The following is a 72089-nucleotide window of genomic DNA, read 5'->3' on the forward strand; positions in this document are numbered from 1 at the left end:
CCCTAGGCATAGTAGAAAGAGCTATATTTTCAACTTTGTTTTGACCATTCGTTTGAGGATGACTAGAAATTGAAATTTTCAACTTAGTTCTAAATATTTCCAAATGAGTCCTTAAAGGATGGCATATAACTTTTGGACCTCTATCAAAAACTATGCTTTTAGGTAATCCATGAAATCTTACCACTTCTCTAAAGAAGAGCCTATTCACAACCATAAAATTGGAGTCAAAACCTTTGTTTTCCTAGGAAGTTTTAATATAAATCTTATGCTTATGTCTTCCCATGGGGTACTTGCAAAAGGTGAAGGAGCATAGAGTTCATGAGACATTGCCTTAGAGTTAGTTTTAAAATAAGAAATGCATCTATGGTAATGTCTTTGAACATCTTTCCTCATGGGTGACCAAAAGAATTTTCCTTTTAAATCTCTAGAGTTTTATCAACTCTAAATTGGTCCATGAGTTCTCCTTCATGAAGAATTTATTTTTTATATGTGAAGGTAGTCTCGTTGGTACAACCATGGAGCATGAAATTTTCAATACTTTGCAATGGTCGTCTCAATAAGACATGACAAGTTTCTTTAGGCACTACATCACATAAAACTTTATCTTTGTAGGTGCCTATAGATAACTCGACCTTCACTTGTTGGTTATTTTCTATTTTCATATTTTCTTCACTCCCACTAGTTTCTTTGTCTTGGCTACTATTGTTATATTTGTCCCTTAAGATTATAGATCTTTCATTGGAACAATGTGATGCTAAATGATCATTACCAAAACATTCAAAACATGGAATTTCTCTAGTTTGAGTGTGTGAGATATGTGCATATTTGGGTAGGTTTTAGGAAGGTTCTAGAGATGCTTCTTTTATATGCTCTTCCCCTCTTTGGACCTCTTCCTTGTCATGAGATATAGAGTTTGAACTTTGTTTTTGACTAGATTGTTTTCTCAAAATTTGTTTTTCAACTTTAATGTTAAGTTGAATCAAGTCATTTAAATCTTTATAGGGTAAAAGTTCAACTTTGTTTCTTATCTCAAGTTTGAGACCACTTAAAAACCTAGATATGGTGGTATGGTTGTCCTCATTAATCCCTGCCCTTATTATATATAGCATCATCTTTTGCCACTATTCTTCTACACTTAGATTTTTTTGATGAAGTCCTTAGAGTTTGTCCATTGACTTTCTATTGTGGTAGGAGGGAATATGGCGGCGTCTTAAAACTCCCCTAAGATCATTCCAATACTCTATGGGAGGGTCCTTATGAAGGCGCCTTTTACTCTCAAGGGCATTCCACCAATACATAGCATTATCTTGAAAACTTAGGGTGGCTAAGGGTACCTTTCTTTTCTCACTTACTCTATGGCAAGCGAACAATTGTTCTACCTTCATTTCCCAATCTAGATAGGCTTCTACGTTTTCTTTTCCATGAAAATGAGGTAGATCTACCCTGACCTCTCTTGGGCTCTCTTGTTCTTTTCTTTTTCTTCTAGTTCTCCTAGGGGCTGGTTGATAATATTCATTTATCCTAAGACTTTCTTCCCCAAAAGATTCATGATTGTGAGAACTAGATGCATGTGAATATTTTTTAGATCTTTCATCCTTTTCTTTAGCCATTTTCAACTCTTTGATTTGTGCCTCATGTTCCAATTGTCTATATGAGAATGATGAAAAATCCTTGGCTAATTGTTTTAAAAGAGTTTTAATGGACTTTATATCACTTTCACTAGATTTAGAAGAGTGAGTTGACATGACTAAAGCTTTGTGTTAAAAGTATTTTACCTCAAGAAAGAAAAGGAAAGTAATGAAGGTAGCTTTTCAGGAAAGAGAAGTGAATCACTAGGATCTCTTAAGTACCAAGTCTTTCCTTGCCAAAACCTATCCCTTAAGACTTCACACAATTCTTTTTCTAAGTAATTTACTTAGATCACAATTAGGAATGAAAAATCAATTTTTATGCAAAGGAAAACAATGCAAAGCAATTAAACAAACAAAGCAAATAAGCAATGCAAATCAAGTTTAACAATACAAAACAAGTAATTAAAGCAAAGCAATTAACTAAGCACAAATTAAAGATTGCTAACTACAAAGCTTTAAACTAGACGAATCCTAAGGTGAGGCTTCTAGACACTTGGAGCCATTGAAGACACACTCACCGTCTACACGTGATTAATCCACTAATTAATCAAGGTTGAATGTAATTACAACTCAAAGAAATACAAAGAAATTGAATTGTGATTGATCTTCCTTGTTGTATTCTAGAAAGTGTATGTGTTTGTATTTATATTTGCTGCAGCTCCTTGCCTTAACCTCTTATGGTTAGCCAATTAAAATCTTCAAAATAGTACCTACTAAGTAGGGATAGACTCACCACAAGGTTAAGTCCACTTAAAAAGCACCAATTTAAATTTTGTTCTCCAATTAATTTTAGAGGTCAAGAAATGAAAGCAAGAAATAATTCAAATTTTAAAAATAGGACAACAGCAATTGGATTTGATTTATAGGACACAACTAGAAGGAGTATTGAATAATATTGGACAAGCAATAAAAATAGGCACTAAACAAAAGGTAGCACACAAATGGAACCTAGAGAATGGCACTAGAATTGATTAGAAAAACCAAAACAGTACTACTGGAAATTTTAGGTCCAAAAAGCCTGACTTATAAAATTTATGCTGAGCTGGCTATTTGAAATTTGATTCTGAAATTTGAACCACAAACAATTCAAGGTCTTAGCAACTTTTGGCGTTGTAATCACACCAAAATTATGCACCAAATTATTGTGATAAATTTTTCAAAATTCTTGTCCAACTACCGTATATTTTGGCGCCAGGATGCACACTTGTTTTGTTTTATTTATCATTTTTTCTCTATTTGTCTTTTGATCTGATTCTTTTTTTCTTGATTTTCTAATACATCAAACTGTATAGATCCAGATTTTCATAATTTTTCTTCAACGTATTTGAAATTCATAACAAAAAATGGCCAACACAGAATTTGAAAAATAGAGTAATCCTAATTCTGGAATTTAAAAACAGAATGAAGAACTTCAAAAACACAATGGAGTGAATGTATATGAATTTGTATGGATCTAACATACAAATATGAACTCAAACTAAAAGAAAAATGCACCAAAGGATCAACAAACACAGAATTATAGATCTGGACTCAAATTAAATCAAGAAACCAAAATTATCAACAAAATCAACACTACATGGATTTGATGACAAATTAGGAGAAACATGACTTGACAAAACATAATTGGATTCAAAAATCAAAATGACTCAAATGAACACAATATGAACCAATTAAAATTGCAATAAAGACTCAAATAAACCTAAAACAGAACATCAACACAAACTATATGGAATCCTACACAAAATTGCACAAGGATTGCTCAAGAACAATTGAACAAGATGCACCGATTGGAATTTCCAAACAACACACCAATTCAAAACGAAAATTAAAAAACAGCAAGACAATATGGAAGTGATGAACAACAAGGAATCCAGAATCAAACACAAAAATTAAAATGAAAAGAAGAAGGCACACTTAGCTCTTGAAGAACCATAGCTCATGATACCAAATGATGGATTTGTGTCTCCTTTCTTGCGGTTTTTGTTGATGAATGCGGAAGCTCCATGAATTGTTGGCGGAACAAGGCTCTACTAGGAGTGATCATACACTTGGAGGTGCATGAGAAGTGTGGTTTGAGAGAGGTGAGGCCTACTCTTCTTGAAGATGAAATTTCGGAAGATTAATAGCCTAATCCTAAGAGAGTTTAGGCAAAGAGTGAGAATGGCACAAAATTGGCAGCATTTCACTAATGAATTAATCTTGAATTTACATGACACAAGCTCCTTTATATATAGCAAGAGTGGGCTGAATATGAAAAGAGAATTGGAGGGAAATTCAAATGTTGGCACATGGGAAGGTGGCTCCTAAATTTCAGCACATGTGAGGTAGGTTCTAGAATTCTTCCATGTGCTAGGAGTTCTAGAACCTTACGCTCCACTTAGGCTAAATGTGGGCTGGACCTAAGTTTAATTAGGAGTTGGAAACTCTAATTAAACTTAGGTTAGCATTTTAGGTACCACTTTGCATGTTTCAACAATAATACAAAATAATTAAACTATGCTACTTTTGACAAAAAATGTAAAAACTATTCTACACTAGAGTTTATGACATGTAGAATGCGTCCTCTTGACCCCTCTTTGACCATAACTCTAGTGGTTGCCTCAATTTGACATTTTGGTGGCCTTTCAATGGATTGATGTCGGGGCCTCTTCCATCAGACCAATATCTTATTTCCACCTAAAATTTTGATTATGGTTGCTTATCCAACCTTGAGGATAATTATTATTGTTGGAGAAATCGCCTTGCCTTCCCCGGTTTCCCATGTAATTTACTTTTGTTTCAGATGAATTATTTTGGTAAGAACAATGACGATTGGATGATCACCTTCGCAAAAGTCACACCTTATTGGTTGATTCTAACTTTGAGAAGATTGCATAACTTGAAATTGTTGTGGCAGTTTAGCCATTTGTTCAGTTAATGCCTCAAGATGTTGTGTTAGAATTTTATTCTAAACCGAAATTGCATCTAAAGTATTCAACTCTAACAACCTTTTCTTCTGAATACCTTGTCTATCATGTTGGGCTTGATAATCTATTGATGTCAATGCATCAATAATATTTGTCGCCTATTCTACATCAACAACCATCATTGTGTCACCAGCTACAACGTCTAAAAGCATTTTGGTATCAGATCTAAGACCATTATGAGAGATACTCAATTTATCAATGTCTTTAAACCCATGATTTGGGATTTTCTTAGCATCACTTTGAATCTCTCCCATGTCTCATAGAAGGCTTCATCTGACCCTTGTTTGAACATAGAAATATCATACTTTGCTTTGATGTAGCAAGATAATGCAAAAAAAATCTTTGTAAACTTTTTCCCTCTACATCCTTCAAACTAGTAAGGCTCTAATTTGGATATGATTTGAGCCATTCCTTAGCTTTTCCTGCCAATGAGAAAGGAAAAAAATGCAGATAAACAATTCCAATATCACCTGATTGGAAGCCTATTGTTCCCACCAATTCATAAAATGTAGACAAATGTCTATATGGATCCTCATGGTCCATTGTTGTAAATTGATGGGCATTGATCAGACTGGGGAATGCAGGTGTCATCTCCAAGGCCTTAGTGGTAGTAGGTTTTGCAATACTATAAAAATGTCTTAGCCCCCACTGCATAGCATAATCTCCAAGTGTTATCATAGGATGTGGTGGTTGCTCTTCAGCCGCAATGCTTCTTTGAATAAATTCAATGGGATGAGAAGAAGCAGTTGAAGATTTTCCCTAAGTTCTCCTTGTTTTTCTTTTCTCTTTGTCTCCCTATTTTTCTAAGCTTCCTTTTCAATCTCTTCTTCAAATAGTATTTGGTCTTTACAAACCTGACCTCTTAATATCATAGACAACTCACTCAAGGGTTAGCACAAGGAGTAACTTGCAATAAAAATAAACTTTTAAAATAAAAATTTAAAATTGTACTGATAGGTCAAAACCGAGAGGTTAAGCTGAAAGCTAATACCGAAATAACCTCTCAGTTATAATAATAAATATATTGTGCTGATAGGCAAAAACCGAGAGGTTAGGCCGAAAGTTAATATCAAAATAACCTCTCGATTATAACAATAAACATATAAAATAAAATTAAAACATATATATATATAGCAAGGCCCAAATTACATAAGAAACCTATGTTAGAGGGTGCGTAAATAATAAAATGGTGTAGAAAAGCCCATTAAGGAAACTCTATAAATAGGAGATCAACATGAGAGGTAAGTAAGAGTGAATTTTATCTGATGAACATTACATCGTTTCTGACTTTGGCATCGGAGCGACTTGCAGGTACACCCCCCCATCTGTGGGAAGGAGAAGCCGAGAGCACCTAGCTGAGCGAGAAGCCGAGAGCACCTAGCTGAGCGAGAAACTGAGAGCACCTAGTTGAGGAGAAGCCGAGAGCACATAGCTGAGCGAGAAGCCGAGAGCACCCAACGTGAGGAGAAGTCCAGAGTATCCAGCCTACGAAGAAACCGAGAGAGTCCAGCCCAAGATTAGAAGATTTGTATAAGAGTTAAATCTTGTCAACCTGATTCTAGTGTTCTTAGTCCTTGTTGTAAGAACATTTTGGCGCCCACCGTGGGGCCGAGAAGTAGTTGAAAAAGGTTGAAGACAAGATGGATCAAAGAGGAGAACAAGGTGGAGAACAGGAAGACAATGTTAACATGCCAATGGCAATGTTGGTACAACTACAAAAAGAATTTGAGATGTTAAAAAAGAATAATGAAGAAGAATTAAGTATTTTGAGAGCCGAAAATGCACATATGAGGAGAAAATTGCAAGAAGAAATAGTTTTGAATTCGTCCTTTGAAACCATTCAACCTAGAGCACAAATGATTGAAAGACTTCATCACAACGAAAGTTCCCAAACCAAGAGAAGATTGCTTGAAAATTCTGGGGTTTTTGCAGGAGCATCTTCCAGAAAGCATTCGTTCTATGATGTTATAGTTGATACTCCATTACCTGACAATTGGAAAAATTTGACCATTGACAAATATGATGGAAGTACAGACCCTGATGAACACATTGCAATATATACCACTCAGATCAGGTTATATACGTGGAATGATGTTGTTATGTGCAGGGTGTTCCCTACAACGCTGAAAGGAGCAACATTGAGTTGGTTCACGCGTCTCCCACCTTTGAGCGTTGATTGTTTCGATACATTGGTGGAAAAGTTTGGTGCTCAATTTGCGACTAGTCGCCCTCATCATTTAACATCAATTGCCTTAGTAAACATAAGACAAGAGAAGGGGGAGTCATTAAGAATGTTCATGGAACGCTTTGGAAAGGTCGCCTTGGGTATTCGAAATCTCAGCCCAGAGGTTACCATGCATCATATGATAACAACGTTAAAACCGGGACCATGCCTTTGCAAAAAACCTGCAACTAATTTGGATGAACTAAGGCAGCGAGCATCAAAATTTATGCAGATGGAAGAACTAAGAGAGTTCCGAAACCAGGTGAGGCTTGATGGAGGTGAGAAGAAGGTGATAGAAAGAGAAAGCGGACCTATGGTCAGAAGAGCCCGAGAGAGTTTAGAAGTCGAAAATTCCAACAATACACACCTTTGAATACAAACAGAGCAAGAGTTTTACAAGAAGCCATGGCAGCTGAAATAATACCACCACCAAGAAAAGCAAGAACACCAGAAAGAGCTGATCACACCAAGCATTGTGAGTATCATAAAAATCATGGTCATCATACAGAAGAATGCATTGGGTTGAAAGATAGAATAGAAGAATTGATCCAAGCAGGGCAGTTGAAACGTTTCATCCGAGGGGGAAATGCAAGAATAAGGTTAAGTCCTGAAAAAGGATTGAAAGGGGGAGAGGTAGGACAGAGAAGAGTGGAAAGATTTGAAAGAAGAGAAGATAGAAGAGTTGAAGAAAGAGATGATAGAAGGGATGGAAGGCCAGAAAGAAGAGGTGATAGGGTTTATCAAAACACTCAATCAGTAAGGCGAAGTAGGGAACGAAGTCTGGGGAGGCCAGTCAGAGGGTTTATAAATACAATTTCAGGTAGGTTTTCTGGAAAAGAATCCTCGTCAGCAAGAAAACAGCATTGGAGAAGTATCAGAACCGTTAATCATATTTTTAAAAGAAGAACTTTGCCACCAATGCTTTTCACAGATGAAGACTTTCAAGAAATTGATCCCGATCATGATGACCCTATGGTGATAACAGTAGAAATAGCCGAGTATGTCGTCATGAAAACCTTGGTTGATCAGGGGAGCTCAGTTGATATTCTGTTTTGGGATACTTTCAAAAGGTTGCACTTGAGAGAAGAAGATATTGTACCTTTTCGAGAACAAATCATTGGCTTCTCGGGCGAAAGAGTTAGCACAAAAGGATATGTTGATTTAATGACAACATTCGGAAGAGGCAGTAAGACTAAAAAGATCAAAATCAGGTACTTGGTAGTGGACGTTTCCACATCATACAATGTGTTGTTGGGACGATCTTCTTTGAATAAGTTGGGAGCAATAGTATCAACACCGCATTTAGCCATGAAATTCCCAACAGAGAAGGGGGAGATAGCCACAATTTATGTCAATCAAAAAGATGCTCGGGAGTGTTATGCGGCAGGTTTAAAAATGAATTTGAAGATGGATAAAGATACTGAAAAATTGGTGGCCATGGAGGATTTGGATCCTAGGTTGAATGATGAGAGGTTGGAGCCGAAAGAAGAAACAACAGCGGTGGTGTTAGGCCAAGACGAGAGACAATGTACTTACATAGGTGGAAGTATGTCTGAAGAATTATTGAGCAAACTCATCACAGTGTTGCGTAACAACAAGGATTTGTTTGCCTGGAAACCGTCTGATATTCCTGGGATTGATCCAGAGGTAATTTGTCACAAGTTGTCTGTTTGCCGAGAAGCAAGGCCGGTATCTCAAAAACGAAGAAAGTTAGGAGAAGAAAGACGAAAGGCAGCAATTGAGGAAACCAAAAAGTTAATACAAGCTGGTTTTATCCGAGAGGCTAAGTATACTACATGGTTGTCTAATGTGGTATTTGTTAAGAAACCGAATGGAAAATGGAGAATGTGTACAGATTATACAGACCTGAACAAAGCCTGCCCAAAAGACACATATCCCCTACCCAACATAGACCGATTAGTTGATGGGGCGTCTGGCCAAGAGATGATGAGTTTTCTTGACGCTTATTCGGGGTATAATCAAATACAGATGTATGGACCTGACATCCCGAAAACACCTTTTACCACTGATGTTGCAAATTACTGTTATAAAGTCATGCCTTTCGGTTAGAAGAATGCCGCAACAACGTACCAGAGATTGATGGATAAAGTGTTTAAAGAACAAATTGGAAAGAACATGGAGGTTTATGTCGATGACATGGTTGTTAAATCAGGAGAGATACAGAAACATTTGGAAGATCTTGAAGAAGTGTTTGCACGAATAAGAAAATACAATATTCGTCTCAATCCAGAAAAGTGCGTTTTCGACGTAAAAGGAGGAAAAATTTTGGGATTCATGTTAACAAACAGAGGAATTGAGGCAAATCCTGATAAATGCGAAGCAATAATGAAGATGGGAAGTCCGAAAAAACTTGAAAGAAGTACAAAGGCTGGTGGGAAAACTGAATTCATTGTCAAGATTTCTACCAATATTGGCCGAGAAAACTAAACCGATAGTAAACTTGTTAAAAAAATCCGAAACCTTTGAGTGGAATGAGCAATGTGAGCAAGCCTTTTCTCAGATCAAAAGCATAGTGGCCGAACCCCCAATCTTAGTTAAACCCATGCCAACCCAACCCATCATAGTTTACCTAGCAACTTCAAATGAAGCCATAGGAGCTGCCTTGATCCAAGAAAACCCAGAGCAAAAACCGATATATTTCGTAAGTAGATCCCTTCAAAATGCTGAAACCAGATATCCCAAGGTTGAAAAAATTGCCTTAACATTGGTGTATGCCGCGAGGCGTCTTCGACCATATTTTCATAATCATCAGATAATTGTGAGAACAGATTATCCAATATCTAAAATTTTGAGAAAACCAGAACTTGTAGGTAGAATGGTGACGTGGTCAATGGAGCTTTCAGAATATGGAATCAAGTATGAACCAAGAGGACCGATCAAAGCCCAATCCCTTGCGGATTTCATTATTCAGATGCCGACAACAACACAACAGGAGCAGTGGACATTGTATGTAGATGGCGCGTCAAGCAAAAGAGGAAGCGGAGCAGGGATAGTACTTGAAGGACCAGATAACTTCCAAGTAGAGATGGCGTTAAGGTTTGAGTTTAGAACATCCAACAACCAAGCCGAATATGAAGCTCTTGTTGCAGGGTTACTATTGGCCAGAGACATGGGAGTCGAAAATGTCATTTGCAAAAGTGACTCTCAACTTTCAGTGGGACAGGTGCAAGGAGAGTATCAGGTAAAAGATCCATTATTGATGAAATATTACCATAAAGTATTAAATATTATGCAATGTTTTAATAAGGCCGAAATGAAATATATTCCGAGAGAATTAAACATGAAAGCAGACTCGTTATCCAAATTAGCAAGCCAACAACGACAAGGGCAACATAATTCAGTCATACAATAAACCCTCAGTCAGCCAACAGTGAGTTTAGAAGAATGCTTCAATATTGCAACGTCAAAAGATGAATGGATAAAAACTTACATAGAAGTAATCAAGAGCCAAGAACAAGGTGTTGAACCAGATGCAAAAACGACAAAGAAAGTAGCTAGTTTTGTTTTAATTGGTGATGAACTTTACAAAAGAGGATATTCTATGCCTTTGTTAAAATGTCTATCAAGAGAACAAGCCGAATATGTAATTAAAGAACTCCATGAAGGAATTTGTGGACTACATTGTGGAGCTCGAACAATGGCAACAAAGGTCTGCAGAGCTGGTTACTATTGGCCAACAATCCGAGAAGATTGTGAACTTTATGTTAAAGCATGTAAAAAATGTCAAGAATTTGGAAGTTTAAATCATATACCAGCGCAAGAGTTGCAAGGAATTATTTCCCCTTGGCCATTTGCAAAATGGGGAATTGATATACTTGGTCCATTTCCACTTGGACGAGGACAAACCAACTTCATGATAGTAGCTGTGGACTACTTTACAAAATGGATAGAAGCAGAAGCATTGACTAAGATAACAGCTCAGCAGGTTCAAACGTTTGTATGGAAAAATATAATATGTTGATTTGGAATCCCACACACCATTATAACTGACAATGGCCGACAATTCATTGACAAAAAACTTATGGAATTTTATGCAGATTTGGGAATCAAGTCAACAAACACTTCAGTTGAACATCCGCAAACGAATGGACAAGCTGAGGCTGCAAACAAAGTTATTCTCGGACAGTTAAAGAAGAGGCTAGGAAGCGCTAAAGTTTTATGGGCAGAGAAGTTGCCAGAGATATTATGGGCATATAGGTGCACACCACAAACTTCAACTGGAGAAACACCATTCAACCTCACATATGGAACAGATGCAATGTTACCAGTGGAAGTTAGTGAACCAACATTACGGAGGCAAATGGAAGATTGGAATATCAACAACGAATGCTTAAGGACTGACCTTGATCTTATTGAAGAACTTAGAGAACGAGCAAAAATAAAGGAAGCAGCAGTAAAGAGAAGAGCAATGAAGAGGTTTAATGCAAAAGTAAAGTTAAGAGATTTTAAGGAAGGGGATTTGGTCTGGAGAATGCGAACTGATGCTCGAAAAGATCCACGACATGGAAAGTTAGCATCCAATTGGGAAGGTCCTTTCAGGGTACTGGAAAATTTGCAAAATGGAGCCTATAGATTAGAAACTCTGGAAGAGAAAGTAATACCAAGAACATGGAATGCGAGTCATTTAAAGTTCTATTTTAGTTAAAATAGAAGATGTAAAAAGAAGACTTTTGTGTACATACTTATCGTCTAATAAAGAAGCATTACCAAGTGACAATTACCAAGTGACAACAGTCATCTTGTTAACTTTCATTTTTTTTTCAGTCTTGGATATTTTTTCTAGGAAAAATCCCACAATGCTTTCACTTCAGGTGAAATCCCTCCCGAAAGAATATTTCCTTATGATCCTTTCGGTCTTGGATGCTTTCACTTCAGGTGAAATCCCTCCCGAAAGAGTATTTCCTTATGATCCTTTTGGTCTTGGATGCTTTCACTTCAAGTGAAATCCCTCCCGAAAGAGTATTTTCTTATGATCCTTTCGGTTTTGGATGTTTTCACTTCAGGTGAAATCCCTCCCGAAAGAGTATTTCCTTATGATTCTTTCGGTCTTGGATGCTTTCACTTTAGGTGAAATTCCTTCCGAAAAAATATTTCCTTATGATTCTTTCGGTCTTGGCAGCTTTCACGGCAAGGGAAATCTCCCGAAAGAGTATTTCTTTATAATCCTTTCTGTTCTTACAAGGACCTAGAAACAAACTGTCTTCGTCTTCCACCTGTTGACCTCTCGGCCTTCGCTTCCGGACTCCCTTCTCGGTGTGATCTTTCGGCTTACTCGTTCTTGGTTTGTATTTGGTTTGAAAACCTTTCACGTTTTATTGAATTGCTTGACTGACACTTCCCGGTCAACTTTAATTTACTCCATTCGATCTTTCGGTTTTTGGTCTCGGCATCCTCTCACAGATGGGTGTGCGTACCTGAAAGGTGCTCCGATGCCAAAGTTAGATTCAGTTTTACAGGATATTAAAATGATTTCAACAACCCTTACCTCTCAGGATGACCCTCTATTTATACTACTCTTTTATTGGGCCCAGAAGTTATTTGGGCCTTTTCTTTTTGTATTAAACATTTACTATACATACCTACATATTTGGGCCCCGTTTCATGGGCTTTTGCTTAATAATAATTTCCATTCTATTTTATTTCTTTCGTTATTTAGTTTACTTTCGGTCGGCTTAGTACACCTTGCTTTCGGTCGGCTTAGTACACCTTGCTTTCGGTCGGCTTAGTACACCTTGCTTTCGGTCGGCTTAATACACCTTGCTTTCGGTCCAATCTCTTGGCCCAGTACACTAAGCCCCCCAGGCATAAGGAGGTGTAGACGACGAAATGTCTATTAGAAGATAAAATGCTACCTCTTGTATTTGTTGGAGGGAAAATCAATTTTGAAAGAAAAGAGAGAAAAACTTAAATGGTGTATTAACTATGAAAAGACAAGCTGATGAGACCGCTTGACAGGACAAGCTGGAAGTGCCAACCATCGGATGTAAGTAAATCTGATGGTCACTATGCCATGACTCTTCAGATTTCACCACTCTTCCACCACTATAAATCTTCACTTCTATTCACCTTATTTCACAGTTTCTCCCTACATTATATATTAAAGCTGAAGCAAATATTCGCGGAAGGTATAATGTCCTCATCAAGTTCTGTTTCCGTTTCTTCTGAGTTTACGGAATTTTCGAGCACGAGTAATGAATCTACTGGGAGAGTGATTGAGACCAATAAGAATGCCAACCCTGCTTTGTCACCTGAAACGGTTTCGTGTCTGAATTCGTCAAGCAAGGACGGCGTAGATGTTGAGGTCGAGGAAAAAGAAGTGGCCGAACAAAAATTAAGCCTTCGGCCCGGGTACGAATGGGTTAATCCAAAAGTTCGGGAATATTTCTCTCGGTACCAATTTACTTCAACCCTTCGTAACTTCCTTTCTAAAATTTATGTGTATTCTCCTGATGCCACTGAGGAAATCATTTCTTTTCGGCGAACTTGTGCCATTGATAATGTTTGTCATGGCCGTGAAGGCGACGAACACGAATTTTTTTATTTTTATGAATGTCTCTTTACTGATCTCCATATTCGGTTTCCGTTAAGTGAATTTCAGATGGGTGTCCTGCGTTTTCTTAATATTGCTCCTACTCAACTTCACCCCAACGGCTGGGCTTATATGCAAGCTTTTAGTATTTTGTGTAGATACCTTTCTTTAATTCCGAGTCCGAAAACCTTTTTATATTATTATAGCTCTCGGCCCGGTAAGAAGCCTAGTTGGTTGTCCCTGATCAGTAAGACAAAAGTGTGTTTCCTTTCTCCATTTACTTCTTCGTATAAAAATTTCAAAGGAGGCTTCTTTAAAATTCTAATTGAGGAAACCGGGAGAAAGTACTTCTTTGATGGTGATATTCCAAAATTCCCTTTTTACTGGACCCGTGCTCCTGTGAAATTCAACTCTTGTTCTTACCATTCGATGACTACCGAAGAGAAGCATAGTATTGCGGTTCTAAGTCACTTCTCCCATAAGATTCCAACTCGTGCTCTGCTTCGGCTATACGTTTCTCGTAAACCCCAAAAGGATTTCATGGGTATGTGATTCTTTCGGATTTTCTCTTTTAGTAATAAGAATTTTAACTTTGCTGAATCTATTGGTGATGTCCAGGTTTAATGGCGGCCACAAAACCGAAGGATCGTGCTTATTTCTCTAAGCTGTTTAATCAGGCTGGAGGTTCAACTCCTCGTTTCGAGAATGAAGCTCCAGGAACAGGAAATGAAGTTGTTGAGCCTACCCCTCGCTTAGAGGTTGAAATAGCCGCGGACGCCGGAATAGGACCTTCTAGAAAGAGTAGGAAACGAGACAAGAATAATAGAAGGTCACACTCCTCTAAAAAGCATCGTCATGGTTCTGGGAGTTCTTCTGAATCGCTTTTTGAAACAATGTTCACATCGTCCACACGCTTTTCAGACTTTGTTGATTGCAACCTTGATTCCTCTGCTCGGGATATGTTCAAAGTGGTTTCTGTTCCTTCTCTAGCTGATTCAATGTTTGAATTGACTAGCCGTGCTTTTTTGATTAGTGAAGCGATAAAAGAAAAAACAAAGAGCCATGTTACTTCTGCTGAATTTGAGAAATTGAAGAGGGAAGCAGCTGAATCGAATGAGAAAATCGCGTTACTAAATTCGCAAATTGATGAACTCTCTGCGGTTAATAACCGACAAGAAACTGAGAAAGAAAAATTGAAGAGTGAAAACGTCCAGCTCTCGGCCCAAACTTTGGCACTTAACTCGGAGAATCAAGAATTGAAGGTAGACGTTGCTAAACTCACTGCTGCGAAGAAAATCGATGCTGAAAGCATTTCTCAATTGGAAGCAGAAGTAAACAAGTTAAAGTTGAGAGTTGGTGAAGCTGAGAGTTTTGTTATCCAACAACACCAGTTGGGTTTTGAGAAAGCTCTTCAACAAGCCGAATATTTCTACAAGATCCCGTTAGATGCCGGTAACTTTGATGTCGGCAAAGACTTCTATAAGGACAAATTAATTCCAGTTAGTGATATTCCTTATGACGGATCTCCAGAAGATGAGAGGGAAAATGAAGGATGAAAAATGAATGACGAGGCCGAATAGTAATCTAATTAGGATGTTTTTTGTTTTTTGTAATAGCTCCGAGTAAAAACTTTCGGACTTTTTAGGACGTTTTGTCTCTGTAGTAATAGGAATTTTGGATATACGGCATCAAATTATATGATAATATTTGATGTACTTTGTGTCTATCTTACGTGATCAGTTCCAGCTATTTATTATCTTAATTTCATACGATAAATGTATTCTATTTAATCGAACAAGAACGGGCGATCGGCCATTTAATTGTGATCTTTAAGCGAACAACTAAGGATAGGTGGCCAGCTTACTTGCGATGTTAATCAAGCAAATTTGGTAAGCGTTCGACCGGCACTTGAGATGTTATGTTCAGCCAATATTTGCGATGTTAATCAAGCAAATTTGGTGAGCGTTCGGCCGGCACTTGCGATGTTACGTTCAGCCAATATTTGCGATGTTAATCAAGCAAATTTGGTGAGCGTTCGGCCGGCATTTGCGATGTTACGTTCAGCCAATATTTGCGATGTTAATCAAGCAAATTTGGTGAGCGTTCGGCCGGCACTTGCGATGTTACGTTCAGCCAATATTTGCGATGTTAATCAAGCAAATTTGGTGAGCGTTCGACCGGCACTTGAGATGTTACGTTCAGCCAATATTTGCGATGTTAATCAAGCACATTTGGTGAGCGTTCGGCCGGCACTTGAGATGTTACGTTCAGCCAATATTTGCGATGTTAATCAAGCAAATTTGGTGAGCGTTCGGCCGGCATTTGCGACGTTACGTTCAGCCAATATTTGCGATGTTAATCAAGCAAATTTGGTGAGCGTTCGGCCGGCACTTGAGATGTTACGTTCAGCCAATATTTGCGATGTTAATCAAGCAAATTTGGCGAGCGTTCGGCCGGCACTTGAGATGTTACGTTCAGCCAATATTTGCGATGTTAATCAAGCAAATTTGGTGAGCGTTCGGCCGGCATTTGCGACGTTACGTTCAGCCAATATTTGCGATGTTAATCAAGCAAATTTGGTGAGCGTTCAGCCGACACTTGCGATGTTACGTTCAGCCAATATTTGCGATGTTAATCAAGCAAATTTGGTGAGCGTTCGACCGGCACTTGCGATGTTACGTTCAGCCAATATTTGCGATGTTAATCAAGCAAATTTGGTGAGCGTTTGGCCGGCACTTGAGATGTTACGTTCAGCCAATATTTGCGATGTTAATCAAGCAAATTTGGTGAGCGTTCGGCCGGCACTTACGATGTTAATCAAGCAAGCTGGCAATCGTTCTTTCGGGAAGGATTTCACCTGGAGTGAAAGCGTCCAAGACCGAGAGTTTCTAGTTAACACTTAGAACTTTCAACAAAAGATCTTAATATACAATAGTTAGTGTTCTTAAATACAAGCCTTAACTGAAATAAAATTTTAAGTGACTCATATTCCAAGTTCTGGGCATTGGCTTTTCGTCTAACGTTTCCAACCTATAGGCTCCATTCTTCAAGTTTTCTTTTACTCTGAACGGTCCTTCCCAGTTTGGTGCTAACTTCCCTTGTGCTGGATCTTTTCTTGCATCAGTTCTCATTCTCCATACCAAATCTCCTTCACTAAAAGTTCTCGGTCTTACCTTCGCATTGAACCTCTTACATGCTCTTCTTTTCACTGCTTCTTCTCTGATTTTGGCTTTCTCTCGAAGTTCTTCAATCAAATCTAATTCTGCCTTTAAACATTCATTGTTAGCACTCCAATCTTCTATTTGGCTTCGCAATGTTGGTTCAATGACCTCTATGGGCAACATAGCATCTGTTCCATATGTGAGATTAAATGGTGTTTCTCCAGTTGATGTCTGCGGTGTGCATCTATATGCCCACAATATTTCAGGTAACTTCTCGGCCCACAACCCTTTCGCACTTCCCAATCTTCTCTTTAGTTGACTGAGAATGACTTTGTTAGCTGATTCTGCTTGCCCATTTGTTTGCGGATGTTCAACTGAGGTAGTTGTAGACTTGATTCCCAAATCCGCATAGAATTCCAGAAGCTTTTTATCAATAAACTGTCGGCCATTGTCGGTTATAATAGAATGTGGAATGCCGAATCTACAAATTATATTCTTCCACACAAATGTTTGAACTTGTTGAGCTGTTATTTTTGTCAACGCTTCAGCTTCTATCCATTTTGTGAAATAATCAACCGCAACAATCATGAATTTTGTTTGTCCTCGGCCTAAAGGGAATGGGCCGAGGATATCCATTCCCCATTTAGCGAATGGCCAAGGAGAAGTAATGCTCTGCAACTCTTGTGATGGTATATGATTGAGGCTTCCAAATTCCTGACACTTCTTACAGGTTTTAACGTATTGATTGCAATCTTCACGTATTGTCGGCCAATAATATCCGGCACGACAGATTCGTGTTGCCATTGTTCGCGCACCACAGTGCAATCCACATAGTCCTTCATGAAGTTCTCGGATTACATGTTCAGCTTGCTCATGAGAAAGACACTTTAACAAAGGAGTTGAAAACCCTCTCTTGTACAGTTCATCCCCTATGAAGATAAAATTAGCGACTTTTCTAGCCATTCTAACATCAATTTCAATTCCTTGTTCTTGATTGTTAATCACTTCTTTGTATGATCGAATCCAATCATCTTTCTCTGTGGTAACAATCAAACATTCTTCCACTCCAACAGTCGGATTGTGCAAGGTTTGTTGTAAAATGGAGTTGTGCTGAGGTTGTCTTCGTTGACTTGCCAACTTGGATAGAGAATCTGCCTTTGTGTTTTGTTCTCTCGGAATGTGTATGATCTCGGCTGTGATAAAGTTTTCCATAATGCTTAAGACTTTGTGATAATACCTTAATAGCAAAGGATCTCTTATCTGGTATTCACCTCTCATATGTCCCACCATTAATTGAGAATCACTTCGGCATATAACATTTTGTGCACCCATGTCTTTGGCTAAAACCAACCCTGCAATTAAAGCCTCATACTCGGCTTGGTTATTTGAAGTTTTGAATTCAAATTTCAGAGCCATTTCCAAATGAAAGTTCCCTGGTCCTTCTAGCACGATTCCTGCCCCACTCCCCTTCTTGCTGGATGATCCGTCAACAAATACAATCCACGCTTCATGATCAGCTTCCATTGTCGGCATTTGGATAATAAAGTCTGCTAATGCTTGTGCTTTGATTGCTCCTCGCGGCTCATATTTGATTCCAAATTCTGACAACTCTACTGACCATGCTACCATTCTTCCCGCAAGTTCAGGTTTTCTTAATACTTTGGCTATCGGGCAATCGGTTCTGACAATAACCTGATGATTCTGAAAGTATGGCCGAAGTCGCCTTGCTGTGTATACAAGTGTTAAAGCAATTTTTTCAACCCGTTGGTATCTAGTTTCGGCGCTTTGGAGAACTCTGCTCACGAAGTATATAGGCCTTTGTTCTGGATTTTCTTGTATCAAGGCTGCTCCTATGGCTTCGTGAGAAGTGGCAAGGTAGACAATGATAGGCAGAGTTGACATAGGTTTGACCAGGATGGGAGGTTTAGCTATCGTCTCTTTGATCGTTGCAAAAGCTTGCTCACATTGTTCATTCCACGTGAACGTTTCGGCCTTCCTCAACAACTTCACTATCGGTTTGGACTTCTCGGCCAGTATCGGCAAAAACCTTGCCAATGCATTTAACCTTCCTACTAACCTCTGAACTTCTTTCAAATTTATCGGATTCCTCATATTCATTATCGCTTCGCATTTATCTGGGTTTGCCTCAATTCCTCTGTTAGTCAACATGAAGCCGAGAAACTTCCCACCTTTGACTCCAAAAACGCATTTTTCTGGATTCAATCGCAAGTTGTACTTCCTTATCTGTGCAAATATTTCTTCAAGATCTTTCACATGGTTATCTACCGCATGAGACTTGACAATCATATCATCCACATACACTTCCATATTCTTTCCAATTTGTTTTTTAAACACCATATCCATCAATCTTTGATATGTTGCTCCGGCATTTTTCAAACCGAAAGGCATGACCTGATAGCAATAGTTTGCCATATCGGTAGTGAATGCAGTCTTCGGGATGTCAGGTTTATACATTTGTATTTGATTGTAACCGGAATAAGCATCCAAGAAACTCATCATGGCTTGACCAGATGCCCCATCAACCAACCTGTCAATACTCGGCAAAGGATAGGAATCTTTCGGACATGCCTTGTTCAAATCTGTATAATCAGTACACATTCGCCACTTTCCGTTTGCCTTCTTGACGAGAACTACATTTGCTAACCAAGTCGTATATTGGATTTCTTTAATGAAACCCGCCTGTAACAATTTTTCAGTTTCTTCAAGAGCAGCTTTTCGTTTTTCCTCTCCCAACTTCCTTCGTTTTTGAGCTATCGGTCTTGCTTCTCGGCAAACAGATAATTTGTGAGAAATGATGTTATGATCAATTCCCGGTATGTCTGATGCCTTCCAGGCGAACAAATCTTTGTTCATTCTTATCACTGCCACTAAGTCATCAATCATTTCTTCGGGCATACTACCCCCAACATATGTACATTGCGTTTCATCTTCGCCTAATTGAACCGATGTAATTTCTTCTCTTGGCTCTATCCTTTCATCATCATTCATTCTGGGATCCAAGTCCACCATTGCAACCATGTTTCTTGCTTCCATACTTCCGGTCGCCACTCTCGGCTCTCGGACCATCTTCAGTCCGGTCGCATAACACTCTTTGGCTGCTTTTTGATCAACATATATGGTTGCTATGTCTCCCCGTTCAGTTGGAAATTTCATTGCCAAATGCGGCGTCGACACTATAGCTCCCAACTTATTCAACGAAGATCTTCCTAACAAGGCATTATAGGAAGTACGAGTATCTACCACCAGGTATCTGATTGTAATTGTTTTCGTTGCATTTCCTCTACCAAAGGTTGTCGGCAAATCAATATATCCCTTGGTGTCAACCTTTTCACCTGAAAACCCAATTATTTGCTCCTTCAAAAGAACCATGTCTTGTTCTTTCAAATGTAATTTTTTGAAGGTTTCCCAGAACAGAATATCGACTGAGCTCCCTTGATCTACTAGAGTTTTCATTACCGCGTACCTGGCAATTTCAATTGTTATCACCATTGGGTCTCGTTGATCAGGATCAATATCTTGGAAATCTTCATCAGTAAATAACATAGGTGGCAAACTTCTTCTTTTGAAAACATAATTCACGGTCATGGCACCTCTCAAATATTTCTTTCCTATCGTATTATATGTTTCCTTTTCCGGAAAACCTCCAGAGATGGTATTAATGAACCCCCTGACTGGCCTTCCCAAACTGCGCTGTCGGCTCCTTCTCTCTTGAGAATGGAGGTGGCTTCCTCCACTTCTTAGATCTCTTTTTTCGTCTCTTCCTCCTCTTCTCTCCTTTCGATCGTTTTGTATATCAGTCGTTCTTCCAAATTTTTCTCCTCTACTCCTGACATCTTGTTCTGGACTTTGACTAGCCTTCATTCTTCCGACTCTAACAAAGCGTTTTAATTGCCCTGTCTGAATCAACTCTTCAATTCGGTCTTTCAGCGCTATGCATTCTTCAGTGTGATGGCCATGATTTTTATGGTACTGGCAACGTCTGCTATGGTCAGCTCGATCTGGGGTTCGTGCTTTCCTTGGTGGCGGTATTACTGCGGTTGCCATCGCCTCTTGAAGTATTCGGGTCCGAGTTGTGCTCAATGGTGTGTATTGTTGAAACTTTCGGCCACGGGGTTCCTCTCTGAAACGTCTACTTTGATATCCTGCCTCTCTTTCATTTGTTTTCTTCTCGTTCTTCACGTCCATCCTTGCCTGATTCCTAAAGTCCCTTAACTCCTCCATCTGCATGAACTTTGCTGCGCGCCGTCTTAATTCATCAAGGCTTACGGCTGGTTTTTTGCATAAGCTATCGGCAAATGGTCCCGGTCTCAAGGCAGTTATCATATGATGCATAGAAACTTCCGGACTGAGGTTTCTAATACTTAAAGCCATCCTTCCAAAGCGTTCCATAAAAGCTCGCAGTGACTCATTCTGTTCTTGTCTTATGTTTACGAGAGCTATGGATGTTAAGTGATGTGGTCTACTTGTAGCGAATTGAGCTCCAAACTTTTCTATCAAAGTGTCAAAACAATCAACAGATAAGGGTGGTAGCCGGGTAAACCAGCTTAGAGCCGCTCCTTTCAAGGTAGTTGGGAAAACCCTACATAGAATGGCGTCGTTCCACGTGTACAGACTTATTTGAGTTGTGTATATTGCAACATGTTCATCTGGATCTGTGCTCCCATCATACTTCTCTATTGTTAAACTCTTCCAATTGTCAGGTAATGGGGTCTCTATTATAGTCTCAGAAAACGGGTGTCTTCTGACTGGCGTTTCCACAGCGACACCGGAAAGTCTCAGGTATCTTCCTTTGTGTAACCCCGAAACTCTCTTCCATTAACAAAGTTTCATTAACAAAGTTTCTCCATTCAATCTTTGTCTCAGGTAAGCATTCTCAGCTCTCAACATGCTCAACTCCTCTTCATTACTCTTCTTCAGTGTCTCAAATTCCTCTTGCAATTGCATTAACATGGCCATAGTCATGGCGTTCTGACAATCTTCTTGTTCTCTAGAATGTTCTCCTCTTTCGCTCATTTTGTTTCTCGGCCCCACGGTGGGCGCCAAAATGTTCTTACAAGGACCTAGAAACAAACTGTCTTCGTCTTCCACCTGTTGACCTCTCGGCCTTCGCTTCCGGACTCCCTTCTCGGTGTGATCTTTCGGCTTACTCGTTCTTGGTTTGTATTTGGTTTGAAAACCTTTCACGTTTTATTGAATTGCTTGACTGACACTTCCCGGTCAACTTTAATTTACTCCATTCGATCTTTCGGTTTTTGGTCTCGGCATCCTCTCACATATGGGTGTGCGTACCTGAAAGGTGCTCCGATGCCAAAGTTAGATTCAGTTTTACAGGATATTAAAATGATTTCAATAACCCTTACCTCTCAGGATGACCCTCTATTTATACTACTCTTTTATTGGGCCCAGAAGTTATTTGGGCCTTTTCTTTTTGTATTAAACATTTACTATACATACCTACATATTTGGGCCCCGTTTCATGGGCTTTTGCTTAATAATAATTTCCATTCTATTTTATTTCTTTCGTTATTTAGTTTACTTTCGGTCGGCTTAGTACACCTTGCTTTCGGTCGGCTTAGTACACCTTGCTTTCGGTCGGCTTAATACACCTTGCTTTCGGTCCAATCTCTTGGCCCAGTACACTTTCGGTATTGGATGCTTTCAATCAAAATGAAATCCCTCGAGAATATTTTCCCCATAAAAATCGAAAGGTACAAGTCAACAAATGCTTAATAATTTTATGCCTTCAAAACCGCAAGGTCCAAAGCAATAATTTCATAATTCAAAAACAGAAAGGTAGTTAATAAGTATTTAAAAAAAAATATATTCTATAGTTCTCATGTTTGTCATATTCCAAACATACTAAACCGAAAGGTCTTGCTACAAAACCGAAAGGTTTTGCTACAAAACCGAGAGCTCCAACACATTCGCGTATCAATATCTCCAAACTATTCAACCTTAACAATTGAAGGGCTGGCTTAATAATTTGATACCTTAAACAATTCAAAGTGCTACTTCAGGATATATACTAAATCAATTTTTCGTTTTCCAATAATAATATCAATCTCATCATCATTAAAGGTGAAAACGTAACCTGAATTTATACTAAATGGCAAAAATAAAATCAAAGATAAAAACTGCAAATATTATTTTATTAGCTAAAACCGAAAACAAAGAACTAAAAGCGTTAGTTACGTATACATCGACGTTATGCTTTCAAAACCCAACCGAAAGATCCCTGTACCGAGATCATTAATAATTTTATGCCTTTAGGTTTAACCGAAAGATCCAATTAAGATTTATACCCAAACGACGTTTCAAGCATTCAAATAAAATTCAGTTAAACTATGAATGCATGATATCAAGATATATAAAATGTTTTAATAAAACCGAATGGATTACTAATTGATAATTTTAATAGCAGCAAATATGAATGGAGGATGCAGTTTTAGACAACCTAATATAGTTAATGGGTCCAATTTCAATTTTCGGTTTTAGTATTGATTTTTAGTTAACCGAAGTAAAACAACTTCCTTGGGATTTAAATTTTGATTTGTTTTTGCAATCAAAGATATTCTAATCCCCTGTTTTCGGCTTCAATATTCGGCCTATTACGTTGTTAGGTAAATCTTAAGTCTAATTTATTTTAATGTAGCAAACATTCATGACTTGCTTTTTCGGCATTAATATTCGACAATTATTTTACTTGAAGTAAAAGCATTTGAAACCGAAAGAATTCTTTGCACTTCGAACGAAAAATCCTCCATTTAGAACACTATAAGATAGAAACCGAAAGGTAGTCATTGTTTTGAGATGACAAAAACCGAAAGGTAGTCTTGTAGTTTTCAGGTGATAAAAACCGAAAGGTAATCCTCTTGCTTTCAGGTGATAAAAACCGAAAGGAAATCTTATTGCTTTGAGGTCACAAAAATCGAAAGATAATCTTATTTACTTTGAGATGACAAAAACTAAAAAGTAATCTTATTGCTTTAAGGTTATAGACACTAAGAACAACACTTAAAAAATTCTTAACCAAAATGTGGCATTTAAAGCATTTAAATTAAATAACTGAAAGGATAACATTGGCAGAGCAAGACCGAAAGGTTTATGATAATATATAATTATAATAATAAATAAATAAATAAATAAAAAACAAAGTTAATCATGCAACCGAGAAGTCAAAACCGAGAGGTTTTGTGATAACATTCAATGTTAAACCGAAAATAACAATGAACTTTATACATGCTAAAGTTCCAAAAAGGAATTACATTAAGGATGCAAATATCCATACATGGATCAAACGTCATAACATTTCAAAACAAATTCGCTTCTCGTTAACAAAAAACCAAAAGCTACAAACAAAAAATGAGAGCGCATATCCATCTAGCTCTCGGCATCAACACCATCGGTATCATCTTCAGGAATTTCGTTAACAGGCATTAACTCACCATTATAAAAATCTTTCTCAACATCAAAATTGCCTTCATCAATAGGAATCTTATAGAAATACTTCGCTTGTTCCAAAATGAAGCTTTCGCAAAACCTAACTTATGTTGTTCCAAAATGAAGTTTTGGGCTTCAAAAACATCCACCTTCAATTGCTCAATCTTCTCCTCCATAGCCTTGATAGCATTGATATTAGACTCCTTCACGGAAGATAATTCCGAAACTCTTCCATCAAGCAATTGATTCTCATTACGAAGTTGAGTGATCTCCTCACCAGCCTTCAAATTCGCGACTCTTAAATCAGAAATTTGCTTTTCAAGACTTTCTGTTTCTACCTCTTGTTCCTTCTTCTGCAAACTCAACTCTTGTAATTGCGAAGACAAAGCGGCATTTTTATCCTTACTCTCGGCAAGTTCACTCTTTAACTTTTCAAACTCGGCAAGTGACACGCAGCTACCATTCTTTGCTTTCACCATCTTTCCAATCAAAAGAGTTCTACTCGAAAGTTCGATGATAGAATCAGCCAAAGAAGCAGCACTCTCAGCTTTCAGCATATCATAAGATGACTCAGTAAAAGAAGTTTGGACAAACTTAGCATATTTGGTAGCAGCACCAAAAATAGATTCAGGAAGAGATTCCGTTGAGCCACCTTCACAATGACGATGGCGCCGAGAAGAGGAATGTGATTTTTTGCTACTTCTAGCACGTTTCTTGGACTTTCTTGAAGGTCCAACATCATGATCATCCTTCGCAGGTTCAGCAACTTCAATACGAGAAAGAGGTTCCACAGTTCCTACCTCCACTACCGGGTTGACCACATTTTTTCGCCGAGGAGTAACATCACCAGCTCTGTTAAGAAGTTTTGTAAAGTATGAACGACCTTTCGGATTTGTGGCCGCCATTAATGCTGAAAATCAATAAAAAATTTAGCAAAGTTAAAAATCTCATGCTATAAAACAAGAAAAAGCCGAAACAATTAAATACCAATGAGATCTTCTTGTGGACTTTTTGAAGTATACAATTGTAGTAAAGCGCGAGTGGGAATTCGATACGAGATGTGACCAAAAACTTCAATAACACGACGATCAGCAGCATTCATTGAGTGGCAAGACCACGAATTGAACTTTAATGGATCTTGCGTCCAATACAAAGGAAATTTCGGAATGTCTCCATCAAAAAAATATTCTCTTCCTTCAGGCTCTATTAAGATCTTGAAAAAACTCCCCTTAAAATCCTTATACGACGACGTAAAGGGCTTAAGAAAACAAATATCCGGCTTACTAATCAGAGACAACCAACTTGGTCGTTTACCTGGCCGAGAACTATAATAATACAAAAAAGATTTGGGGCTGGGAGAAAGTGACAATAATTTACACAAAATGCTAAAAGCTTGCATTGCCGCCCAACCATTAGGATGAAGCTGGGTAAGAGCAATATTAAGAATATTAAGAATACCCATTTGAAAATCATTCAAGGGCAACTGAATATGAAGGTCCCTAAAGAAACAAATAAAAAATTCATTACTATCACCCTCTCGGCCATGACAGACATTATCAACATCACCCACACGCCGAAAAGAAATTATATCATTCTCAACATCAGAATAATAAATCTGCGAATTAGAAACAAAATCACGAAGCTCATTAGCAGAGCGATACCGAGAAAAGAAGTCTCGGACCTTAGAATTAACCCAGTTGTAACCTGGACGATGTTTCTTCTTTGGAGAAATCACTTTGACTCTTTCGGCAACAGCCACAATAGCAGCTTCATTTGAATCTTTCATACAAGAAAGAGTAGCAGAAGAAGACTTTGATTCAAGATCTTCTTCTTCTCGTACCACTCGACCGGTGGATTCACCACCCGCGCTTGAAAAACTACTCAGACCATCGGAACTAGAAGAAGATTTCGAGATAGACATTGTTACCTTTAGAGGAAGAAGAAAGCTTCAAACGTCGTAGCTCTCCACAAGCAATAAAACTCGTATGAAAAGATAAACAATTTGAATGGGGTACCTATTTATAAACAAAACAAACCCTAGATACTGAAAAGTCACAAGCCCTTCCAAACCGTTCAAAAAATTATTCATCTAAGGGTTCAAATAATACCTCTGTCAAATCATTCAGTAAACACGGTAAACGAGGCATTTAAAACACATCAAATCATATCTTGAAATTCTCACACCATATCAGACATAAACACTTTTTTATTATTTTTAAACAAAAAACTTTATTCCAAATTCTTTATGCCTAGGGGGCCAGTGTACTGATAGGTCAAAACCGAGAGGTTAAGCCGAAAGCTAATACCGAAATAACCTCTCGGTTATAACAATAAATATATTGTGCTGATAGGCAAAAACCGAGAGGTTAGGCCGAAAGCTAATATCAAAATAACCTCTCGATTATAACAATAAAGATATAAAATAAAATTAAAACATATATATATATAGCAAGGCCCAAATTACATAAGAAACCTATGTTAGGGGGTGCGTAAATAATAAAATGGTGTAGAAAGAAAGTCCAAAGGTAAAGTGAAAAGCCCATTAAGGAAAATCTATAAATAGGAGATCAACATGAGAGGTAAGTAAGAGTGAATTTTATCTGATGAACATTACATCATTTCTGAGTTTGGCATCGGAGCGACTTGTAGGTACACCCCCCATCTGTGGGAAGGAGAAGCCGAGAGCACCTAGCTGAGCGAGAAGCCGAGAGCACCTAGCTGAGGAGAAGCCGAGAGCACATAGCTGAGCGAGAAGCCAAGAGCACCCAACGTGAGGAGAAGTCCAGAGTATCCAGCCCACGAAGAAACCGAGAGAGTCCAGCCCAAGATTAGAAGATTTGTATAAGAGTTAAATCTTGTCAACCTGATTCTAGTGTTCTTGGTCCTTGTTGTAAGAACAAAAACAAATCTGAAAATGAAATAAAATAAAACAAAAAATAAAAACAAGAAACAATAAAAAAATTAAAATATTCACAATATTTAGGAATTTATGCTTAAAAATAAAAAAAATTCCTCGACAACAACGTAGAAAACTTGATGACTATTTTACAATAAATGTATCGTGTTAGAAGTAATAAATTTGTCCCTAAGGACAAATATCAAAACGATAAGGACCAGTTGAATTTTCAATTATACCATTCAGTAAATAGAAAAAAAAATATATAAAAGTTTGTTAGAAAGTTTGTTGATTGATATTGATATGATTCCAATAGCACAATATGAATGATTCTTGACATTCTTAGGAATCATCTTGAGTTGGATATGAGATAGGCACTTTAAGATAGAATTGGATCAAGGTTCTATGTTCAAGAACTCACCAAGACTAGTACCAAAACCCAAACTCATATGGAAGTTCCATGTATAGTCAAATTGAACCGAACAAATTGATTGAAAAGGCAAAGGTACCGAACCAAAAGTGTAAGAACAGAAATGCACCGAACAATTAAGCAAGAAAATGAAGAAGAAGCAAAGATGAACGGTAGAAATTGAAATGAACCGAAGCAAAACACAATTGACTGAAAATGCCGAACTGAAAAATGCAAAGAAGCAAGCTAAGACATGAACATAACAAGAGAAGGAAGGAAGGAGAAGAGAAAGCTTATGAAGATGGAGGAATGGTTGGATGATCACGCCACTTAGAGGATGGTGACTCCAAGATGAGTGTGCAAGCCGCCACTTGAGGTAACCATAGAACTCTCAAGATAAGACTAAGTGAGGAAGGCATAAAGCTCTCCAATGCTCTCTCAAAAATTGAGTATAGTTTCTCTAATCAAAATTCAAATCTGAAAAATACAAAGGCAGCACCTTAATTTATAGCCTAGAGGTGCTGAAAAATAGGTGGGAAAATTCAAATAAACTCATTTGAAATTCCCGCCAAAAACAAGTCACATGGGAGGTGTGACCTTTTTCTACTATGACACCTCCTAAAAACTACACCTACACCTACTCTCCTAAGTCACATGGATAATGTGACTTTACTTTACATTTTCACACTTCCTTATTTAATATCCACACCTCCTACAAGAGTAAATCAAATGATGCTCTTTTATTTAATGTTTGGCCTTGCCCCTCATGGGATGGACTTGGGCTTTTTGGGCTTTGGCCTTCTTAGGCTTGGGCTTGGGCTTGGGCTTGGGCTTTGGGCTTGAGCCTCATCTTTATTTTATGTCTTCTTTTAATTTTGAGAAGACTAGAAGGAAGAACTTCAAATGTGAAGGCGAATGTCCTCTTCCTTCATTAATAAAAGCCTCCTTTATTTGATTCTCATCAGATATTGATGCACATATAAAAATCATTCATATTGATTCCTCGCATACAAAATTATTAAGAGAGTCTCTTAAATATTGATTTCTCGCATATTTATAAAAACTCCTTATCATTACGAACGAATGTTATAAAGCAATTAACATTTAAAATCTATTCCTAGCATTCAAATATGTTAAGCATTATCATTTAGGTCAAATTCTAGAACTACTTTTGAGTCAAATCTAAGGATCAAAATCATGAATAATTCAAGCTTTGAGAATAAAATGATAATATCAATCATCAATCAGGAAATAAAATATTATATATAAATATCACCTCAATACATAAGAGTTTAAACATGTTAATCTCAAACCCAAAAGGAAGAATTAGCCACTCACGTTGGTCATTACAAGAATGGAAAGCAAGAAAAGAAGATCTAGGGTTTTTCTCCTTGACAGCTGCCTCCTCTAGGGTTTTCTATCTCTCTCTATTCTCCCAATGATGTCTAAGGTTATTCCTCACGCCTTTTATTTAACCTAGTTGGGCTTGGGCTAAGTGACTTCTCACCTAGGCGAGTTATTACTTGCTTGGGTGAGTTTGACTAGAAATAACCCAACTTCACTTGAGTGAACTCGCCTGGGCGAGTTCTTCTAGACTGAGCTTTCTTGGGTGATTTTGGGCGAGTTTCCAAAGTTTCAACTTTCCCTTTGCATCTTGTTTATTCTCTTTTAGCCCTTTCATCTCCATTTTCCCTTATCATCATGAAATTAACACAAAAAATGTGAAAGTATTTAAATTCCTAAATTAGGGGATTATAGCTATTTTATCAATAAGCAACCATAAGTGTTTGGTTTGTAATATGAAATATTACCAAAATATGACACTTATCAGCTTAGAAATAAGACACTTCCCTTTTGTAATTTGTAGACTTGATTGATATATAAAATTGTGTTTCCAAAATTCTCAACACACTTTTATCCAAGTCTATCTTCTATGATGCTCATTTGCATTCTAGAAATTCAAGGAAGTTGACATAACCTCTTCCTTAGCCTTTGCAACTTATAAACTCATGCCCAAACCCATAAACATTCATTGCCATTCGGTGCTTCCTTCATAAATCTACAAGTCTTCCACTGCCTTCCATCAATTCCATCCAACACTCAAGAAGAATTGCATCACAATATGTGTATTTATATGATATAATAAAATAGATCATTTCACAAGCATAGTTTTAACTTTTCCTCCTTATTTAGTTAGATTAATAATTGAAACATGCAATATAAAAGATCAAGCAAAGAAAAGATAATCAATATTTTTGTAGTGGTGCATCTGATCACACAAACTACGTCTAGTTCTATCTTTCGACATATATAATGGTTAGGCTTACTCAACTAGTTTGTTAGGTTGAAAACAAACAATGTTCTTACAAATCTTTTAGGGGGAAGTGAGAAAATAGCAGAGTTTTGGCACTTTCAAAAACAGATAGTTCTTATTCTTTCTTCTTAAAAAATATATTTATAGAAACTCAAGAAGAAGTGATCGTTGCAAACCCTTTTCTGCCTGTTGAGTAGCTTTGAGCTCACTTGAATATCTTCTTCTTTCTACGATCGTCTGTCAAACTTTTATGTTCAAAAAAATTTAATTTGTTTCATGCAAAATTAATTTATCTTCTCTTCTTTGCGCAACTTTTCTGATAGTGGGCAGTACTTATCTTTCTAGATTGCATAATTTTTAACTTCTAATATCGATAAAAGCCCACGCCGTACTAGACAAATAGCAAGGGCAGGGTTGACATATGCTTGTGTCAGGTAAATTTGGTAGATATTTAATATTTAACTCAAATTCCCATAGATATTTGAATGAGGCTTGAACTTGGGGCAAATCTCTTGATAACTAATGGTGAAAACATTTTCTACATTACACTTAAGCTTTAGAATATTCTCTAAGTTCATGTTTTTATTAGACAAGATGCTCTATCGTCTGTCAAACAAAACACACTCATGATCTTATCAACGTCCATCTGACGCAATTCCTTCGTGCCTAGAGCTTTAACCTTTCTTTTATTTAAGCGCTCAATTAAAATAACAGGTTGTTGGACTTTCGCTCTACGGCTTGACGTTAAGATTATGACTCGCTTCTTATTATAAAAACACATTTACGTCTTAACAGTATCTTTTTTTTTTATTATGATAAATAGATATGAGTTTTATGAGAATAGATAAAACTAACTAAATGTTCATCTAACTAGTCATTTTCATTACTTTGATTTTGTGAAAGGTATAAAAGATATTTGAGTAAAGACACATTTTTCCAGAGCTTTAGATTAAATATGTAATCAAATAAACTTTTAATAAGACTTTATGATGAAGTAGGATTGCAAACATGTTAGATCAAGGAAAAAAACGAGATTATTTCTAAGTCTAGTGAAAATATTATTTTCTTCTTTAGTTTCATTTGACTATGCTAGTCTATTTATTAGAACAAAAGATAGGTTCAAAAAAATTATAAGAATATAATGATAAATATATAAGTATTAAATTGTCAGAGAAATAAATATGTAAATATTAGACCAAAGAAAATATCATAGCAATAGAGTAATTATATAAGCAATCATCATAGCAAAACTTCATACTTAGAGATAGAAAGAGACATATGTATATGAATAAGATGCTCATATTATTATGATCAGATTCTTTAAGAGTATGTATATGTATGAGAACATAAACTATTGGTATCAAATTAAGAAATTCACACACAGAAATTCGTAGAAACATTAGACAATCTAGAGTAACAAGAAAAATATCGCGTAAAGGAAAGACTAAAGCAGAAAATTTTATATATCTACTAATCAATATTTGATGAAAACATACAAGAACTGAATACAAATATTCTTAAAGTATTACAATAGATTACACCGTTCAACTTGCTTAAACCTCTAGAACGTTAGAAAATACCATATTATATATAGGCTAGTAGAAACATAAATAACACTATAATAAGATGATTCGTGGTGGGCTAATTTAAATCATTTCCAAATCAGTTAAGACCCTAATACTTTTACTCGACAAGCGGATCGAGACGGTTGTAGTACAACTGAGGGTTGTGTATCCACGGGGAATTAATGATATCAAAGTATAATTATTTTTTAAAATGAAGTGATACATGATTTGAAGATGATTTTCATGTAATATCTATAAATAACAATTATAAATAATAATAATAATATTGCTAGATATTTAGATCGAGAGGTGAAGTGTTAGACAAATTACTAAAGCAAGGAAGTAACAATATAACACATTTGTTGGAATTGGAACAACTTTATGTTTCCTTTGTTATTTTTATTTATAAATTCAATGTTCTATTCAAAATCCATGTTCCTATTTTGGCCAAACCAAAAAAATTCCTCATGCAAGGTTATCTAGACCAATAAGCCACCGTTATCACTTACCTCTGCATTAAGATGGAATAGTTCAACATAGTCTTAGCTTCGCGCTCTACAACCATTGAGTTCTATAGTTGGTTGAATAGGATTCAGAAACATGAAATCATCTTCCGGTAACATTCATTCCCTATGGAAAATCAATGGTTGTTCCTCACCATTAAGCATTAAGCACACTATTGTTAGAATTATAGGGCTAAAACAAGAGGGGGGTGAATTGTTTTTGAAAGATTTTCACAAGTATTGAAGGTAGAGTGTAAAGCTATGAAGAATTAATCAACAGAAAATTTGTTCAGCAAAATACAAAACTGTTTTTAAGCTTGATGCAGAAAATCAACCTATTATTTTTACGAAACAACCGGTTGTTTTTATCAGCAGTTTATAAAAACAAAGTTAAAGCAGTTTAAAGAGTGTAAGGATAGAGAGATTCACACAAAATGTTTATACTGGTTCACTCAACACCTGAGCTACATCCAGTCCTCAGAAACCACTGAGAATACACTATGTAATCAACCCTAGATTACAAGCTACACACACTAACAATGATGATCTTGAACCCCTCAAGAACACACACCACTCATTGGCAAAAACTACACCAAGAATGTTGATCTTGAACCCCTTAAGAACACACAACACTTCTTGGAAACACCAATACTGACATACAATTTTCAAGAAGGAAGGGAATAGAATACACCTGGGTAAATCACAAGATCAAAGATCATAATATGTTCTTGCCGATTGACTTGGTCGCCGGTTGACTTTAAAGGCAAGCAGTGGCTCCTCCTATTTCTGGTGGATTCAATGCTTACTCTTGGATGTTGGAAAGCGACTCCACTGAAACAGAGGGGGCCCTACCTGTTGATTTCACTCCGACAATCAAGTCAATACTGGGGTAAGAAACAACGAGTAAATAAGATAGTAGTTTCAGTCTTAGAAATGGTGTACCTTTGCCAGGGATCTCAACTCCCTTTTATAGACTGCTTTTAGGTCACCTCATTGTAACGACCCCTCTCTCACCAGAGCCTTATCACTAGTGAAATTAGGTTTACTAGGAGGACATTTTGTTACGTTATTACACAATCTTAGCACAACAACCGCACAGAATCTTCCTCTTTGGAGTGCACAATCTTAACAGCATGGCCGCCAGGGTACCAACTCATGTACCAGAGTTGCGGGGCCCATCTGTTTTGTAGGTGCCCTAGTCGCTTACGTATCATGCATGCAACTTTTCCCCAAAAAACCCTAATGCTCTTAGGGGTGTCTTCAAGGGATATTTACTTGTGCTAGACCCGAATGTACTATACACACCACCTGCATGCACTTTCTCGCTGACTAGGCCTTTCATATATACGGGTTTCAACACACGTATCTTTGGGGGCCCACTAACACCGAGTCGATCTGCTCCATAGGTGCCGATGTCTGATGCCGACGCTGATGTCCAAGGTCTGGTCCAGTACAGAATACAAGACCCAATCTTATTCCACACTTGAGATGATCCAAAAAGCTCTTTGAAAACTTGAAAACTATTTTTTATTGATCTCTCTCACTTAGTTCATGAATAGGAGCGTAAAACCACCTTTTTATCTTTCAATCAAATGGTTAAAACACTTACAACAAAAGCCCAAAAGGAGTTGGAATCATTTAAAACAGAAAAACCACTTAATAGAATTATGTTAAGGTTTTCAGCAAAACAATCGGTTGATTTTTCAAAATAACCGATTGATTTTTATTTGACAGCATTAAAATCCACTAAGTGTCAAATAACCTGTTGTTTCGAAATTTCAACCTGTTGAAATTTCACTTCCTTTTAGAAAACCCATCTTTTCAAAATGTTAAAGATTCAATTAAGTTTGGATCATCTTAAGGAGTAAATTAACAAGTTTCAAACAACTAGACACACACACACAACAGCAGCAAGGTCTTCAAGCTTTCCACTTGGATTTGGAGACATCAAAGCATCTTATTCAACAATAGAGTCAAGTCACTAGAAGAAGAGTTGGAAAAATCAAAAGATGATTTTGAAAACCTTGATTTGATTTACAAGAACTCTACTTGCAGTTGTGACTCAAAGTTTTGTGAAAATCTTTAAAGGAAGATTCATTATCTTTTGAAAACTATGGATAAACTTAAAACTGGAAAATCCAACTTTGAAGATGTTCTTGCATCTCAAAATTGTGTTTTCGGAAAAGTTGGTTTAGATTTTTATCCACAAAACAAACGAAATGGAATTTCAAAACTTTTTTCATCAGTGCTAGAAAAACAACCGATTAAAAGAACGATTCAACCAATTGTTACATGTTTTTACTGTATGAAGAGAGGTCATTCAGTTAGATTCTGCAAGTTTCGCAAATCTCTTGTTCCTAAAGGAATCTTTAAGTGGATTCCAAGATGTTTTGATGGTTCCAAGGATAAGTCTAACACAAAAGGTCCCAAGTTCTTTAAGGGATCAAATCTTGTGATTTAACAAGTTTTGTTTTGCAGATTTTTTACTCCACTTGAAGGGTCAATAAGATCAAGATCTCAAGAAGACTTATTTGCAAGACAATGCCTTGTCCAAATACTATGTACTGCTTACATATGTGTACCTTAAATCTGAAAGATAACTCTTTGTTCTTCTCATTGTTGAACATTTGATTCAAAACCCAATTATGAATTTTTCATTATGTTTGTACTTGGATTATATCTAGCTTGTATTCCTTCTATTTTCATACAAATCCATGTGCCTTTTAGACCTGAATGTTTGTATATAGCATGGCTGTTAAAAGAATTTAATTTTCTCAAATTTTTCATTAATGCAGAAATTCAACTAATTGTTTCTTCTAAACAACCGATTGTTTTCACTATGTTAGCACTGGTCAAATCTGTTTTTTATTCAAAGTGCTTCAATCCGATTTTTTGTTTAAACCCAGTGATGTTTGTGGTCAACAATGTCCTAATTACATCTTTGAATACAAAATATCTCTGTAATAACTGCTCTTTATGAATCAGATTCCTCTTAATCTTGGAAATAAAAACTACTTTTAAAGTTTGGTCAAATCAACATGTGATTTTTTGTACTTTCTTTTATGATTGACAAATGGTTCAGATTTGATTCTCTTTTTTGTTTTGAAAACAACCCACTTAATGTCATCTTTGACCAAAGGTTGTGGCTATATATGTGAAGTTATTAGTTGTTGTTTTCACATAAGAACAATATGTTTTCTTCATTTTTCTTTTAGCTCTAAGTCTTTTTCTGCAGTGTGTTTGCTCTTCTCTTATTTGAGTAATGGCTACAATTCTTCCATCTGCTAAGAGGATGAAAACAAGAGCTGTAAGGAGTGGTGGGAAACTGGATGGTTGGTTCTCAAGAGAATCAGAACTAACTAACAAGTACCTACATGAAACAAGTAGGAAGATTGTCAACACACCCAAGCTTGTCTCTTTTACATGAATGAAGCAACAAAACTTGATTGTTGTGAGAAGCCTTTTCAAGGAGCAAAGGCTGAAAAGATTTCTTGACCTCTTTGGAAACATCTATCCAGACTTGGTAAATGTATTTTATACTAACCTTCAATTCAATGGAGACACGTTGATCTTTCATGTGAAGGAAGTAGACATGGTTATCACCAATGATGTGTGGGCTACCATAACTGGGCTGAAGTTCTCTGAAGTAAGGATTAACAAGGGAAACCTAGGGGTGATAGAAGAGTTCAACAAGCTGCAATTCTACAAGAATTGTCTTAAGAACCCACTCTCAAAAGTAAGAAACTTTTCTGTTGGAGGGCTAAAACTTGATGAAAGGCTCATAGCCTTCATTGTGTCATGGATCATCACACCAAGGGGCAGCAATCACTCCACTCTCTTCGAGGAAGACCTGTTATTGATCTTGTTCCGGCCGGTTGACCTGGGTCGTCTTTATGCGTGGCTTGTCCTAACGAGCTAGGGCACCTTCGTTCTGCCTTGTCTGTGAGTACCTGAAAAAGAAGAACAAAGGGGCGCCCTCGCGGCCGTTTGCACTCCGACGATCAAGTCAGCTAGCGAAAAACATCGAAGTGACTAGAAACTGTATAATAGTCTCAATGACCGAAACTGTGTGGCTAAAACTGTGTTGCCCTAATTGCCTTGTGCTCACTGCGGGGTGCTGCGAAGACAACTAGGGTTTGTGCTCTGTGTAACTACGAGAATTAGGTTAAAGCTTGTAAAAACTGTGAAAGCGTCCCTTACTAGGGTTCTTCGTGCCCTTTATATAGGTGAAAACTAGGGTTTACCTTTGCGCTGCTGCTATTACCTAGGGTTCCTTGGAGAAGGTCCTTGCGCCGCTATCCCTTGGATCTTAACGTATCTGACCCATGGACTTTCCTTATCTGGAGTGCAATGAATAACCTTGTGGCCGCTTGGGTTCTAACTTGAGCGCTGTCTCTCTGTTATTCTTCAAAAAAACCTGGGAACTTTGATAAATTTCGAAACCTTCTTTATTAGGTGGCCTCATTAAAAAACCCTCTTCGGGGAAAAAGAGTGCCCCCTTGAAAATTTTTTAACTGTAATAAAACTTGAGATGGGTGGCGTTCCAAGTGCGGGGAATCGCCCCTCCTTCCAGTGTCTCTAGGCGGTAAGCGCCGTTTCCGAGCGCTTCGGTTATTCTGAATGGTCCCGTCCACTTGGGCGACAGCTTATTCTGCATCTCGTACTGGTGGGCCTTCCTCATCACCAGGTCGCCATCTCTGAATCGCCTCGATTTCATCCTGGAGTTGTACTTGCGTTCAACTCTTCTTTTTACTGCTTCGGCCTTTACCCTTGCCTCCTCCCTGACCTCGTCCAGCAAATCCAAATTCATTCTCCTTTCGGCGTTTGAATCTTCTGTCACGAAGTTCTGGAATCTTGGCGAGTTTTCCTGGATTTCGACTGGGATCATCGCATCGCACCCATACACCAAGCTGAATGGGGTTTCGTGAGTTCCCGATTGTTCGGTGGTATGATATGCCCATATTATGCGGGGGACTTCCTCAGCCCAAGACCCCTTGGCTTTCTCCAACCTCCTCTTCAGTCCTCTCTGCAAAACCCGATTGGCCGACTCTACTTACCCATTCGTTTGTGGGTGCTCTACAGAAGCAAACACCTGTTGCGTCCCAATATCCTCGCACAGCTTCTTCAGTAGGTGACTTGCAAACTGGGTCCCATTATCTGATACCAAACACTTGAGCACACCAAAACGATACACAATGTTCTTCCATACGAAACTCTGAATCTTGTGTGCGGTGATCTGGGCTACTGGTTCCGCTTCAATCCATTTTGTGAAGTACTCGATCGCTACAACCAAGTACTTCATTTGCCTGATCGCCAATGGAAAATGTCCCAGAATATCGATTCCCCACGTATGAAACGGCCAGGGGCTGTAGATTGACTTTAGTTCTTCTGGGGGCGCTTTGTGCCAATCGGCGTGTTGCTGGCATTGTTTGCAACGCTGTGCGTATTCCTTGCAATCTTCCCTTATGGTTGGCCAATAATAGCCCGCGCGGAGGGTTCTCGTTGCCAGGGCTCGACCTCCGATGTGGCTCTCGCAAATCCCCTCGTGGAGTTCAGTCATAATTCTTATGCACTTCTCTCCATGCACACATACTAACAGGGGGTGTGTAAATCCGAACCTATACAGCTCTCCATCGATTAAGGTGAACTTGCTGGAGTTTTTCTTTACCTTTCTGGCCTCCGTCGGTTCCACTGGGAGGACGTCGTTTGCTATGTACCGCTGGTATGGTGTTATCCATGTATCTGGTTGGTAGACAGCGCAAACCCACGTTGGCTATCAGTACTCTCGCCCCCATCTCCTTTGCCAATAGAATATCGGCAATCAATGCTTCATATTCCGCCTAATTATTACTAGCTTTGAAGGCAAACCTCAGGGATTGTTCTATTAACACGCCGTTGGGTCCTTCCAGAATGACTCCAACCCCACTACCTAGCTGGTTGGACGATCCATCAACCGAGAGCACCCACCGATCATTACTTCCGGCACTATGCGTCGTTTCAGCAGATAGCTCGACCACAAAGTCGGCGAAAATTTGTCCCTTGATCGGTCCTCGGGGTTCATAACTGACGTCGAACTCTGACAACTCCACCGCCCATTTTACCATTCTCCCAGCTACATCCGGTTTCTTAAAAACCTTCTGGATGGGCAAGTCAGTCATCACCCATATCGCGAAGCTCTGGAAGTAATGGCGCAGCCTTCTTGCCGAAAACACGACCGCCAGTGCTGCTTTCTCTAAGGCTTGGTATCTCACTTCAGGTCCTTGCAACACCTTGCTGACAAAATAGATAGGTCTCTGAATTCGATCTTGTTCTTGGACGAGCACCGCACTCAGAGCCCTCTGGGTAACGGCGAAGTATAACCTGAGGGGCGTTCCCACTTGAGGTTTGCACAGCACCGGCGGGCTCGCCAAGTAGTCCTTGAGTTTCACGAAAGCATCTTCACATTCTTTCGTCCAGACGAACTTGTTGTTCCTTTTTAGACACTGGAAATACGGGTGGCCCCTTTCCCCACTGGCGGATACAAATCGCAACAACGCGGCCATCCGACCTGTAAGCTGTTGCACCTCCTTGACAGAAGCGGGGCTTCTCATTGCCAGGATGGCAGGACACTTATCAGGATTCGCTTCGATTCCTCTTTCAGTTAAGAGGAAACCCAAAAACTTTCCCGCTTCTACACTGAAGATGCACTTCTCGAGGTGTAGCTTCAGCTTGTATTTGGCTATCGTAACGAATAGTTCTTCTAGGTCAGCGACGTGCCGATTCCTTTCCGAGGATGTCACGACCATGTCATCGACATAGGCTTGCACGTTCCTCCCTAGCATAGGAGCGAGCACTTTATCCATCAGCCTCTGATACGTGGCTTCCGCATTCTTCAGCCCAAAAGGCATCACCCTGTAGCAATAGCACGACCTTTCCGTCATGAAGGCAGTCTTTTCCTCATCCCTGGGGTGCATCTTGATCTGGTTATACCCCGAGAAGGCATCCAGGAAGCTTAACAACTTGCACCCTGTTGCACTGTCCACCAGGGCATCTATACTGGGCAAAGGGTAGGAATCCTTCGGACACGCCTTGTTCAGATCTGTGAAATCGACGCACATTCGCCATCTCCCGTTGCTCTTCTTCACCAACACAACATTAGTCAACCACTCCGGATACTGTACTTCCTTGATGTGGCCTACAGCGAGGAGTTTCTGTGTTTCCTCTTTGATCGCCTGCCTCCTTTCTTCATTGAACTTCCTTCTTCTTTGACGGACCGGCTTGACTTGGGGGTCTATTGTCAAATGATGGGACAAAAAGTCAGGATCAATTCCCGGCATATCTGATGCGGACCACGCAAACGCATCCAGATGTCCACTTATCACTTTGACGATCTGGTCCCGCGTTTCGTCATCTAAGGTTTTTCCTAGCTTGAATGTCTTCCCGCCGATCTCCTTCTCGAGCCAATCCTTGACCGACTGGGGCCTCCTTTCACTGGCGATGACCGTCTTCGCAATTCCTGACTCCCTGTTGTCTTCTGGGTGATTCTCAACATCTAACATCATCGTATCCCCTTCGGCGACTACTTCAAGCGTTGTGTCCCCAACTCGCTGGTTTTGCTGTCTGGGTTCCGCTCCGGGGGGTGGCGTTGTGCTCACGTGGCACACCGATCGTTTATTCTTAAGGCTGTTTTCATAGCACTTCTTTGCCTCCTTTTGATCAGAATGGATGGTGATAACCACCCCTTCCATCGAAGGTAGCTTGACCTTCATATGCCTAGTGGAGGGCACTGCTCCTACCCTGTTGAGCGTTGGCCTCCCTAACAGGATGTTGTATGATGAGGGGGCATTTACGACCAGGTACCTGACCTTCTCTGTTCGCGAAGCCGCCCCATCGGTGAATGTCGTTCTTAACTCAATGTATCCCTTGACCTCCACTTGGTCGCCAGCAAAGCCGTATAGGCAGCCCCCATACGGTCTCAGATGGTTTGGGGACAACTGTAACTTTTCGAAAGTTGGCCAGAACATCACGTCTGCTGAGCTCCCTTGATCAACCAATGCTCGATGAACCATCCTTCCCGCCGTGACGAGCGAAATCACGATGGGATCGTTGTCATGGGGCACAACGTCCTTGAGATCTTTTTTGGTGAATGTGATGTCCACGTCGGGTGAATGATCCTCAAAAGTCTCTACTGACATTATGGACCTAGCATACTTCTTGCGTTGTGACGCAGTACACCCACCGCCCGAGAACCCACCCGCTATGGTATGGACCTCGCCGTGTGTCCTGTCTGCTTTTCCACCAAGTAGTCCTTCAGGAAGCCATTCTTTACGAGTTCATCCAATTGGTGACCCAGCGCCAAGCAATTGTTAATATGATGCCCAAATGCCTCGTGGAATTCGCACCATGATTCTTTGTGGGGTCCCAGCGCCTTGTCAGACTTCACCGATGGCCTCAACCTGTCGGCTATGTTGGGCACCGCAATCAGATCTTTGAGTTCCATCACAAAGTTGTGCTTCGGTGGCCTGTTTCCTCCTCTCCTTTCCTCAGCTCGACCCCTAGGTTGGGTTCTCCTTGGCTCGTAGGCGCGCTTCCTTTCTGAGTGTTTTCTCTCTGTGGCGGCTTGGTGAACCCGAACAGGTTGCGTACGTATCTGTGCCTTGGGTCGCGCAGGCGCAGCGGTCGTGCACTTCTCGTATGTCTCACCTTCTGAGGCAATATGCTCTACCGCTCGTCGCCTTATTTCGGCGAAAGTTTTGGGGCGACTGCAGTTAAGCATTCTACTGAAAGATCCGGGACGTACCCCCTTCCTGAACGCATACACAATCATGGGCTCCTCCGTGGTGCCTACTTTCACCACTTGCGCCCCAAAACGACTTATGTATTCTTTTAGGGTCTCGCCTTGGAGCTGCTTGACGTCGAAAAGGTCGTACGAGACTGGGGCGGGAGTTCTATTGGCTAGATACTGCTCTCTAAACAGTTGTGAAAGTTGGGCGAAGGACGTGACGTGGCCCTCTGGGAGGCTGATGAACCAATCCATAGCCATCCCCATCTAGGTACTCATGAAAAGCTTGCACTTCGCAGCGTCTGAATCGCCTAAAAGCAACATCTGTGTGTGGAACGCCGTGAGGTGTGCCTCGGGATCCTCTACCCCTGTGAAGGTCGTTTTGGGTCCCGTGAACGTGTTGGGAATCGCTGTCTCCAGAATTGCCTGTGAAAACGGTGTTGTGAATTCCCTGGGTGGGGATGCAGCCTCAGGCTCGTCTCTGCCACGCCATCCACGGCGTAATTCCTCATTGGCGTGGTGGAGCTCGTCGTTTCTTGCTTGAGAGGCTGCCAGATCCGCCTGCATGCGCTCCTGCTCCACCCTTGAGGCTGCCATTGCGTCCTGCACGCGCTCCTGCTCCACCTTTGAGGCTGCCACTGCGTCCTGCAGCCCTTGCACCATACCCATGAGTGGTTGCAGGGTCATCTCTTCACTCCTGGCGCGTGCTGGTAGGGTGGTCATGGCTCTCTGGAGATCCTCTCGATTTATCTGGGTTTTGAAACCTGGAATTGAAAACTTGTGTGGTGGAACCAATGTTTATTTCGGCTCCACGGTGGGTGCCAAATGTTCCGGTCGGTTGACCTGGGTCGTCTTTATGCGTGGCTTGTCCTAACGAGCTAGGGCACCTTCGTTCTGCCTTGTCTGTGAGTACCTGAAAAAGAAGAACAAAGGGGCGCCCTCGCGGCCGTTTGCACTCCGACGATCAAGTCAGCTAGCGAGAAACACCGAAGTGACTAGAAACTATATAATAGTCTCAATGACCAAAACTGTGTGGCTAAAACTGTGTTGCCCTAATTGCCTTGTGCTCACTGCGGGGTGCTGCGAAGACAACTAGGGTTTGTGCTCTGTGTAACTATGAGAATTAGGTTAAAGCTTGTAAAAACTGTGAAAGCGTCCCTTACTAGGGTTCTTCGTGCCCTTTATATAGGTGAAAACTAGGGTTTACCTTTGCGCTGCTGCTATTACCTAGGGTTCCTTGGAAAAGGTCCTTGCGCCGCTATCCCTAGGATCTTAACGTATCTGGCCCATGGACTTTCTTATCTGGAGTGCAATGAATAACCTTGTGGCCGCTTGGGTTCTAACTTGAGCGTTGTCTCTCTCGCGCCATCATACTCCGTGGGTGCCCTAATTAATCACGTGTCCTGCATGCAGCCTTCCCTGGAGATCTTTAACGAGCACGTGATCATTGCCACGTGCCCCTTTGACTCAATCGTTCGTTATGTGCGGAGGGTCCCACAGGCCGCCACCCAACTCTAGGGCGACGTCTTACTTTGGGCGACGTACCTCTATGTGTTGACTTTGACTTTGACTTTCGGTTGATCACCCCGGGACGGTACAGATCTACTGCATCATGAACAAAGTGAAGCTTAATTGGATTCACATCATCAAGGATCATATGCAAAAATCCATAAGGTTAAGTGACTTCCACTATCCCTATGCTATTTTAATCTCTAAATTTCTACACTATTTTGAAGTGGATATTGAAGAGGAGTTGGCTGAAATTATCAAACCTTCAAGTGAGATTAATAGTGGATCCCTAAGCAAAATGGGATTTACTAAGATTGGTGGGAGATGGGTTAGCAAAGATGGTGACCAAGCTGGCCCTAGTGGAACCAAAGATTGTGATGAACCTGAAGCTGCAGCCACTCAAGAGGAACCTGCTGCTGAGACTCATGAGGTTGGTCCTAGTGATGGTTACATGGGAGAAAGGATGACTTCAATATCTCCTTTTGAAAGGCTGATGATAAACCACATTGCCACATTTGCTGAAAATCAGAGGAATCTCCATGATTTGTGCGAGTCAAGGTTCAACTATACGGATTCAAGGTTTTCAAACCTGGATGAACAGGTAAAAGAGGTTCATAATCAACTTCTGGAACTACAGTTTGAGAGGGATAACATTCCTTCATTCTAAATTGTTGGTTTAAATTTCTGAACAATTTCTCTTTTCATTTTTATGTTGTTTTTTATCCTTCCTTTTGTCTATTTGAGAAGACAAATATGGGGAGAAGTGTTTGGGATATGTAATATTCTAATATCTACACTTATTTATGATTTTAAACATTGCTATAACTGGTTTATGTTTGAAATTTGAAACTTATTTGAAACTCTGATACAAAATTTCAACCGGTTATTTCTGTGAAATAACCGATTATTTATCTGTGTTGCACCTTTGTATGTTTTATTGGTTTCTCACATTGATTTGCTTGATGTTCCTCTTTGGAAATCACCTATTGGGAACTACTTTGTGGTGCCTGTTTGAATGGAATAGATTATCCTGTATGTCTATGTTTGCTTATGAATGCACGTTATACAGATTCTAAACAATAACATTCCAAAAAGCATCCCAAGGATTTGTCTCCATCAAATAGGGGAAGATTGTAGAACATGAGATCTTTGATGTTTTAAATCCATGATGAAGATTGAAGTTGTGTTGCTTTTGGTTTGGGTTTAGTCTAGAGTGTTTAGAATCTTTGTAATATATTTTCTAGTCCCTTGCCCAAGCTTGCTCAATCTGTTTTGAAAGAGAAAACTGTTTTTCTAAGCAAAGAGAAAAACAATCGGTTGAAATCTCAAAATAATCGGTTGTTTGCCACTTGGCTTGTTTGAAGGTTTTAAAACTATTTTTGACTTGGTTAAATAACTGCCTAACCAATTCAACCGGTTAAACTGACTTTTCAACCGGTTGATTGTGACATTTCATAACATCTTTTTGAAAACCTATTAATTTGTTTTGGATGTGAATCAAAACTGTTTTGGCTCATAAATGCTACCTAGAACGACTAGTTTTGAGTGCTATAAATATAGCTTTTCTTTTAAAATAAAATACAGAAGTTTTATATCAAATATAGTGAGATTGGTTTTGAAAGAAGTTTTCAAAAGTTTTGCAAGATTGTTGAATAGTTGTGCACTGGTTCAAGGTAAGATCATAAGAGCTTTATGATTCCTGTAAACTCAGGTGTAATCTGTTGCTTTCATTATTCTTGTAATTGTTCTTTCATAAACTTGTAAGTGTGCGTGAAATCTTGTAAAGTCAGAGGTTGTTCTGGCTAGAGGTGTGTGTTTGCAAAGAGGGTGAGTGGTTCTTGTGGTTTCAAGATCACCTCTTTGTGGTTGTGTAAGTTGTAATTTGTGAGTGATTACTAGGGGAACCCAGTGGTTGTTCTGGGAACTAGATGTAGCTAAAGTTTGAGTGAACCAGTATAAAATTGGCTGAGTAAATTTCTCTCTCTCACACTCCTTATAACTGTTTGTTTTAATTCTGCTTTTGTTGCTGCTATAAACAACCGGTTAAAACGAAGTTTCAACCGATTGAAATTCTGCAAACAGTTTCTTAATCATTGTTTGATTGCTTTTCTTGATTGATTAATCTGTGAATTGTGTTAAAGCTTCATTCTTATTCAATCTTTGCGAAAATATTTGATAAACAATTAACCCCCCTCTTGTTTTAGCCCTATAATTCTAACAACTACCAGACCTAAAGAATTTGAATATAAAAGAAACATGCATCTATAAACAACAATAACTCCAAAAATATCACATTGTCATCCAATCCCAACAAGATAAAAAAATCTTAGAATGATAGTTCAAGTATGAGAGCCTAAAGTACAACAAACATAGATCCCTGAATGTTGTGGTCGGTGTAGGCTTCAAGATTTCCTTCTACAGAGGTTAGCCTTCACTTTTTTTAGGTTTTGGCTTTATAGCCTGATTGATTTTGAGGTTCAAACTCTCTGAGTCTAAACTAATAGAACTTATTTATCTAATCCTCTTTCTAGATCTCACTTGATCCTTTAAACCTCTATGTTTCTCCACTACCTTTATGTTTCATCATCCGCTCAGCGCAGGTCAATTTGCTCAGTGGATTGGCTTTCCTCATCCTTAAACATTCTTCATGGGCTTCTTGAGATTCCAAAGTCAAGGATTTGTTAAAGATTCGCTCCAAATTCATTTTTAATCATGAGTTAAGTTTAGCTTGACTTAGGCTTCAAGCAAAATTTCCTTTTTCCCAAACTTGGTGTACGTGGGCTTGAACCCTTTTTTAGTGAAGTTGGTTTCTTCATGCTTAAGTATTCTAATTTGCACAACCATTTGGTTTTCGCTCTACCTTTTTTTCTCTTTTATTATTTGATCTACTGGCCTTGATTCACTGAGTGTATGTAGATGCGCTCAACATTTTGAGTTTTTTCCATGGAGCTTTCTCTCTGGACTCAATCCGCTGGGCCATTCTACATGTTCTGGGCGGATTGGCTCTATTTCTCCATCCTTGTTTGTTTATTTTTATGAACTTTTCTACAATAATCTCTGCATTTTTCTTTTTTTCCTTTCTATCTTCATGTGCAACTATGGTTGGAGATTTTTGGCATGATTCTTACTAACATTTATACATATTTTACCTAAGCTACATGTCTTTTTGTCTATCAAAATAACTACAATTGAGGACTTATAAACTCCCCCCAACTTACTCTTTGCTTACCCTCAAACATAGTTCTTATAGGTGTAGTCCTTGGATTAGTAATGACTAGTTAGCCGTTGTTAAATTCATTCTGGAATTGAGGCTTCCATCCATATGCTTTCAACACAAGTCTTAGTACACTGAATTGTGTTACACATGGAATTAAATCTATTCAAATCATATGTCACGTATAAGTTGACGGGTTCAGCTACTGATACTAAAAAGTTAGAAAAAAATGTTAAACATGATGGTTAAGCTCTATAACTAACTGCTAGTTGTTGTTGAATATGCTTTAAAGTGTCTTCCATCCTTTGATGAAGTTGAGTAGTTGCAGGTATGGTCTGCTCAGCTACAAAACCCTCTCTTGTTGGAGTGGCTACTCTCATCCTTGGCATTTGATTATGAGTTGAGTTGGTGCAATGAGTCAAGATATAAGCTTTGTTAATGGATTTTCTAATGATGCTCTTTGGATAACTAGGCAATCATACTTCATATTTGGTGCAATCCAAGTTCTTGATTATGGAGTTGAATTGAGCAAGGCAGCAAAGGGATTTGAAGAGAATGGCAATGAATGGTAATGAAGGTTTTAGGGTTTGGTGGTTGAAGGTGCAATGAAGGGGAAAAAGGTTTGACCAACCTTCCAAGGTTCACTTACCAACCACTCTTCAGATTCACGGCTTCGAACAAAAATACATCATGTCTCCTCATCAATATTGGTGCACTTTAAACAAGGATTTTGGCCTTTATAATGTCCAAAAACATAATTCTTCATCAATTGTGACTTGAACTGATAGAATGAGTGGTGATATTAGATATAACCTTCGATCTAAGCGGTTCCACATTAGGGATCTCAAAATGCGTATAAAAAAATATCATGAAATTAAAATTGATCAATTAATATTAAAAAACAATATATGATAACAATAATAATGTATACATTACCAGGACATCCTCCCAAAGCACATTCTAGTCGACCTCAGTCACTTCATCCCATGAATTTTTCGATATAGAGATCCTCTCACGAACAACGACTCCAAGATAGTTGCTAAAAGTGTCAGCATTTGGACTAGAAGCCACTCCAATGTTGACGTCAATGTTGAGTGGTGTCTTCTCACCACTAGCACGTCTTAATGAGAGACACCTTAGTCTAGTAGGCCCTCTGGTGGATCTTCCAGAAGGGGGTTAGAAGAAATCGGAGTCTGATCGTCAACCATATCTATGTTAAAAAAATTAGGTAACAGACATTAGTTAAATTGCATCGAAATAAAATCATATAAAACAAATACATAAAACTTTAAATTCGCATTATCAAAATTATTTCTAAATTTGTACATAGTGGGTGGAATGTTCATATGTAAATTTTCTCATTGTGATCTTTTCGGGTTACTTGTGCATCATCAACTACATCGTCATCTTTATTCATTATTATTGGTGTGAATGAACAGGGGTCACCATTTTCAATATCATCAATATTCTCCTTTGTTTTTTCCCGTGTAAAACGACATACCTATGTTCTGATGTAGGATCTTTGACGTAGAAAACCTGAGATGCTTGTTGAACCATTATAAGTGGCTCATCCCGATAACCTATCTTTCAAAAGTTCACTAATGTAAATCTTGATTCATCTATTTTAACCTCACTCTTATTGTCAACCCATTTACACTTGAAAATTGGAATAAAAAACGTAGTATAGTTAACCTCCCATGTCTTCTATAATACCGTAGCATGTCATTGATCCAACTACAGGATTTGTATCTTTCGAAGTGGAAAACTGAATTGACTCAACTTCAAGAGTAACACCACAATTTTGAATTGTACTTTTTTCATCCATACAACTCATGTAAAATATATAATTGTTCATTTCGTAACCTGTAGAAGAAATGACATTAAACTTCAATCCAACAGCCAACCAGGTCAAGGTCTCCGATGTTGTTGAATCCTTTAACACCTCGACTTTAAATCAAGGCATGAAAGTTTTATTATGTTCCATTAAGACCCATTTCTCTGGTTGTCTTGGGTTATTTTTCTTCATAATGGTTTTATGACCCTCTATGTAAGGTATAACCTCATATGTGTTATTCAATATATACAAATGTGTTTCCAAGACTTCTGATCGATATTTTCTTACCACATGTACATCACATAAACATTTACTTATAAAACAGTTGTGGTGCCATGAGTTGGCTAGAAAACCTATTGGATGTGCTTTTGACATGTACTTTGAACAAAATTCAATACGTTCTTCAGTTATGTAACTTTCAATTATTGAAGCTTCTAGACGATAATGATTTTTGACATACCCTTTCAAAATTTTCATATACCACTCAACATTATATATCCATCTTAAGTAAATTGGTCCACACAATCTAACCTCTCTTACCAAATGCACAACTAGATGAACCATGATGTCAAAAACGAATGGAGGAAAAAACATCTCCAATTCACAAAAGATAACAACAATTTCATGTTCAAGTTTATCTAACTTTACTGCATCAATGACTTTACAACAGATAAAAGAGAAGAATGAGCACAAACGGGTTATGGTATATCTAACATTTCTTGGTAAGATCCCGCAAATAGCTACCGGCAGTAACTTTTGCATCATGATCTGACAAACATGAGACTTCAACCCAATTAGCTTCAAATCTTGCATTGATACTAGGTGATGCAATCCTAGCTTGCATTGTTATGAGTCTTTTGTTTTGTATTTTGGGGTGCGTAATTTAGTGGGATTGGGTGGCACAAAAAGACTCAAACCACATGGATATTCATTGTAAAAACCAAAAACAAAAAATCAAACAAAGGACTACTTGATTTTATGACAAATATGGAAACAACATGAATTTAGACAACTAGAAATGGATCAAAAAATAAAAATTAAACCAACATAAATTGTTTTTACCAAAAGAAAATGAAAGAAGACTCAACAAAAATCAAAAGCACACAAGATAAACTCAAAAAGAACTCCTAAACACCAATATAGATGGTTCAAGAAAGAACAAGTTATTTGAACCGATTAAACTAAACAAAAACACATTTAAATGGTGGAAACACATTTAAAGTAGATTCAAGACATTCTAAAAATTAAGGAACAACACGAAAATGGAAGAACAAAAGTTAGAACGACTTATCTCTTGAAGACCTACCAGATGATGCAAACCTAGCTTGCATTGCTATGAGTCTTTTGTTATGAATTTTGGGGTGCAGAATTTGGTGGGATTGGGTGGATAAAATGAGTGAAATAAATTGTTAAGATGATGATGAAGCTTAAGAGAGGTTAGGCCAACTCCTAAGATTCAAGAAAAACACTAATAAAAATGCAAACTTGAGAGTGAGAATTTGAAGACAAATGAGCTAGCAACTTGGGCAGCATTTCATTATCAATTCAAATCTCATTTTCAAGGGGGCTAGCACTTGTATTCATAATGTTATGGGCAGCCAAGGTGCAAGCTTTAACCCTAAAAAATCTTCACTCATAGAAAACACTTCATGCTTTCTATTTGCATTCTAGTAATTTATTTATGCACCCTAGATGGTCTAGAGTCGCATTGGGTCCAAGGAGGCCCAATTGTAACTCTACCTAGATTCATTCTTTTTCTATTTACACCCTACTCTAATTGACCCAATACATGGCCCATGAAAATTGGTCCAAAACATAGCCTAAGATAATGGTTGTAATACAAGCCCAAAATAAAGTCTATACTACTTTGTACAAATTGATGAAAACTAGCTAACAATGGAAGAGCAAACAACACTTAATTCTCCCTAATATTAGAGTCTTCTGAGATCCTTTTCTTGCTTCCAATCTTCTTAGCCGAATGTTTCGAGACTGGACGGGTTTTCATCACTAGGCTCTTCACATTTAAGGGATGTCCTTGTAGCCCTTTAGACATTAACAAAAAAATAATTTTTTTTCATCTTTTGACATGGTGTAACAGGCTGGGGGCAAATATGTACGCTTATCCATTTGTATTGGTGTTGACTCACCTCGTATGTTCATCTCAATCAAATCTAAACGAGCATTTAGGTCATCCTTTGTCTTCCCGTTAATGTTAAGAAGTGTATCAATTAAAGTTTCACATACATTCTTCTCAACATGCATTACATCTATACAATGTCTGACTTTTAACCTCGACCAGTACGGAAGATCAAAGAAGATTGATTTTTTCTTGCATATGTTTGTCACAGATGACTTCTTTTTCGACTTACCGAAGGTATAGTCTATGTTATTTACCTTTTCGTAAACCTCAACGACAGTTAAGGGACTTGGTGGATTGCCAGTCTCTTGATGTCCATTAAAGGCTTTTTTCAACCTCTAGTAAGGATGATGACTTCTAAAAAACCTTTGATGTCGAAGATATATTGTCTTCCTTCCATGTCTCAATTGTTGAGAAACGATGTCTTCTTCACATATTGGACATGCTTTATGACCCTTAACACTATACCCTGATAAGTTACCATATGTCGGAAAGTCATTGATGGTGCAAAATAACATGGCATGCATCTTGAAAGTTTCATTACCAAATTCTTCAAATACTTCAACACCCTGATCCCATGTTAACTTTAAATCTTCAATTAGAGGGCTTAGATAAACATCTATGTCATTTCCTGGTTGTCTTGGACCGGATATAATCATAGACAACATCATGTATTTTCGCTTCTTGCACAATCTAGGAGATAAGTTGTAAATAACTAGTAAAACAGATTCATTCCGTCTGTAGCTAAACCAAGTTGGATTGACTATTTACCAAACTCTGGAAACTCGTCATCTAAAGCTTAAGTGTTTTCAAATCTTTTAAGTTTAAAGTGTTTTTCAAACTAAGTGAAAAACAACCTGTTGTTTTGTTGAAACAGCCGATTGTTTTATACTTAGGTGTTTTTGGAAAAGTTTGAAAACGGTTTTGGATGGTTGACTTGCTGTCAAACCAAAACAACTGATTGATTCTCTATTTCAACCGATTGTTTGTTTAAAATCCTAACAGAAACAGTTTTGTTTGTTAAAAGAGCTTTAATTGATTTCATAACCGAATACGCTCCTGCTTTAAATGTTTTGACCAAGATTTGAATAGTATAAATAGTTTGTTAATGTTTTATAACAAACAACAAGAAAGAAAAACATATTTGAGTTTTTCAAAGAGTTTTCAAGCATTTGAGTTTTCACTTTGAGCTTTGGTCATTCAAGAGAGAAGTGGAATAGGATTACTCTATATTGATTTCAGTTGATTCTGTACCAGTGTAATTCGTTCTATAGATTTGTGTACATTCTGGTGTTGTAAAGCCAAGAAGGGTTGTGTGCTCTTGAGGTTGTCAAGATCAACATTCTTGGTGAGTGTGTGCTGAGCCAAAGGAAGTGTGTGTCTTGAGGAGATCAAGGTCACTTCTTTAGTGGTGTGTGTATGTAATCTAGATTTGATTACCTAGTGGATTCTGGAAAACTGGATGTAGCTCTTGGGTTAAGAGTGAACCAGTATAAACTGTTTGTGCATTTTTCTCTTCCTTAAACTATTTAATTTCAGTTGTTGTTATTTTTACTGGTATAAACAACCGATTGTTTCTGCGAAACAATAAATTTGTGAAAACCCCCTTTAAACCATTCAGCCCCCTCTGCTCTAATTAAAAGTCATACATTCTAACATTAATTTAAAAAAAATCATCGTGTTCTGATTGACAATGTTTGACTATAAAAGTGACATGTAGTTGGTATAGTAATTGGACTTTTTTTTACGCTAGTGTGTTCTTAGTGTCTAAGTTATACTTCACTTATTAGAAGAAAAAAAAACAAAAAGTATAAGATTATTGTGTCCGTCATACAAAACACTTAGCGTTTTACAAAATTTATTATTACAAAATTTATTTTTTAAGAAAACTTGATAAGAATAAATTTAAAAAAAAAAACGTTTTAATCATTTATACTTTATTGTAAAAAAAGTTAATCAAAATTAGTAACAGTATATTTGACTTTTCTCTAAGAAACGAAAGAAGGAAGAAAAAAAAACTTAAGCCTTTGATATGATTGTCATAAACTTAAAATATTTTCTTAATAAAATTGAGAGTTAATATTTAATCAAATTATTTGTTCACATACAACATAATCTTTTACAACATTTATAAATTTATAAAAAAAATATTAAAATTTGTTATTACTTTAAATTTTAGTAGCAAAAATGTAAATATTTTAAGACATGGAGTTAGATTCACCTAATGACTTGAAAATGGGAAAAGTCTGACTTTTCCTCTCTAAAGTCATTTGAATTTATTTATTAGATATAAAAGCTTATTATTTATCCATCTATTTTTTAAAAAAATAAAATAATATTATTTATTTTCAAAATTATATTCTTACTTCTCATCAAAATTCTAAATTAAGACTTGATGCGGTCACAAGATTGTTGTTATCGAATTAACCACAAGAACCCGTAATTGCAATATGATTTTGAGTTGCCTAAATTTTTACAATCTATGTAATGAATGAAAATGAAAAAAAAAATGAGATCACAGTGACTATTATTAGTTACAAAATAATGACTATATAAATATATTAATAACTTTCTCTAAAAAATAACTAATTTTTGTTCAATCTTATTATTTATTATGTTTTGATACTCAATCACTCTATAAGTATGTTGGTTTACTATTATATTCGCCATCTTCAACCACTTCACTAATCCAGAAGGTGCAATTTCATACCTAAAATAATCAACATTAATTTCATTCAACGACTATGTAAGAAGGTATGCGCTGCCATTATTTATTTATTTCTTTTTTTAAAAAAAAAAAACTCATTAAATTAGTGACAAATTCTTCCTCACCTTCCTTTTTTTTATGGGCTCCTCTACTTCTCTAATTTCTTTCTATACCTTCATATTAATTTTATAATTATATTAATTATGAGAAGTCAATTTTAATTTTTTCAAAAACTTTAAATAATTATAAATAAAGTATAACCTCAACTACATTTCTGCCATATAGAGTAGTTCTATCATTTAAGCGTGTGAGAAAATTAACGAGAAGATTCGTTATATTCGGCGTTCCTTAATGCGAATATAATATTTTTTAATGTTGTACTCCATTTTTGTTTGGATTTTGTGTCTTTCAAAAAAATGAAAAAAAAAAAACGAATGAAAACACAACTACCAACCATAAAAACACCACAAAACTTATCTCAACCACCACAAACAACCACTATCGCTTGAAAATGAAAAATAAGACATCATACTTTATAAGATATTATTAGAATTAAAAAATAAAGTGTATAAATGCATCAGGTGTCCGCAGAATTTGCCGAAATTACTTTACTAGCAATATTTTTCTTCATTGCAAGAATTACACTACAAAATAATACATTACATATATATTTTCCCTAAATCTCTAAATTGTATATTTTTTTCAGTAATATCTACTCATTATAAACTATAACAAAGCCGGAATATAACTTCAACATCATTTTATTCCTACTTAAACAAATTGTTTAATAAATTCTTATTAAAAGAATAAATTTAAAATTAACTTTTTATAGCTAAAAATAATATATAGAGATGAGTTAATATACAGAAACTGTTATATGATTTCTTTAATTTTTATTTTATCTTGTTTAGCGTAAGAAGTTAAATTAATTTTTTTCTATAATTCTTTTATCATATTATGATTTTTATTATACTTATTATTAATGTGTTCCTAATTTTTTTCTATAATTCTTTTATCATATTATAATTTTTATTATACTTATTATTAATGTGTGGGCACGTGAAAATTTTCTTAAATATATAACTTAAATATAATTTAATAAAAATTATATTAAAACTTTCAAACTAATTCAATTCATTTTATTTTAAATTTATACAACAAATAAATAAATTTAATGTATAAAAAACTTTATATAATTTATAAAAAAAATTCTTTAATTTATACAAAACAATTAAATTCAAATTATACCAAAAAAAATAATTTATTTCATTTATACAACAAAAAGTTATTTTAAAATATATAACAAATAATAATCTATATTGTTTAATTTATATATGACAATATATAAATAAAATAAATTTAAAATAAATAATCTTTAAAATAATAAAATATTTTATATAACATTTAAATAATTTAAATACATCTTTTCTTTTACTCAATTAATTTTAAATCAAACACTTAATTAATTTAATAAATTTAATTTAATTAATTTATATTAAAAGTTGATCAATTAAATAATTTATTATAATATTAAAGAAATAATTTTAAAATAAATACAATAAAGAATTAAATATTAAAATATTTGTTATACATTAAATAAATTTAAATAAATAATTTTAAAATTCTAAAATATAAACGTGCGTGGACTGTAGCGGACGCATATGCGTGGGCCGTGGCCGACGCAGACTGGACTTTTTTTCAAAAAAATTAAATCCATAAATGTGTCCGTTTTGCGTCGAATATCATTGTTGCGTGGATTTTTTGCCATTTTAGCAGACGATAGTAGCGTCCGTAAATGGCCTACGCAAAAATTTGGAAGCTAATTGCTTGTTTTCTTGTAGTGACTTAAAGTTATGATGCCTTGGTTAATTAAATAAAGTGAGATAATTGACCAAGTAGTCACTACTTAGCCATCGGTTTAATGGCATGGTTAGACTAATCCATATCAATTATAACTTATTTAAGGGATACTTAAATTTTACTGTACTTTACCTTGTTTTTGATGGAAACTTCAACCTTCTTTTTTAATTTGGGTACAACTTTCCCCCCACTTAATTAAACTTTGGAATTAATATAAGCTTACACAGTCAATTCAACGTTCTTTATAATTAATATTTTAAAATCTTAACTGATATTTTACAAAATTTATTTATTTTGATATTTTTTTTAAAAATCAACATTTCCATAATAAATTTAATTTCTAAATACTTCAATTAACATATTTTTATCATTACAAATATTAAAATTAAATATACTTGTCTGTTAACTCAATTGGTAAAAATAATAAATTATGAAACAAAAGTCAATATTTAATATTCTATTGTTCGTTGGAACTTATCTTTTCTTCTTGCTATCTGGATAATGTATTTCTTTTATTAAATTATTATCTAATAAGTTTTTTGGTACTTGTTTTTTTTTTAAGTTTCATCCATGTAGGATCATATGTAATCACATTCCGTATTAAACAACAGTATTGTCAATCATGGCAATCACAGAGTTCAATGATTGATGAAAACATATAAATTTTTTCGAACGTTTTAAAATATTTCTTCTCATAATCAACAAAACTTGTTATATTAGACTTGTTGTCTTTAATTAAAATGTCCAACTTCTTAAATTGGATATAATATTATTGTTATGTAAGATAATATCATTCAACTTCTTAAATTAGATATAATCTAATGCAGTATTATCAAATATGTAACCTTCAAACATTATATAATAGAATAATATGTAATCATAAAACATAATTCAAAATCTTCTTCAATTTCTTCTCATATTTAATATCAACAAAACTTGTTATATTAGACTTTTTGCATTTAATTAAAATGTCCATTTATTTTGGTATTGTGCATTTGTCATAATTGAATTCTCAGTTATTATTTCTTTAAAGTGCTGCGCACACGTCAAAACGTTGTTGTGTGGGAAATTAAAAGCTTCTGTGCTGTGATTGCAACCTTTTAATACGGGGAAGACGGGAGCGAAGCTGTTACGGTGGAAGCCCAGTGAGGAAAATCGAAGTGGGTACTTGGTGACGGCGACGATTAGGGTTTTTACGGCGGCGATTAGGGTTTTTAGGGTTTTTTTACAGAGAAGATTAGGTTCTTTTCCCACTGCTTGGATCTGCACTTTCCGCTCTTTCTTCCATTCTCGCACGCCAACTCCTTCATATTTGTTGGGTGGTCGAAGGGGGAGAGGGTTCTAGATTGGCGTGGCTCTGGTTCGTCAGAATTGGGTTTTTGGTTTGCTTTCAAAGCCAAATTGCCTCACTTCATCAGCGGAATAGCTGGAGGTGCGGCGCGGAGTTCTTGGCGGCAACTTATTAGCCTTCTAAAATGACGGAGGGTTCTGCGGGTTTTCTCATACCATGGGCTTGTTTGATGGATCGGGAAGTATGTCCTGATAAAAAAATATATTCTATATCCGGTCAAAGAAAGACTTTTGCTCAGGCTTTGGGAAATACTTTTGACATTCCTTTGTCCCAGCTACCTACTCCTTGTATTAAGGGTGACATGATTGTTGTCCGGATTGATGAGGCAGATTACTTGACTGGTCTTGAGGATTGCAAAACCCATCTCCATGGTCGGATTATTCTATCTAAGGGGGATAAACCTCTTACACACCTGGATTTAACTAAAAAGTTGCAGCCGGTGTGGAAAGCTCTTGGACCATGGAAAGCAATTCCTCTTGGAAAAGGTTTCTATGAGTTTGAGTTCGCTTCTATAGAAGACATGCGATGGGCCCTCGGGATGGGTTCGCTGAAGTTATCTCCTGGTTTATTGAGATTGTTTGCCTGGACAAAAGACTTTGTCCCAGCTACCATGAAGAGTACCAAAGCTCAGACATGGGTTAGAATCTACCATTTGCCTTTGGAGTATTGGAAACCAAAGACAATATATTCCATCGTTAGAGGCCTTGGTACTTCTTTGTCTTTGGATGAGCATACTATGAGAAAGAATAGGGGTATGTTTGCTAGAGTGTTGGTGGATATTGATCTACTGTCCCCTCTCTCCGATCAACTTTTGGTTGAACGTCCAGACTTTGCTTTTGTAGCTGGTGTGGAATATGAATGGCTTCCTCCATTTTGCTCTCATTGTAAGATGATTGGGCACGAGCTTGCTCAGTGTCGAGCGATCCATGACCAGGGTCGCGTTCTTGGGCCTCAACATAAACCTTCTCAGAAGGCATCTTCTGATGAACGGGACCAAGGGAGGACCGTGATTCCTAAACAACGTAAAGAATATAGGAAAAAAGATCCGGAGACAAAACTCGTGGAAGGCCTCATTGATAAGTTGAAAGTTGATGAAACAGGTGGAGGGGAGGATGATTTTGCATATATGCCTCCTCTTGAGGATGCTTCAGATCATGATAGGTCCTCACCCAAGCAGGGGTTGTCCACTCCCACTTTGGATTCACTTGTTGTTATGCAAGCTAAGGACTCAGAGTCAAATTCAACAACTTTTATTGATGATCATCATGTGGAGGTATCTGTTCCTGTGATTGTACCATCTCCGTTGCGTACTACCTCTCCTCGGAGGGTTAAATCACATGCGGATACTAATGCACCAGTTCCTAATGTGGAGGTCTCTACTATTGTGACTGTACCATCTCAGTCGCCTCATACCTCCCCTCGGAAGGCTAAATATCTTGGGGATGTTAAAGCAATATCGTTGGTCCTTCAAAATCACTTTTCTTCTCTTGATGGTTTGGAAACTACAGATGTGGGAGGTGATTCTCATATTGGAGCGTCAACTATTCCGCCTACCATTGTTGGAATTAATTCTGATCATATTGAAAATCAGGTTGTTTCAAAATTCTGGGCTGACTCTAATGACACGGAGGAGGATGACAGTGATAATTGGGAGGAAACAGTTCGCACTAAAAGAAAACCAGGGAGACCACCTAAGGGGACTGGTAAATCCAGGAAAACTGCTAAGGCAGTTCTCTCTACAACGTCGCAATGAAGGTCTCTTCATTTTTTTGGAATGTCAGAGGATTGGGAAACCACAAAACTGTGGAGATGTTGCTTAGTTTACTTAACCTACATAAACCTCTCCTGGTTTTTCTTGCTGAACCCATGATGCCGTACACTAATTCTTTCGACGTCCTTTTCAAATCTGTTAATATGCATTTGGTGGCTACGTCTCCTATTGTTAATAAAGTTGCTAAGCTTTGGTGTTTGTCGGTTCCTAATCTTGTCCAAAATTTCTTGGTTAATGATCAATTTATCTCTGTAACTTGTCGTCTGCAGGATAAAAGTTTTAGCTTTGCAGGTGTTTATGGTGCTAACACATACTTGTCTAGACGATTTTTATGGAGGGATTTTAGTTTCTTCACAGGGCCTTGGTGTATTCTGGGAGATTTTAATGTTGTGCTCTCGGCGGATGACTGTAAAGGGGGGGGTGGCTCCTAATCAGGTTTCTTGTAATGAATTCCTGGACGGGATTAATACTAATGATCTTTCTTGTATGCCTTTACTGGATCTTGTTATACTTGGTGTAACGGAAGGAGAGGGTTGCATAGAATTCACAGAAGACTGGATAGGGCTTTACGTAATGGAGTGTGTCTGGATGAATGGGAATCTTGTACTTATCAGGTTCTTGTTAAAAATTGTTCTGATCATTCCCCTATTCTTGCTAGTCTTGCTAGTAATTCTTTGCGGAAGGTTAGCAATTTTCGTTTCTTTTCGATGTGGCTTCAGGACACTTCGTGTCTAAAGCTTATTCATGATTCTTGGGCTAATCAGGTTGTTGGTTGTCCTATGTTTATCTTGCAACATAAGTTAAAAAGGTTGAAACTTGAGCTCCGAGACTGGAATAAAAATTATTTTGGTAATGTTCATAATGGAGTTCTTCTTAAGCAGGGCATCCTTCTTGGGATTCAAAAAAGCTTAGAGACTGCTAGTTTGTCTGATAGTGATGGACTTCTCTGTCAAGAAAAGATTGCTAAGGAGGAGCTTGATCATGCTCTTCACTGTCAATATTTGTTTTGGAAAGAAAGGGCTAGGATGTTATGGTTCAAGGATGGAGATCAAAATACTGCTTTTTTCCATGCGGTGGTCAAAAGGAAAAATAATTCTAGTGGGATTCATCGTCTACGGATTGATAATGAGGTTACGGAGGATCCTAAAATCATTGAGGATCTTATTTTGGACTTTTATAAAAATCTTTATGCTGAGTCTATTTCTAATGTTCTGGATACTGATAATATGGAAGATTTTATTGGTATTTATATTCCTGAGATGGTTTCCTTTGAGGAGAATATGATGTTGATTAAATGTCCAGATTTTTCTGAAATTAAAAATGTTGTTTTTAATCTTAACGGTAATAGTGCTCCTGGTCCTGATGGTTTTGGTGGTGTTTTCTATCATTCTTGCTGGGAAATTATTGGGACAGATGTTTGCAATGCTGTTCAACAGTTTTTTAAACAAAACTGGGTTCTCCCTGGAATGAACAGTAATGTGGTATCTCTTATTCCAAAGGTTCAGGGTGTTGATTCCATTAAAGATTACAGGCCAATTGTTGTTGCTAATTTCAAGTTTAAGATTATTTCCAAGATACTAGCGGATAGGCTTGCACTTGTGGCTGCTAGAATCATTTCTCCTAATCAATATGGATTTGTGCAGGGTAGACAGATTCAGGATTGCATTGGTATTGCTTCTGAAGCTATTAACATGCTTTCTAAAAAGGTTAGAGGAGGTAATGTGGCTTACAAAGTTGATATTCATAAAGCTTTTGACACTCTGAGTTGGAAGTTCTTATTATTAGTTTTAAAACGCTTTGGTTTTCACCCCTCATTTGTCGGTTGGATTAGTACAATTCTCCGTTCAGCTATGCTTTCTGTAAGAATAAGTGGTAGTTTGGTGGGTTTTTTTCCTTGCAGTCGAGGGGTAAGACAAGGTGATCCATTGTCTCCTTTACTTTTCTGTCTTGCAGAGGAAGTTCTTAGTAGAGGTCTCTCTAAGCTTGTGAATGATAAGAAGATTTTAAATATGGCCAGTCCGCAAGGTTATCTCACTCCCTCTCATATTTTGTATGTTGATGACATATTTATTTTTTGTAGGGGGGATATTAAGTCTCTTAGAAATTTGAGTTCTTTTCTTAAAACATATGGTGATTTTTCTGGTCAATATATTAATAACTCTAAAAGTAGTTTCTTCACCATGGATAATTCTCCAAGATTTGTCACCAAAATTCAAAATATTCTTTCCTGTAGTCATGGTTGTTTGCCTTTCAATTATTTAGGAGTGCCTATCTTTGTTGGTGCTCCAAAGTGTCGGTTTCTTCAACTTTGGCTGATAAAGTTAAATTGAAGCTAGCATCTTGGAAAGGTAAATCTCTTAGCATGATAGGTCGAATTCAGCTGGTCAATACAGTGATTACTGGATCTCTAGCTTATAGTTTTAATATGTATAAGTGGCCTGTTTCACTTATTAAGCAAGTTGAGCAGTGGTGTCGGAACTTTATTTGGACTGGTGATATTCTGAAAAAAGGTATTGCTACCGTTAATTGGGGGAAAAAATTTTCACCTCTTGAGGATGGAGGCTTGAATATTGTTAATCTTCATCATGAAAATAATGCATATCTTCTTAAGCTTGCTTGGAACTTTGCTTATAGCGACAAACCTTGGTTTTTACTCTTGAAAGCCAGGGTTCTTAAATCAAAATACGAATTTAGAACAGTTTATAGATCCTTCTCTCTCTGGCCTGGAATTAAGCAATTTTATTCTACCATACTTGACTATACTTCTTGGACTGTTGGTACAGGTTCTTTTATTAATTTCTGGAATGATAAATGGTGCTCTACTACTTCTTTAGCAAATATTGCAGGGTTATCTGATGGTGTTAGCATTCCGGATACAGTCTCTCAATTTTGGACAGGTTGTGATTGAAATATTCCCTTCTCTTTACAGCAGATGCCTCTTTTTTTTAATCATATCATGATTAGAGAGGAACAGGATATTCCTAATTGGATTCTAAATGAGTCTGGTCGTTTCACGCTTAAATTGGCTAGGACTTTTTTCTTGGAACCAGGAGTTCCAGGTGGTTGGGGTAAATTCATTTGGTCTTCATCTATTCCGCCTTCCAAAACTCTAGTACTCTGGAAAAAATTTCATGGGCGACTTCCTACAGATAAACATATTCAGAATAAGGGTTTGCATATATGTTCTATGTGTTCGCTTTGTGAAAAGCAAGAGGAATCTATTCAACATCTATTTTTTGAATGTTCTAACGCATTGCATATTTGGAGTTGGGTACGACAAATTTTTCTTACTTCTCATTTCTCTAATAAGGATTATCTACTTTCTTTTATTAAGAGTGATGGTAGTCCTTTGGTTAAATTGATTAAGCTTGCGGTGATAACTTTTTCTATATGGATGATATGGCGTATGAGGAATTATGCTAGATTTCAGGATAAGATTGGGGTTTCTAAGGCTATTTCAATAATTAAATATTTAACTTGTCTAGTGGGAAATTCGTCTAAAGCTTCAATGAAGAATGATATGTTGGACTTCAACGTGATTAAGTTTTTCGGTATTAAGACTCGTAGTGGTAAAGTTCTTCGTCCTCTTCCTATTAGATGGGAATTTCCTTCACCAGGCAGGGTCAAAACTAATACTGATGGGGCTGCTAGGGGGTATCATGGTCTTGCTACTTGTGGAGGTATTTTTCGTGGGAGTATGGGAGAATTTATTGGTGCTTTTTTAGCGTTTCTTGAAGTTCAAACTGCTTTGGTTGCTGAGTTTTATGGAGTTATACATGCTATGGAGGAAGCTCAAAAAATGGGACTTACTAATGTCTGGCTTGAATGTGATTCTGCCTTGGTTTGTGCTGCGTTTACTGCTAGGACTAATGTTCCATGGATGCTTCAGAATCGATGGAATACTTGTCTTAATTTTTGTAGGACAATCAGGTTTAGGGTAACTCATATTTTTCGTGAAGGGAATGCGTGTGCTGATAAGTTGGCTAATTTAGGATTTATTCATAGAGAATCATTTCATTGGTATAATAGACTCCCAGCTAGTCTGTTCTTAGAATTCTTTATGAATAGGTATAATCTACCTATGTATCGTTTGTGTTAACATATGGGTTTTGGTCTAGTCCCCCCATATTTTTGTATTTTCTTTCTTTTTTCTTTTTTAATAATATTTTTTTTTCATGTGATGGCAGATGATTGTTGTTACTTGAGGTGTCAGCTTAGTTGAGATGTCAAGTTGCATAGTGATGCCTAACACGAAAACTTTATAAAAAAAAAAAGTGTTGTATTCATAAAGCTTTACATTTTTAACCACAAATTTTGTGTTTACATAGAAAAAAATTTATTGGAAACCTGAAGATGGGGAAAGAATTAAAAAAATTTCCACTCAAAATTCATACATGCGTTATCTGGAATGTTCATTGATGATGTGTGGACTTCTTTGCTTTCCCAGTGGAATTCATCTTTCTTTCGTGCCAAGTGTATTAAAGCCCAAATAAACTGAACATCTGACACGGGTGGTTCTTTACACGCAAGTGACTTCATTAGTACATATGAGCATGCCATTCTCATTGTATGTATTCACAAAAAATATAAGTAGCATTGGACTATGTTTGTAATTGATTTTGAATTATGTTTTATGATTATATATTATTCTATTATATAATGTTTGAAGGTTACATATTTGATAATATTGCATTGGATTATATCCAATTTAAGAATTTGTATGATATTATATTGCATAACAATAATATTATTTATGTTTGTTGCTTTTAGGCAACAGAGTTGGGTCGCCCTGCACATATTGATGAGGTATTTATGCAGACTCATCTACGAAAGAGTAATGGTGAATTTGTTGATGAAAGATCAAGACAAACACATGTGAGTTACATTTTGTTGTTTGTTATTTTTCTTTATTTTAGTTATATATTGTACATATGACATTATTTTTATGTATGAATAATAGGAAGAATTTCATAGTTGATATACTCAAGTCATATCGGAGGTTGCATCTTGTAGATCACAATCTGAATCATTCCCCACAGATTCTACAGAGGAAGACAAAATAAGAACTGAAAGTCAACTTCTTACTGTAGAAGGCAAGAAGAAATGTCGAATCTACAGGTTTGGAGACTTGGCTCATAACTTTAAATTTGGTCATACTCTCACCTATCATGAACCTTTGAGTTCCTCTAAGGATTCACCATGTTTATTGTTTCTAGAGGAAAATGTCCAGAATTATAAGGAACATAATGATAGACCCATTGAGCAAGTGAAATCATTAGTTAGTATCGTTCTTCCTTTCCTTCCTCCTGATGAACGAAGTGTCATTCAACAACAATCTAATCAAGTATTGTCGCAACAAGAACCACCAAGGCAAAAGGAACCACTCAAGAAACAACAAGATGACGATAATGATTATGTAGGCTATTAGGATTATGTTTGTAGTTTTTTTTTTAATTGTAGATTATATTACAAGTTCACTTTACTTTTGAATTATGTATCTTTAGTTATGTTTCAAGTTTGTTTAGATTTTTATATATATTTCAAGTGGACTTGAATTTTGTATTATGTTATCTTTCATATGATGAGACTTCAATTATGTTATGTTTGAATTCAAAATTAAATGTGTGTTTTATTTTATGTTAGGTGTACTAGATGATGTTTGGTAATAAATTATTCAATTAATATATCTTGGATATGTTAAATTTATACAAGTGTTAGACATTCATTTAAATGCATGAATAGACATTTTGATGGATGTAGGATTACCTACGAATTTACTCGTGGAATAGAGTTGGTGGATAATGTGTGTATAGATTTTACCTACAGACTAGTGTTCGTGAGTTTTACCTATAGACTGGTGGTCATAGTTTACCTATAGATTGTTATTTGTGGGTATTACCTACAGAGTAGTATTCGCAAGTATTGCCTACGGACTGTTGTTACCCAGATACTCATATTCTGTAGATAAATTACTTACACCAATATTACATACGGATTTCTTTCCATAAAAAAATCTGTGGGTAAAACTGATTTATTTTCAGATTTAGTCCATAGGTAAATCAATTTTTTTAGTGTTACTTGATGGTGGAACACAATTAAAAAATATAAATACTTTGAACATTTAACTAAATTAAATTTTTTAATTGAAACGCAATTTAAAATACATAAACTTTTAAAATACTTAAACTACTTTTTATATAGGCATACAATACTTAAAACTTAATTTTGTTAGTTTGTTATATTACTTGTGGAGACTTATAAGCAATAAGAAAAGAGGATAACAACCACGTTAATAATTGATGACAGAAGAGAGGAACTCAATTTTTATTATTTTTTTGTCAGCAAAGAATTGAAATTAAATTAAACGGGACATTTCAGGGATGTCCCAACCCTTATACATACCTCAAACATCACATATTGTTAAAACCACATGTGAAACAAAGATATAGGTCAACATGGGTACATTAGACAACACAACAAGGAAACCGAAAAAAGTGCAAATTTTTAATAGAGAGGAACTCAATTGATAAAGCTTAAAATTTGTAGACGCTGAATACCATAAATATTTTTAATAGAAAACTTAATTGAAATTAGTGAAATTTATGAGAGAATGATAAGTGAATTAAATCATAATGTAATATGAATTTAGAATAATAATAATAATAATCAATATAATTAAATATAATACTGTGTATTTATTAAGAAAAATAAAGAAAAAAAAATGTGAATATTAATTTTGAGCAAAATGTTGATATGGCAATGTGTATATGTACCTAAACATTACTTATAATATATATTAGACATATGTATGGGGAAAGTGAAAGTTATAAATATAGCAGTAGTTAAGTGTCTTCTTGTCTTTGTTCAAAAATAGGTCCCCCCATGTCAGAAATCCTCCACTGAATTAATTGTGGGAATTAAATTCGTACCTAAAAATAGAAACTCCATGTTAGCCAAAATGGACCGTTAATGAATTTGAGTGATGAAAATAAAATTTGTGTTTCAGGGTTCGTCTTGTATAAACAGTCAACCTTTTTGTTTGGCATATATATATATTTGGAGAGCCAAAGCATAGCTTTGTGCCTTGCCAAATTAATAATAATGTCTCTCATGGAGTTTTGTACCCTTACCAAGGTGTTTCACAACCCTCTTGTGTCTTCACTTGTGCTTTTGTCCATGGCTATAACATCACTCATGATCAACCCTTCAATGGCCTCTACAAAACGCTGTGATTTCCCTGCAATCTTTAACTTGGGTGCCTCAAACGCTGACACTGGTGGCTTGGCTGCTTCCTTCCCTTTTGCTGGACCAAAAGCACCCAGTGGAGACACCTTTTTTCACAGACCAGCTGGAAGGTTCTGTGATGGCCGACTCATCATTGATTTCATAGGTAACATTCATTATTATTTTCTCTTTCATATAACTTACGTGTCTAATGGTAGTATGACATAAAGCACGTGGAATAAATGTAGTGAGTAGTCTTTCTCACAGAAGAACACTTCAGGTGGCCATTATTAGTGTATCCTAACATTCATTTTTCCTTCATGCTTTGTTTCTCTTCCACCCTTATCAGTAACAATTATTTCCAGTAGAATGTGGCAACGCTTCGATGCACTTACTCAAATGGGTGACTTATCAAGGATAGATATGACAAAAAATCTCAAACATATTATCTAAGAAAAATTGAAACCTGATTTGGGTGTTTAATTTTAAGTAACATAAATTTCGTTCATCAACCGTTTTAAAAACTGTACTGCTATATGCTGTGGTACATGATATATTGAGTTGTAGGTTAAATAACACATATTACGTTCATGATCATTTTAAGCACTGTATATGCTAAATGTGATAAAATTGTCACGTGAAGCACTCTTCCTAGTGAAGGATTTGAATTCTAATCTTGTCCCTTAATTTTGTAATTTCAGCACAGAGTTTTGGACTCCCTTATCTCAGTCCATATCTTGATTCAATGGGGTCCAACTTCTCAGGAGGAGCAAATTTTGCATCAGCAGGATCAACAATCAGACTCCAGCAATCTGTAGGGCAGTTTAGATCCAGTCCTTTCAACCTTGGATTTCAGTACTTGCAATTCGAGCGTTTTAAACCAACTTCAAAGTTCATTAGAGACCAAGGTATATTAATAAATTGTTCTGATTTTCAATTAAGAATTTTCCAGCTAATATGCATGATATGGTGTTAGTTTTCATATATGTTGTGTAATGTGTTTTTAACTTTTTTTTGCAGGTGGAATATTTGCAACACTGATGCCCAAAGAAGAATACTTTGATGAAGCTTTATACACGTTTGATATAGGTCAAAATGATCTCACGGTTGGCTTTTTGGGTAACATGACCCTTCAACAAGTTATTCAGTCTATACCTGATATAGTATCGAACTTCACATCAAATATAAAGGTAGTTGCATAATAAATACCCTTTCGACCTATATTTGTACCTAGTAGATTTCATAATTTATTATGCTAAGTTGGTGAATTTTTGTGATGAAGAACATATACAATTTGGGGGCCAGATCATTTTGGATTCACAACACTGGACCCATTGGTTGTGTCCCTATGATTTTGACCAATTTTGAATCTGCTGAAAGGGATAAGTATGGTTGTGCAAAGGCATACAATGAAGTGGCTCAGTCTTTTAACCAAAATTTGAAGGAAGCCTTGGTTCATCTTCGTCAGGATCTTCCTCTGGCTGCAATTACATATGTAGATATCTACTCTGCTAAGTACTCTCTTTTCAGCAACCCAAAGAAATATGGTGAGCCAAATTAAAATGACATTATCTCATTGTCCTCAAACTTCTCGACAATATTTGATAATGTTATTATAATCTCCAGGATTTGAGCTTCCACTTGTTTCTTGTTGTGGCTATGGAGGGAAGTACAACTTCAGCAATAGTGTTGGATGTGGAGGAACCATTAAAGTCAAGGACATTGATGTTTTTGTGGGTTCATGTGAAAAACCATCTGTTAGAGTGATATGGGATGGGATCCATTACACTGAAGCAGCTAACAAGGTTGTCTTTGATCAAATCTCTTCTGGGGCTTTCACAGATCCACCCATTCCATTGAATATGGCATGTAACAGAGAATTGACAATACACCAATGAGCTTCGTATGTTTATGATTGCTGTCCTTTCTAATAAAAATAAAGTGTACTATGTCTCCATTTAATTCTATTAGATTATAGACATATTTCATTTTGTTTTAATGTCTTGGCAATTTTAACCAATTTCATTACATGACAGAATTTATTTTGTTATGGTTGTTACTAAATAATTTATCATCAAGGACAAAGTCTTTATGTTATGGAAAGATATATCATGCTCAAAATAAACATAAACATAAGCAACTGTATAATGCACATCATTCTATATAATATATATATATATATATATATATATATATTCAAGCAACGCCAAAAAATTATATATAAAAAAATTTAATTGATCTTAAAATCAATGAGAGATGTGCATGTATGACATAGAAGAGACATATTAACATTTAGGTGGAAGATTTAAATCATCAATCACCTAAAATATTATGTTTGATTGCAAATGATGAATGTGTCTGGTTATGGCATAGAAGATTAACTCATATTCTTATATCTTATCTAGAAAAATCAATCTCTAAATATTTTTCAATTGGTTTACCAAAGCTAAATTTTCAAAATGACAAGATCTTTTTTCATTTTAAAAAGAAAAACAAGTCAAGCATTCATTAAAAAAAAATCATTAAATAAAAACTAATTTTAGAAATGAAAAATAATTAGTTATTATAGTGACTAAATTAGAAACCATTTTAAAGACTAAAAAAAATTATTGGTTTCTAAATTTGTTTCTATTATTAATAAATAGTTACTAAATTGGTATCTAATTAGCTACTAAGGTTTTAACTACCAAATTAAAACCTTTGTAGCTAATTAGAGATCAATTTAGAAATTGTTTATCAATAATAGAAACTAATTTAGAAACCAATAATATTTTTAGTCTCTAAAATTATTTCTAATTTAGTCACTATAGTAATTAATTATTTTTTATCTCTAAAATTGGTTTCTATTTAATGATTTTTTTTTAGTGATTCTATCAAATCTAAAACTATTTTATCAACTTAGAAACCTCTTGAATGAAGTAACATGGATTTATTTGGTCATTATATAACTAAAAATATTGGTGGAAATTTCTATGCATTAGTTTTGGTTTATGACTTTTCTAGATATACTAGCATATTCTTTCTTGCATCAATGAATGAAGCTTTAAAGCCTTTACTTTGCTAAGGTTATAGAAAATGAGAAGCATTTAAAAATTAAATCCTTGAGAAGTGATTATAGTGGAGAGTTTCAAAATGAGTCATTACAATGTTTTTGTAAAAATAATGGAATCTCACCCAATTTTTGTGCTCAAGAACATCCCAATAGAATGTTATTGTTGAAATAAAATTAAATCTCTAGAAGAATTAGCAAGAACAATGTTAAATGAGAGCAGTTTACCTAACTATTGTTGGACAAATGTAGTAATAAGTATTGCATGTTATGTTCTTAATAAAATTCTCAATAGGTTTGTTTTGAAGCTCATTCCATATGAGCTTTTCAACAGAATAAAAACCTAATATTTCTCATTTGAAAGTTTTTTTGTTGTAAATGCTTAACTTTGAATAATGAAAATGAAAATCTTGGAAAATTTGACTCAAAGGTAGATGAAGCTACATTATGTGGATATTCATCGTATACTAGAGTTTTTAATAAAAGAACTTTAGTAGTGAAAGAATCAATTTATGTTGTCTTTGATGAAACAGACCATGAGGTAACACTCTTAGTCAAATAATTAATCTTCTCTTGATCTTGATGATGCAAGAGAAAGAGATGAAGAAAATTATTCTTTTAAAATTGTTAAGGAAAAGCAATATAACATTAGAAGTGAATATGCACTTCCAAAGGAATGGAGAACTCCAATAAATTTGTCCATTGACAATTTTATTAGAGACATATATAGGGATTGCATAAGAAGAAGAAAGGTTAGTAATTTTTGTTTGCGTGTGGCCTATGTTTATCATATTAAACCAAAGGATATAAATGAAGTTTTGAAGGATGAGAAGTTATTTTTTGCCATGCAAGAAGAGTTACATCAGTTTAAAAGAAACCAAGTATCGGATCGTGTTCCTAGAACTACCACACAATAGGTTATTGGTATCTATAAATAAGTTAATTGAAGATGGTCTTATCATCAAGAGTGAAATAAGATTACTTGACAAAGTGATGAAGCCATGGTCAAGCATCAATTGACCAAGGACCCCAATCTCCCAGGAAGGTTACCAGAAGTATGACATAGGATCCAGGGTTTGGTCACCCACCCCAGTCAACCCAAGACCTAAGCCCAACCATCTCCAAAAGAATCATTAGGAGCATTTCACAGAAGCAAAGGTCAGTGCATCAATTATTCTTCTTATTTTGTCTTTCATTAGAATAGGTATCTTTTGTAATAAATTGGGCTCGCATCATGCCCATATAAAACCCTGTGACTCCACATAGAAACCCTAGGATGCTTATTCTCTTCTCTTATCTACTCACACTTAACACATTAAACACATGTGAAAAGAGTAAAGTGTGACTCCCTCTCTAGATACACTTTTTTAGGTTTTCTTTAGGAGCACATGGGAGAAAATTTGAATTTCAAATATCCCTCTAACCTTTAGGATTCTCGACCACTTCATGTTATAAATAAACCACCCCTCTCTTGTATTTTCACACATTGAATTAAAGAAAAGTTATTATGCTAGTTTTGTGAGAAAAGAGTTCTCTTCTTTTTGTGAGATTTTTATCTTGAGTTGTAGATTCAAGTGGCGAATCCTATCTCACTGATATGGGTTTCTCCTCCAAGTGGTGTGGCTACATGTTATGAGTTGATTTGAGAATTACACTTATTTTTATAGGTTTCACTTTGATTAGGAATTAAATTGAATACTATGGTGACAACTCAGTGAGGATCACCACTAGACATGAACTTAACCAAATGGTTAAATAAGTGTGAAGGTTCTCTTCAAAGAGAAAAAATAAAAATACACGCACACACACACACACTATAATTGATGATAAATTGCGAAAATGAAATGAAGCAACAAGTAAAGACAATGAATAAAAGGAATTGAACAAGACAAGATAGAAAGGATGAAGACACTTAGATGGATGAAAAGTATTCGATGAAGGTGGAAGCATAGAGGTAGTCACACAACTTGGAGGAGGGATCCAAGATAAGTGAAGAGTGTTGATCAAGAGTGATCAAGTGCTTTGAAGAATTCAAATTGTACTTTGAAGAATCCAAATCCTTTGTGTTTGATGCAAGGTTGTGTTGTTGTTGTGTTTTGGGAGGGATCTAGGTAGTTTTATTTGTAATCCACTCCTTTGTTGAATCTAAAGCTAATGTGTTTTAAATCCTTTTTGAAATAAAGTGTTTTTCCAACTATGTGTAAAACAACATGTTTTGTCGAATCAACCGGTTGTTTTACTCTTAGGAGTTTCTGAAAAGTTGAAAACTGTTTAAGTTTGGTTGACTTAACTGCCAAACCAAACAATCGGTTGTTTCGTGGTTTCAACCGATTGTTTCTTTAAAAATCCTAACAGAATTCTGTTTTGGTGGTTGAATGTGTTTTAAATGATTTCCAACTGAATACGCTCCTTCATTAAATGTTTTGACCAATCTTTGGAAAATATAAAAGTTTGTTTATGTTTTCCAAGAAGAAAGGGAAACAGATTTGAGTTTTCAATTGTGAAAGAGTTGATTCCAGATTTGAACATTCGCATCAAAGCTTTGGATTTTCTAAGAGAGTGGAATAAGATTGCATTTGATTGATTTCAGATTGTTCTGTAAACAAGTGTAATCTCTTCTCAACCTTCTGTATTTTCTGGTGTTGTGTTGCCAAGGAGTGTTGTGTGCTCTTGAAATGGTCAAGATCAATACTCTTGGTGTGTGATTTGTCAAAATGAGTGTGTTTCTTGAAGGGTTCAAGGTCACTACTTTGGTGGATTGTGTGTTGTAATTTGGTTTGATTACTTAGTAGATTACCCAGTGGTTTTTTGGGGAATGGATGTAGCTCTTGGTTTAAGAGTGAACCAGTATAAACTGTTGGTGTATCTTTCTCTTACCCTTAAACTCATTTAAATTTGGTTTTAAGTTTTACTGGTATAAACAACCGATTGCTTCGCAAAAACAACCGATTGTTTTTTTTGTTGCTTTGCTGTTTTATTGCTTTTGTTCTTGGCTAACCTGATTTCTGTTCTGGATTCATACAAGGAATTTTGTTAAACTTTAAAAAGATTTTAAAAACCTCCTTTAAACAATTCACCCCCTCTCGTTTAAAGGCATATATGTTGAATCAAGTGTGTTCAAGCTTTGAAGAATCCAAACCCTTTGAAGGTTGATGGAAGGCAGGATGTGCTTGCTGTTGTTGATGTGTTTTAGAATAGGATCCGGGGTAGATTATCTATGTTAAATCCACTCTTGATTGAATCCAAAGCTTAAGCATTCTCAATCCTTTCTGGAAACAACCTTGTTTCTCATGTGAAGGGGGTTGACATGAAGATCACTTATGATGTGTGGACTGTTGTTGCTGGTCTGAAATATGCTGGCCTAAGCATCAACAAGGGAAATCTTGGAGTAGTGGAGGATTTCAACAAAGTCCAATACTACAAGAGTTGCTTGAAGAATCAAAATGCCCAAGTGAGAACTTGTTCGGTTGGAGGCTTAAAGCTAGATGAAAGGGTGTTTGCTCTTATTGTAACTTGGATTCTTACTCCAAGCGGGAGCAACCATTCTATCCTTACAAAATAAAACCTAGTATACATCTATTGCATCATGAAGATGATCAAAATCAACTGGATCCACATCAGTAAAGAACACATGCAAAAAGCCATGAGGTTAAGTGATTATCACTATCCCTATGCTGTTTTAATCTCTAAATTCTTGCTTTATTTTGAAGTGAATCTTGAAGATGAGACATTTAAGTTGGTTAAGCCAACACAAGAGTGTTGAAGCTGGAGGAAGCTTCTTCCCTACCAAGGCTTGATGTGTGTTTGATGAAGAAAATAGCTTGAGTGCTTTGAAGATTGTAATAGGCTTTTAGATTCGTTTGTAATTAGGCTTGTAATTGTGTATGGTTGCCTTTTGCTATGTGACCTATCCTAGATGCCTAACCAAGTCTAGATCAAGCACATGATGTGGTTAAATTGTTTTTGAAAAGCTGTTTAAAGTGTTTTTAAAAGTTTTAAATCAGTACACAAATAAATCTGTTTTATGGAGAAAGAATCGGTTTATTTCTTCTCTGTTAAAAGGCTTTTCTAAAATTCTGTTAGGGCACCACAGGCAAAGCTTAGTTCGTTTTTTCAGTTAAAGCTGAGCTGGCCTATTTGCTATCATTTAATCTGTTTCACTGTGAAAGAATCGGTTTGCTCTTTGGTCAGTTGAAAGGTTTTTCACAAGTTAGTTAGGGCACCAAAGGTACAACTCAGACAGTTATTTCAGTTAGCTGAGTTGGCGGTTTTCACAAAATAAATCTGTTAAGTTCAAAAATGAATCTGTTGTTTTCATAACTGCTTTTCAACTGTTTTTTGAAAAGAGGTTAGAAACTGTTCTCTATATAAAGAAAAGTCTCTCTCACATGAAAAAGAGCTGAGCAATTACGTTTTTGACGGAGATCAAACAATTTCCATGTGAGAAGAAAGATTGAAAGATTTTTGAAAGGTTTTCCAAAGAGATTTTCAAGTGTGCTTGTTCTAGGAAACCTTTGATCTTGGTGAAGGTGCTGGTGCAGTTCTGCAGCAAATTGAACTACTGGTTTTGAGTTCTTGCATCTTCTTTTCAGGTGTAATCTTTCCTTTATTCTGGTTTGTAAAGGTGTAAGTGTTAGTCACTCCTTGATAGGGTTTCTTGGAGTGCAAGGTGTGCTGAAATAAGGTCTTTCAGCATTGATTGTGTTGTTCTTGTAGTGTTCAAGAACTGTTGTGTTTGTAAGTAATTGGTACTGTTTTTAGTGGATTCCACCTTGGGGTAAGGTGAGACTGGACGTAGCTCTGTATGAGTGAACCAGTATAAAAACTTGTGTGCCTTTTCTTCTCATCCCTGCACTCATTTCTGGTTTTGCTTAATTCTGTCAAGAACTAAATCTGTTCTTTTGAAATTGAATCTGTTAATTCTGGGTTTAATAAAAACTGTTCTTCCTGATCTATTAAAGCTTTCTAATCACAATCAAGGCAGTTGTATAT

General features: G+C 36.6%; 2 protein-coding genes and 1 non-coding gene across 3 annotated transcripts; 2 read left to right on the plus strand and 1 right to left on the minus strand.

The window, feature by feature from the left end:
• The first annotated feature begins 4804 nt into the window (after nucleotides 1-4804).
• On the plus strand, nucleotides 4805-4909 carry LOC137827377 (small nucleolar RNA R71). The gene has a single exon (XR_011083747.1). It is a non-coding gene; the product is annotated as a small nucleolar RNA R71 (small nucleolar RNA).
• A 35007-nt stretch (nucleotides 4910-39916) lies between these two features.
• LOC137825202 (uncharacterized) lies at nucleotides 39917-40708 on the minus strand. Its single transcript, XM_068630874.1, has one exon. It carries the CDS (start codon nucleotides 40706-40708, stop codon nucleotides 39917-39919), a length of 792 nt encoding a protein of 263 aa, XP_068486975.1.
• Nucleotides 40709-63789: 23081 nt separating this feature from the next.
• On the plus strand, nucleotides 63790-66047 carry LOC137826928 (GDSL esterase/lipase ENOD8-like). The gene is made up of 5 exons (XM_068633083.1): nucleotides 63790-64214; nucleotides 64750-64956; nucleotides 65069-65238; nucleotides 65331-65595; nucleotides 65675-66047. Exons 1-5 carry the CDS (start codon nucleotides 63794-63796, stop codon nucleotides 65944-65946), a joined length of 1335 nt encoding a protein of 444 aa, XP_068489184.1. The 5' UTR covers nucleotides 63790-63793; the 3' UTR covers nucleotides 65947-66047.
• Nucleotides 66048-72089: the final 6042 nt, after the last annotated feature.

This window comes from Phaseolus vulgaris, chromosome 8, assembly GCF_000499845.2.
Source record: "Phaseolus vulgaris cultivar G19833 chromosome 8, P. vulgaris v2.0, whole genome shotgun sequence".
Taxonomy (NCBI): domain Eukaryota; kingdom Viridiplantae; phylum Streptophyta; class Magnoliopsida; order Fabales; family Fabaceae; genus Phaseolus; species Phaseolus vulgaris.

Bases quoted from the DNA above. Each gene is read 5' to 3' on its own strand.
- LOC137825202 (XM_068630874.1), bottom strand. From the start codon at position 40,708: ATGGGGATGGCTATGGATTGGTTCATCAGCCTCCCAGAGGGCCACGTC.
- LOC137826928 (XM_068633083.1), top strand. From the start codon at position 63,794: ATGAATTTGAGTGATGAAAATAAAATTTGTGTTTCAGGGTTCGTCTTG. The intron at 64,215-64,749 runs GTAACATTCATT...TTGTAATTTCAG, and splicing joins ACTCATCATTGATTTCATAG to CACAGAGTTTTGGACTCCCT. The intron at 65,596-65,674 runs GTGAGCCAAATT...TATAATCTCCAG, and splicing joins CAGCAACCCAAAGAAATATG to GATTTGAGCTTCCACTTGTT.